The sequence below is a fragment of the Lagopus leucura genome, unplaced genomic scaffold (assembly GCF_019238085.1).
Source record: "Lagopus leucura isolate 7727_CA_CO unplaced genomic scaffold, USGS_WTPT01 Super-Scaffold_100014, whole genome shotgun sequence".
Taxonomy (NCBI): Eukaryota; Metazoa; Chordata; class Aves; order Galliformes; family Phasianidae; genus Lagopus; species Lagopus leucura.
Window position 1 is genome coordinate 16,955,565 of NW_024962268.1, and position 52,046 is coordinate 17,007,610.

At 40.9% G+C, this 52,046-nt stretch overlaps 1 protein-coding gene across 1 annotated transcript; it reads left to right on the forward strand.

Moving 5' to 3' along the window:
• The first annotated feature begins 2,864 nt into the window (after positions 1–2,864).
• On the forward strand, positions 2,865–44,405 carry NPR3 (natriuretic peptide receptor 3). Its single transcript, XM_042875502.1, has 8 exons — positions 2,865–3,579; positions 9,413–9,535; positions 14,456–14,622; positions 29,052–29,187; positions 33,508–33,602; positions 37,408–37,543; positions 39,327–39,414; positions 41,952–44,405. Exons 1-8 carry the CDS (start codon positions 2,865–2,867, stop codon positions 42,061–42,063), a joined length of 1,572 nt encoding a protein of 523 aa, XP_042731436.1. The 3' UTR covers positions 42,064–44,405.
• The last annotated feature ends 7,641 nt before the right edge of the window (positions 44,406–52,046 follow it).

Consider the following 52,046-nt stretch of genomic DNA (forward strand, 5'->3'; position numbering starts at 1 on the left):
AGAAGAGAAGAGAAGAGAAGAGAAGAGAAGAGAAGAGAAGAGAAGAGGAGAAGAACAAAGAATTTGAAAGTCTGAATGGCACAATATACTTGCAGTATGGCTTATTTTAAAATATTTCAGCCTTTCAGCCTCTAGGGGGGACTATGTTTTCAGCGAATCTGTCTGTGAAGAATTTTCTTAATCTCTAGCAGGCAACTCAGACTGTTAATGCTAGCTGGGGTGAGTCAAGTGATTCTTGATTTGTGTATGAGTTATTTCTGTGGGGAAAACAGCCTATGTCTATAATGACCTTAGTCCTAAAGGACTGGTTTGAGGCCTCTGCTCTTGCTGCAGTCCATGGGCATTCTGCCTGCTACTGATTCACAACTTCAGGATTTGTTCCTATTAAAAAAGCATTTATGCAGCTGAAAAAATGTCAGTGGAGAAATGCTGGATTTATAGCTATGGAAAATACTGGAAGTGAACAAATGGTGAGGTGGATTAAGTGACATTTTGAATTGGGATTAACAAGTAAATTCTCATACATAACTGTCTGGCTCAGAAAAATAAATAAATCACCAGGATTCACCTTTATAAATTGCTTAAGATGAAGGGAAACAACTGAAACGTTTGTGACACTTTGGGCCTGCAGAAACATTGCAGAATGCAATTGCTCATGCAAGGACCACATATTGTGGGCCACATCTTTTCCAAAAGCATCAAAACCAATTTACACTGCTGTTAAATAGCACTGGCTCAATGTTTTTCTCCCTCCACCCCCCAGGCTGGCCGTGCTTCTCCCTCTTATTCATTCCCAGCAGTGCTTTACCTCACAAGGAGTAGCTGGAGTGAAGGAAGGCAACCATGTGATTTATGGGCTTACTATCTCTTCCATCGTGTTTACACAGCTTACACTCAAAGAGGACAGCTAGGATAGTATGGAGCTCACATGTAAAATGAAGATATTCTGCTGGGGAAGGGGGAATCAAAAGAGATCCTTCCAGATTTTGGTGCTGTAAACACATCTGTAGGTTCAGCATAAAGCAATGACTACAAAGGTCAGCATTTCAAAATGTGTCTTAAGAAAATGTTTTTGCAGGCTTTGTGGTGTAGATGGCTGGCATTCTGTATACTGTAACATTCAGCTTAATCTCCAGTGTGTCATATAGTCATCTACAACAGAAAATGTCTGACATAACTTATAGTAGAGGAACACACAAAACAAGCTTCACCAGGGTGGATGTTCATGTAAATTTCAAGAACACTCTGATGTCGAATTCAGTAATCAAATAAAACTACATTAGAGGCACATTTCCCAGAAAAGCTACACACATCTTTACATTTGTGAGATTCTTCATTCCACCGAGATCTGTCAGATCAATGCTCCTAAATACATAAATAAATATTTTTGGATGGTTATTTCTGCATGTGACATTACCTGTTTTTTCATTACACTTCTCAGCTGTAGTTGCACAAACACTTACAGCTTTCTTTCCCTTGTTATCAAGGAACCTTAAAGGAGAGGTGGTGGTGACCCCCGGGCTCCCACCATCCCATTCATGGACTGCACAGTGAAGGCAGCAACAACTGAGTTCACACACTTCCCTGAAAACAATCTCCATGATGAACTAAACAAATCCTTCATGTAAAGTGAGGAGCAGTTCACTCACCTTTCTAATGCAAACCTGGCACTCTCTGAGTAATCACAAAACATCAAACCGTGCAGCCCTGCTCTGGGTTTGAGGATGTGTACATAGAAAAATCCACAGCAAGGCATCCTCCAGGATTTTGTTGTTGAAAAGCATCAGGTGTCCAAAAGCCTCCTTCACAAAACATTCTGCACATTTCACACTGACACCGTTCCTTATTCCAAAACCGTTCTTCCATTTTAAATGGATTGTAACAAAGCATTAAGCATCGCAGCCTGATGAGCAGTAAAGAGAGGTGCATAGGGCTGCATTTAACATGCTCTGATCAGGCAGTGCTCTTAAGAGAATTTTAAAAGTGGGTTTTCTTTTTTTTTCCCCTCAAGAAAATAATCTCAGAGCAACACTCGTCTCCTCTTCATTGGGGAAATCTCAACTCCTTGCAGCATGAAATCGTGCCTCAGAGCCACACTGGGTGGGAAGGGGCAAAAAACCACAGGGGTCTCAGAAGGACTCTAGCAGACTACAGGGGTGGCAGCCTGTGGGGCTTTGCTGACACGGGCATCTTTCGGGGCGAGGAGACGCGAGCCCTGCGCAGCCCACCCCGCTTTGGTGTGCAGCCTTCACCCCCAGCGCCGGCGCTGCCCTCCTCCTCTCTCCGCACATCCCCCAGCACCGAACCCTGCCCTACTCCCAGCCTGCGGGGTGCTCAAACCCCCGCACAACTGAAAAGAATTGAAGCGCAGCGGAATCCTTTATTTCCCAGCCTCGGCTGCCAGAGCAGACACCTTGGCCGTCCCCCGGGCTCTCGGCGCTCAACCCCGCGCTGCAGCTCCGCGCGGCCCGGCCCGTGGGCGAGGTGTGGGGCGCGGGGGGGCCGCCGGAGGGCGGGGGCGGGCGGGAGCGGCGGGGCCGGCTCCTCCCTGCGCACAAACCCGGCGGCGCGGCGCCGGGCGTGCGGAGAAGCCGCCGCCGCTCCCGCGTTACTTAAGCGGGGAGGGAGCGTGCTGGCAGCCCCGCGGGGGGGGCGAGTGGGGGGAACCGAGGGAGAAAGGCAAACCCAAAGCATTCCGAGCTACGCCGAGATGCGCCGTCCGTAACCCGCAGGCTAGGGCAGGTTGTTCGTTTGGCCAAACACCTGAGCAATAAAGCACGACCGAACAATTGAGAGCGGGAGGGCGGGCAGACGGGGCAGCGCAAACTTTGCCGGAGTTGGGGTCTGCCGGGGGGGCGGGCGCGATGCCGCCCTGGCTGCTCGGCAGCCTCTGCTGCGTGCTGGCGGCGCGGGCGGCGCTGGGCGGCGGCCCCGCGGGCGCGGAGGCGGCGGCGGCCGAGGAGGAGGAGAAGCTGATCCGGGTGCTGGTGCTGTTGCCGCAGGACGACGCCTACCTCTTCTCGCTGGGGCGGGTGCGGCCGGCCATCGAGTACGCGGTGCGGAGCCTGCGGGAGAGCGGCGCCGGCCTGCCGCCCGGCTACGCCTTCCAGCTCACCTACGAGGACTCGGCGTGCGGCAACCGCGCCCTCTTCAGCCTGGTGGACATGGTGGCCTTGCAGCGCCGCCGGCCCGACCTGCTGCTGGGGCCCGTCTGCGAGTACGCGGCGGCGCCGGTGGCGCGGCTGGCGGCGCACTGGGACGTGCCCATGCTATCGGCAGGGGCGCTGGCCGCCGGCTTCGGGGCCAAGGGCGGCGAGTACTCTCACCTCACCCGCGTGGCCCCTGCCTACGCCAAGATGGGCGAGATGCTGCTGGCCCTGTTCCGCCACCACCAGTGGAGCCGTGCCACGCTGCTCTACAGCGACAGCAACCCCGAGCGCAGCTGCTACTTCGCCATGGAAGGCGTCCATGTGGTCTTCCAGGACGAGGCCTTCCACATGGCCGTGCACAGCTTCGACGAGACCAGCCGCCACCTCGACATCGATGATGTCGTTCGCTCCCTTCAGACTGGCGAGAGGGGTGAGTGGCAGCCACGCGGGGCGGGACGTGGTGTAGAGGGCATGCTGATGATGGGTTGGTGGTCGGACTGGATGCTAAGAGTTCTTGGATTGGATGATCTAAGTGGTTCCGTGATGGAGCAGTGGGGCTGCCCGCTGCCTCGCTAGCCCGTTTAGTGGGGACCAGAGCTGGAGGTGTGATGGTTGGAACAGAAAGTTGGGTAGGGATGTCCTCTGGGATAGGTGGGAAAAGGACCACACAAGCATCCCTGGGTCAGGTGTGCAGCAGCTTGCAGTAGACTGGGACTGCCTTGAGCAAAGCTTTGCCTGCTACAGTTCCTTAGAGCTTCACCTGTTGCATCAGGAAGCACGGATTGCCCTTGGGACTGCATTGGGATGGTGTTGTGGCACAGGAAGAAATTGGCTGGTGGTATGTGCTCATCCACAGCTGAAATTGCTCCTTTCTGCTCATACATGCAGAACAACGAATCTCTTGCTTGTTCTCTGAGATTTTAACCATCTCCATGCAAGTTGAAAGGCTGAGCAAAGGTAGCTTTTTCTTCACTGTGCTATGTCTTGCCATGGGGATCCTTTTCCCTCTCCTTCTGTTAGAAACCCCGTGGAGTAGTTAACACCTTTGGTGTTAGTGGTCATTTCAAGGCACGTTTGAATGCATAACCCATGAGTGTGTAGTTACACTGCCACCAGCTGCTGCAAAAACATGCAGATAAATCAAGGAATCACAGAATGGCCTGTGTTGAAAAGGACCACAAAGATCATCGAGCCTCAACCCCCCTGCTATGTGCAGGGTCACCAATCACCAGACCAGACTGCCCAGAGCCACATCCAGCCTGGCCTTGAATGTCTCCAGGGATGGGGCATCCACAATCTCCTTGGGCAACCTGTTCCAGCATGTCACCACCTCTGTGTGCAAATCTTCCTCCTAATATCCAACCTAAACTTCCCTTGTCTCAGTCTAAAACCATTCTCCCTTGTCCTATCACTATCCACCCTTGTAAACAGTCATTCTCCCTCCTGTTTATAAGTGGCTTGTAAAGAAAGCTGGAAAGTCACTCATGGGCTGGCTGAGCTGGCTTGGCATCATGAAGTACTAAAAGCGTAAAAAGTACTTCAGGATGTGAAGTTTGTAGTTAAGTGTACTTCAAGGTGAGATTGTATCAAGCAGCGTGTGGATACATGGCTCATCTAAATGGACCAGCCATAAATTTCCACAGTAAGCTATTGCTAGAAGAAAAGAGAAGCCATTCAGGACTGCTGGATCAAGCTAAAGAAAGTCCTCAGCTGTTTTTCTAGTAGAACAATAGACATAAAAAATACTTTGTGCTATATTTACATCCCTGTTTGCTTAATATTAAAACAGTATCAAAACTGAGCAGATAAGGATAGTGCTGTGTTGGCTCAGCTTGTGCTACCGTGCCACAGGGCTTTGACTTAGCAGTCTGGTGTTGGTGCTGTGGTTACACTGCTGTGATATTTTCTGTGCACTCTGGACATTGTATAGGGGATAGCTGAGATCTCTGGATATGTGGAGCTTTAACTCTTCTTTATAGAAGTGCTGGAGCAGGTGCTTAAAATTGAGCTGTCCAAGGAATTGCCATTTAGGGAAATACGCTGAATGGAGGTAAAGAAATGTGTGAGTGCTAGAGGAAACAGCTATGTATGAAAAAATGCCTTTTTTCTTTTAATCAGCCTAACTTGGGTGTATGTTTGGCTTTCCTAGCATAACAGTGTGACTATAGCAGCAGAAGACGAGTGTTTGCTCTTAGCCAGAGGGAGCTCAGGATGTCTGAATGTGCTACAGGAGCAGGACTGATGGCTAAGGGCAAAAACCCACTGAACCATACTTACACTCAAGGAAGAGAGGCTTAGTTTCAGCTCAGACTTAAATGCTTTGTTGAACTGAGACTTCTGATTCAACCTTATTCTGTAAGTTCAGTGCAAGAGACTGAATAAATGCAGCCCTCTGTGGTTCTTCTCTACACCTCTGTGCTGTGCTGGGGGAGAGCGGTACCTCTCTCCATCTCAGCTTGTAACTTGTTTTCCGGTCCATGCTGTTACTGAAAGATGCAGCACGTGAGGCCTTTCTGCCTCTACTTGTGCATTCCTGTCTTTAAGGACTGATTGCATAGCTTACCTTGCACGTTCCTCTGGATCTGAGGGGTGGTCTTGTTGCTTACCACATTTTCCAGACTGTCATGGCACTTTAAAAGTTGTGTATCTTGTGATGGATACACCATGTGCCTTGGCTTACTGGGTTAGGTCTTCATTTTTTCTTTGGCCTCCTAGGAGGTCACCCCGTAGGGCAGTGGGACTGGTGGATGATGTGACACTGTTCAAAGCATGTAATTTTTCTTTAGGTTTTAAGGGCTCCGCTATCACATCTATAGTGATACCATCCTGTGCACTTACCCAGCATTCTCTACCTTCTTGGAAATCACTGCTGGTGGTGGCTGTAACTTGAGTGATAGGGCTTTTCTGAACAGTTTTTAAGTAGTACAGGATATGTGCTCCCAGACCCTCCAGGGGTTGAGAAAGAAGTCATCCCACCAGGTGGCCCATGGAGACCCAGGTACTTCTCCTTACCTGTAGGGCAAAGGCTGGCCCCATGGGTTGGGTTGCAGCTGTCTGGGGGCTGGTGTTAGATTCTTGGGGGCCCACAGGCCCACTTGGCCACCAAACTCATCTTGTTCAGTCCATGCTTTGGAGCCACTTGGAAAGATCTAGAGATGCAAGAAGATCATGATGAAAAATACAATTATAAAAGTTAACTACTTTATTGCATTAACAGTTAAAGCTGTCTAGTAAGCTTGGTTCACTGAGCTGATACTGTAGGCCAAAATAGTCAAGAACTCAGTACTGTGCTTAGACATGTTCTAGATAAGGCCATAGTCTGAGGTAAGTGCTTGGCAAAGAGAGAGACTCCTTTAACTGGAATTAAATTAAGTGTTTGCGGGATTAGGCAATAAATACAGAATACAAGTATTAGAATTACTGTCTTCTGTGTGTATAGTCCTGAAGGGATAACACTGTGCCTGTGTGCACGTGCATATTTTTGTGTGTGCAATTAAAAGGTACAGATGGAGATCAAATAAGCATAATTTACATTTTTGAAAGATTGTGAGACTTGCCCGTAGCATATTTGCTTCAAAATCTTGAAATATGTACTCTTAGCTCTCCTGCTGGGTTAAAAAATTACATCCACATTGTTAATATCACTTCCTTTACATTCCTTTAGAGATTTACAAAATATTACTTAACATATTTAAAAGTAGTCTTTTTTTCGTCCTGCTCTTTTTTTTTTCTTTTTTTTTTTTTTTCCATTTGCTCAAAATCTTTCACTGATGATATGGTGATACGGAAATCTTGATTCCATCTGCAGGCTACAGTTCTATGATAGACATGAATTACATGGGCAAAGTCAAGGGAGAGTTGGGTGAGCAGAAAGGAAACATTACAGAAGGAAATCTCTCACCTATCCTGAAATTAGGAACAGTGAGACAAATTTATTCCTGATGTTCATCTGGAAAAGATTTGGTCCAGATTTCGTTGCAAGAAATTCTTCTTTTGTTTCATGCTAATATAGCTCATGAAATATGCCTTGCTCTGCTGCTCTTGAAATTGTTACGTTACTCAGCTGTGATGATCAGTAGGACAGAACTTTGCTTGGTGTTGCTCTCCTGATAGGTGGGGATATACCAAACGTGATTCATCCTGGTGGTGCTTCTGAAACTTTACACCTGTGATGGCATCCAACCGGAGAAGTGATGAGAGAAGATTCATTGGCTGAGTAAAAACGCCAAATAGGCCAAATGTTAATTTCTTATAATAGCAGACACTTATAACCAGAAAAGTTGAATATGATTCTGATTCATATTTATCATGGGAGTGGAAATATTTGCATTCATTATTGCAGTTTTTGAGCCCTGCCATGCCTGACAGAATTCTTGGAAACATGCTTGTAGTCATCACAACATCTTACACTCTTAATTTAGGATATAGCCACAAAGCATGCAATGACGAAACATTTTGCAACAGTCTCTTGTCATTAGCTTCATACTGATAGTCCCATAAATGCGTATAAAAGTTTATGGTATAACATGCTTCATGCAAAAGATGTTTTTCTCCCTGTTGCTGAATTCCTGCTTTCTATCTGCAGGAGGATGGGGTGGCAAGAAGCATAGTTTCCCCTATGATTGGGAAAGTGACTTGTCAGTCATCATAGTTACTCTAAAGAGAAAAAACACATTAGACATATAGAATCATAGAATTCTTAGAGTTGGAAGGGATCTTTAAAGGTCATCGAGTCCAACTCCCCTGCAATGAACAGGAACATGCACAGCTCAGTCAGGTTGCTCAGGGCCTTATCCAGCCACACCTTGAATGACTGCAGAGACAGGGCATCATTTACATCTCTTGGCAATTCAGTGCCTCACCACTCTCACTCTAAAAGACTTTTCCTTATATCCAATCTAAATCTACCCTCTTTAAGTTGAAGCCATTTTCCTTTGTTCAATCACCACAGACCCTGCTAAAGAGTCTGTCACTATTTTTCCTGTAGCTCCCCCTTAGATGCTGAAAAGCTGCTATCAGATCTCCTTGGAGCGTTCTCTTCTCTGGGCTGAACAGCCCCAGCTTTTTAAGTCTATTCTTGTAGGAGAGGTGTTCCATTCCACAGATCATTTTTGTCGCCCTCCTCTGGATGCACTCCAATAGGTCCATGTCTCTCCTGTACTGAGGACTCCACAACTGGATGCAGTACTCCAGGTGAGGCTTCACCAGTGCAGAGCAGAGGGGCAGGACCTCCATCATCCTGGTTGCCATGCTTCTTTTGATGCAGCCAAGGCTACTTTTGGCTTTCTGGGATGCAAGAGCACATTTCTGGGTCATGTCAGCTTCCTATCCACTGGAACTCCCAGGTCTTCTTTGGCGGAGGAGCACTGCTACGAAATCTGTCAGGGTGAGAAGCTGTGGATTTGGCTTGCACACTCAGTTTTTAGGCAGGGTTGCCTGAAGGTGATCAGAGGGCTGGAGCACCTCTCCATCAGCATCTGCGTGGAGCACAGCTTTTCGGACTTGTAGGCATAGAAGCCCCTGTTTGGCTTCTATTCCATCGTAAATGAGGCTTTGTGGCATTTAATCTCTCATCCGCATTTAGTCTTCTGAGTCTGAAAATGGCACTCATTTAACATGAACATTGTGTCCCATCAAAGGTGGCTGACTAGAATTATCATGTAGTTGTTGAAGATAAAATCATTTCTTAAGCAGATTTGTACCACAGAATCCCCAGGAGCTGTCAAGGGATGGAGTGAAACAGCTGAGGAAGTGTTGCCTCTATACTACCATCACAGAGCAACAAATTGTAGACTAGGTACTTAAATGTTAGATAACATGAGTGTAGGCAAAAATCTACGCCAAACAACTCAATAGAATTGAAATGGTGGTGTCAGTGTATCTTACTACTTAATCTGCAGATTGTTTTATGCACACTTTAAAATAATAACCAAGGCTTATGATTGCAATCAACTCTGCAAATAGATGTAATTGAAGAAATTTGAAGGCAGAACTTGTCATATGCTGCAGGAGTAAGAAAAGAGGATAATATAGGGCTCTATTTAATTATTTTCAGAGAAGATGCAAATAAAATGTCAATCTGTATTTGATGCCTGTCTTCTGTCAGCAGTTGGGTAATAAACTTTGTTCTTTATGTTGTCACATTTGTTGCAACACTGGGAGGACAGCTCAGGTCACTGTGTCTGGCAGCATTCATGCTAAAGAATCTGTTCATAAAGTTCTTGAACTCCTTCTTATCTGTGTTTTCTGTTTTCTTCCACCAGTTGTAATCATGTGTGCCAGCGGTGACACAATCAGGAACATCATGTTGGCTGCTCATCGGCAAGGAATGACCAATGGGGACTATGCTTTCTTCAATATTGAACTCTTCAACAGCTCATCATATGGTAATGTTTTTCCTGCCTGAGTATCTTGCAAAGTCTTTTGTAAGCCTGATAATATTTTTAGATTTGTTAGTCTCAAAACGTGCTGTACTGAATGCACCACCATTTCTCCCTGTCTTCTACTTAGATTATGAAATTGCAACTGAATGGATTACAGGATACTGAAGAATAGTTTTAAACTAAAAGAAAGTAGATTTAGATAAGACATGAGGAAGAAATTATTTACCCAGAGGATTAGAAGGCCCTGGCACAGGCTGCCTAGAGAAGCTGTAAATGCCCCATCCTTGGAGATGTGAACATGGCTGGGCTGTATGAGGCTTTGGGTAGTCTAGTGTAGTGAAAGGTGTCCTTGCCTTCAAGAGGGATTCAGAAATAAAAGGTCATTAAGGTATTTTCAAAACCCAAGCCTTTCTGTGATTCTAGGAAATACACTACAGGTATTATTTATTTGGTTACTTTTAGGGGAGACAGCACCAAAAAGACATATTAAGCAGCCAAATGTTTGGTACCCCACACTGCAGTGTGCATTTTCAGCACCGGGCTGCTTGTGCCATCCCCAGCCTTGTGACTGGCGGATGTCAGAGCAGGGGCTCTCCTGGCACTCCAGTGTGCCCTGGTTCATGTGGCCAGTTGAGAGGAGGCATGAGGGCTGGCAGTGGGAATGTGTGGCTGCAGGTCCAAGGTCTCCAGTAGTCACTTCTATGCTAGGAGTTCCATACATCCCTGTTTACTTTTGATCACAAACTGTATGTGCAGAACTATGCAGCACTGTTGTGTTGAACAGAAAGCAATGACGAGCAAAAGCACAGACTGTCTAAATGTGCTAGTTTTGGGTAGATAATAGCAAATTACTTAATTCCAAATAAATATGACATGATGCGTCAAGTTAAATTAACTGAAAAATTAAATACTTTTCTTTTCAAAATACATCCCTGTTCAGTTACATTGTTGTTATGTCAGTACATGATAGAGACTAAACCTGTTCTCAGCTGCCTAAGCTAAAAGGAAGGCAATACTGGAACAATGTGTTTACTGACAGTTTTTAAAAATGTCATATGGCTGAAGCTGAAGGAAGTTTTTGTCTAGATTCTAGAAGTGTCAAAGTGGCTTTTGAACAGAGCAGCTTCTTTTGCAGGTGCAGAGAAAATATTTTTCCCCCTGCAGCCTGCCTGCCTGAGCTAATCCATTAAAATAACAGATTCATTTTGAATTGAAAACCAGGAGGAGTTGTGAAAGGAGGAAAACTTGTTGTCTTTCAATCCTTGAAAAGCTGATAAAGAGGAAAAAAAACATATTCACAAAAAGACGATGTATTTTGTTTAATGAATCAGTTAATTGCAAGTTAAATTCGCTTACATAAACTTCATTATCCATCACTAAACTTCGTTATCCATCTATCACCTCTGAGATTATTTAAAAAAAAAAGTTGAAAAGCTTGTTGAAAAGCTCTATAATGAACATGTGTAACTGCTTAAATTCAGAGTTGTAGGTACGTAAAGCAAAGATAGCACTACATAAGCCTTCTAAGCTAGCTAAGGAAGTGCCAAGTTCTACCAGCCAACAAGGAAATTACTTCTATAACTAAAAGATAAATTTGCAGAGCAAGATCAAAGCCAGTGATTCAAGTCAAGGTGGTCTGTTAGCTGACTGAATTTCAGAATGACTTCATCCCTTGTGTCATAAGTGAACCATTTGTCACTGCAGCTTCAATCAGGACCAGTCTGAAAAAGTAAAGGTTTACTTGTATCAGTAGTCACAAAACTCTGATGTTTCAAGCTTTCTGTAGACTGTGGGAGCTCTGCAGACTTGATTTCACTTGTGCCTAGAAACCACTGATCATATAGCCCCTTCACTGCTGCTAGTGCTTCTTTCTGCTATGCTACTGCTCTATTTCATCTCAGAGAGTAAAATTTCATTAGAAGTGATTCATCTGGTCCCAAGTACAAGTCTGCATGTGAGCTGGGCTCCTTTTGGAGTCACAGGAGAAAGTTAGGCACCCTTGGATGGTGATTCACCTCATCTTGAAGTGTCTGAAATGGCCTAGATGAATTGCGCCTTAAAACTGGTGATTTTGTTACCTTGGATGAAGCGAGCAGAGTGACTGGCTGTGTTACAGAGCTGGCTTGTGGAGCAGGATTTGCTCATGTAAAAGCAGCAGCTGCAGGATATATGCTGCTGTGTTTTGTAATGTGTTTTGCATTTCAGGATGGTGTTTACTAGGAGGCAATGTTGCAAAAGCGCTCAACAGAGATGTGCCCATTTGTCTTGGAGGTCTCAGCATCCTCTTCCTTTTGCATTACAGTTAGTTCAGTCTACTTGTAGCTTTTCCAAGGGATAAATTACAAATATCTACCTCCTGTCTGAGTTATCTGAAATTTCTTGATGCTTCTATGGAATAATTCTTCTAATCATTTTTTCTGTTTCTTTGCAAATTTTTCCACTGAGGAGCAAAATAACTGTTGGAAAGTGACTTGAGGTGGTCATTGCATGCAGGAAGCAAATGTGGTAGGGAAATGTAGAGACATTTTCTGTGAATTCTTTGTTCCCAGTGGCAAGGGGTGCTGGAATTTTAAGAGGCACATGATTTAAGAGTTGATGTGACAGACGATTGGCATTTTCCCTTTAAGCTCAGATGACTGTATTGCAGTTTGTTGTTGCCCTCTGTTCTGAATATTTTTAATTTTTCATAAGAGCAGACGCATTTAATGCCAAGATAGCAATAATTGCAGATAAGTACTGTGGCAAGATTACATCCCACAAAACAATCCATGAAGGAATTTAAATATGGAAATTATTTCAGGAACTCTGTTATGCAAGTGCAACTTCTTGTTTCAGTGTCAGTATTTTTAAAAATAAATATGTATAATGTCCAAGACAGAAATTTATTCACATTCCACCAGCACTATCATTTTTTTAATATGAACCCACTCTTCTTAGTAGTCTGCCTTAGTAAGTGCAAAGCCATAGCAAACCCCTCCATGTTACAGTTTCTGTCATACTTTAAGTGCTGCACTTCTGAAAAGCAGGTACCCAACTGGGACAGAGGTTTTTCAAGCTTTAAGGCTCCAGCAAGGTTTGTACCCCTTTTTTGCATCCTCCAGTGTATTTCTTTTTTGAAAGCAGTGAGAAGGACTGGGTACTGGCAAGGAAGGAAGCAATGCTGCCTCTCAGGGCAAAATTGTGCTACAGGATGGTAGCTGCTGTCCAGTGTTTCCACCCAGTCTGATAAATGGAGTCCTGATATACATAATTTTGACCCTAAACCAAGTCAAGTTTCTTGAGTTTCTTTGTAAGAGAATGAAACAGCTGGAAAAAAAAGCTGGTGGGGAAAAAAGAATTACTGCTTGTGACCAATCCTTGCTGATGCTGAGCTGTGATAAGTAAGGCTTTCCTGGCGTGAAAGAGAGGCAAAAGAGTTACCATTTAATGAGAGTATTTTTCAGGGCACAGCTGGGTTTGATCTCCCTGCCCTGCGCTCTGTAACAGAAGCTGCCTTTGATCCAGAATCACCATGAGGAAAGAGTTTTTATCCTGAGAGATGCAGGCCTTTCATTGCTTTCTCCACACTCTTTGAGGAAGCAGAGCAATTTTTCCATTGCCTTTATTGCTTGTTGGTTTTTTGTTTGTTTGTTTTTGTTCAATAAAACAAAATCCCAGCAACAGTATCTGGTATACTGGGTATTCACCTGCTTTAGGGGGGCCTGATAGGTCTTGTACATGAATTTGATCTCACACAGACTCTCCTTGCAGGCTGCAGTGCCATGTAAACATTACTGAGGGTTTGACGCCTGTACTCTGTTGTCACTATGCCATTAGCATCTTCCTTTAAAAAAAAAAAAAGAAAAAAAAAATTTTTTTTAAGCACAAAGTTCCCCAAGCATTTACTTATTTTGGTTCAGACAACATCATGGTCCTCTAACTAAGCAGAGGAGCACATCCACTCTTATCCCAAGGTCGTGTGTGTTCCCTCATTACCTTCAGGAGCTTAGTATTAGTCTTCATCATTGCTCATTTAGCCATGACAGGAGTTTCTCATGGTTGTTCCAAAAATAAAAAGATTGTCTAGTTCTGAATCATTTCTAAGCATTTAAGGCACACTGTTCAGGGCTATCACTGTTCTCTCTTTTATTAATTTTTTATGCAAAGATAGCACAGAATCTGACCCAGGGCAACCTTTTCACTGAAACTTTAGATCAGGTTTTCAGGACCTCTTAGCATCACTGCTCACTAGATAGAAGGATTTTTCTGTTATGTAGCAGCTAGTCAACTATCTTGCTTTTAAAGTTATGATTAATTTACTGATATTCTGAGTTAAATTATTTCCCTTCTTTGACTATAAAATGCAGCACAGACACAGAATCCTGATTGTTTGTAAGTATTTTTTTCCATTAAGAAAAATGATGCACTGGCAGCTGCTGCCCACGTGGTTTTCTTCTTGACTGCAGGAGAGCTGTCAGAGAAGTAGATACAGCATCTACCTCCTATTGAGGGTGCTGATCATACTACTGACTTTATTGGAGCCATTCTGACTGCCCAGGACTAAATAGTGTTGCCAATGAGGTGACATGAAATAAAAAAATTCGTGGTCAAATCCACCCTCACTTGTTGTAACTTAAATTTCTGTGATCAAGATCTGGCTTGTTCTTTGTTCTGAGATGTATTCTCATCATATTTAGACTTCAGCCCACCCTTTAAAAATAAGCAAGCACAGCATGGGAGTAAAGCTGTCTTTCCATTTGTACGTTTACTTCCCATCAGCCATTCCTCACTGCCTGATTTCCAGCTTCTGGAGGAGGTTCAGTTTTCCCTTGTACTCCATCATCTCCCTAAAGTATGGGAAAGGGGACATTTGGATGGAAAAAGGAAGGTGGTCCTGTAGTGGAACCTAGTTTGCAGCTGAAAATGTGCCTGTTTTTCTCTTAGGAAATGGCTCTTGGAGGAGAGGAGACAAGCATGACCTTGAAGCAAAGAAGGCATACTCATACCTCCAAACAATCACTCTGCTGAGGACTGTAAAGCCTGAGTTTGAGAAATTTTCCCTAGAAGTGAAAAGTTCTGTTCAGAAGCAAGGTCTGCACGAGGATGACTATGTAAGTACTTGGTAACACACTTCAGGTATTAGCATCTCTTTCAACTAACTTAAAGCTCTCTTAAAGCAAAAGTAGCAGTGAGCCTCTTCAGAACAGAAACAGCCTTGTTCAGTTCTAAAAAACTTGTTGCCTATACAGTGTTTTTTTTCCTCTTTCTTCCCTGAGGATAAAGCAAGTAGCAGCTACAATAGGTGTGTTTAGGTCTGTGCACCATTGTCTGTGGCCACTTCTGTGCACATCCTAAACATTTATGTTAAGAAACAGGTGATGCTTGAAGAGAGTTTGATCAGTCTTCATTTGTAGTAAGGAAGGGCTGTAATATGAACAGCTCACTAGGAATAATGGCTGTTGGGGAAAAAGTTTGAATCTCCTGCAGTTAAGAGTGTGAGACAAAGCTTTTCTTGCTATCATATATGCCTACAAAGAGAGGAATTAACCCGTGAAGTCAGGCAAAATTTTGACTTCATAAGCTAAAGCAGTATGTTATGCTGCTTTTCAAACAAATTCAAATGTTGCTGGGAAGTAGACTATGAAATTAATATTCTGCAGAAAGGCTGAATTTGCTTGAAAGCGGTCATCTTGGCTGAAAGAGAGAGACATCCAGAGCATTCCTAAAGGAAGACTTGAGGGAATTTATGCTCTAAATTCAAGAAAGTAACACAAAACTCCCGTTCACTAGCTTCCGCATAGATACCTATCTCAGCTCTTTAAGAATTGTGTCTCTCTCTCCCCTGTGGTGGTATCATCATCTAGTTCAGAGCAAAAGTGTGGATTTACTTTACTGAAAAGTACTAATTTAAATGTTATGTTGAGTCACATCAGTGGCTTGTATTGTAAAAATGAAGCTTTCACAGTGTCAGAAAATAATCTTTTGTTAGCATTCTTTGTCTCACGTTACTAGAGAAATCCCAGCTGGCAAGTTCAAGGTGCTACTCACTGAAGAACCTACTAAATGTGTTTTGAACAATGCATGGAACTAATTTGTGCTGTTCCTCCCTTTTCCCTCTACGTGCCTTTTTGCAGATGTCACTTAGCAAGACATGTATCTTGAAAAATTGCCATTTGTTCTTGGTTGTGGTTGGTGAGAAATGCAAATTTGAATATTAAAGATCAGTCACCCTTGAAGAGTCTCAGTCATTTCTGGCATTTCTAATGCAAGCAGTGTGACATTTTCCCAGATGAAAGAAAGCTCAAACTACTGAGAGCTCAGGATGCTGTCTGCCCAGCTTATGGATGACAGGCCGTCTTAGGGAAAATGATTTGGATCAGGAAGCTTTGCTGTTCTGTAGGATGGAAGCCCACTGCAAACCTCGAGCCAGTTCAGCATAGGTGCTGAGTTAAGGCCACTGGACAGATAAGAGCTGTGATATGGTCAAGCAGAATTGCATCCATTGTACCCTCCAGTGCCAACAGGGAGAGATTTTGCAAGCAGGCTGTTGGGCAGACTCCTTCAACATTTTTGTACTTGCTGCTGGAAGTCTTTCTTTCTCAGGCTGTGGTTGCTTATATAATCAGGGTTGGTCATGCTCCTGGCAGTCTCAAGGCAGCTGCAGGGGTGCCTGGCTTCCCACTGCCTCAGCATCAACCTTTTGCCTAGCTCAGAGGACCGCCTCATCATATATTCTCTTCCTACCTGAGATTCAGAGCTTTTGCCTTGTTCCAACTGCTTCCGTGCCCAGGAATATCAGGCTTTGCCAAGCAGTAGCATGGGGCTCCCACTGCTGATATTTCTACTTGTCTGCCCACTCTTTCTTTGCCACTTGGCTTTATGAACACTTCCCAGAGGGGAAGGGAGAACACAGGGAGGACTCATGATTTATCTACACACACTGCAGTTTCCTTGACTTGCAGGAAACTCCTGGTGGAGGCTATGGGAATTTTGGACTCCCATGTAGGAGTTACCAATCTTGGCTATGGGGAAAAGAAGTTAGGAAAAGCAGAGCAGAATGTCCTAATATTGGATGCTTAATGTGTATACAACAAACTCTTCCACACCTGCTTTTTCACAGCTTTCTAACAAAATGGGGAAATACAACTTAAGAGCACTGGGCTTGGGTTGAACATAACAAAAACACTGAGTGTGTTACATTCACGTGTGTACATGAATTTTTATAAAATTTCTGGTGCAAAACCATTTATGATGGATTTTGCCTTTTTTCAGTTTTGACAGTGAGAAAGAGATGGCTCATATTCTCTAATGGTTGTCTTGCTGCCATGTTGAGAGGGAAAACATTTCAAGGAGAAGTAAGAAGCTAAAGTGAGAGCCAGTTCCTTCCTCTCTGAAGGATATGAGCGTAGTGGATAGGCACCTCATTAACAGTACTTCTTTTGGCAGCATAAGAGGAAAGTGGCAGTGTTAGCTTCAAAGCATGCTGACCTGCGCTGTTTTCTCCAAGGGAAGCTCTCTAGGGAGAGGTCATTCAGCTGAGAGGGCTGGGAAGTGACAAAGACAGATTTTCTCTGCTGGATTCTGCTCCTCGAAACAAAACCTGTGGGGAAAGATGATCTGTGGTACAGTCTATCTCAAGTCCTATCAGCGGGTGTTGAAATGTAATCCTCATCCGTTTCTGCAAGCTGTGTCCCAAGAGGACAAATTCAGAGAAATTTGGATTTGAAGCATTTAGTGTTTCTGCTTCTCTGTGTGGATTTTTGCAGTGTTATGGGAAAAGTGGGCCCTGGATCTATGGCCTAAATTATCTCATAGTGACTCTAACTCAAACAAAAGTAGTTAGCGCTGCCATTTTGTCCTGGCCTCTTGCCAACATAATCCTAAAGGCATTATTATCTAGTAAAAAACAATATAATAAAAATGGAAAATAACCAGATGACAGAAGAAAAGATAAGGGAGACAGAAGGGGCAAAGTCCTAAAACACCAGCTGTCAAACTGCTGGACTAGAGAACACATGTGGCCCTTAGAGGACTGTTAGGTCAAAGAGTATTGGTCATCCTCATCTCCAGCTGTGAAATCACACAGAAATAAGTGGGGAAAAAAAAATAATCAGGACATGTGTTCTGGATGCATCTTTTCCATGTCAGAAATTGCTGTTGTTTTTGCAGGGGTGTTGCACTGTAATGGTGGGAAAAGTAAAAGAGTCCACATCTTTTGAGTGAGCAGGAAGGTGTGAGAAAGACAATTTCTGTCAGGGAATCTGTTGTGTAGGAAGAAGTTTCCTTAAACACTTTTTTAACAAAACAGCTGTGAAATTTAAGGGATATGAAGTGGTTCTGAGAAGTTATCTTATAATTGTCTGGATAGTCAGTAATTGTAGAGGATAGTGTTCCCTGCCTGCACAATCCTGTTGCATGATTTCAAGAAGCACCACGTTTTTGGTAGAAAGCCTGACCATTTTATTTACTGCTTACTTAGAGGCTGTTTTCTATAAAAATATACCCAAAGTGGGATTTTTTCCAAAAATCTGTTCAGATACAGAGTTCAGGCATAGAGACAATAGAATTGCTTTAATGTTATTACACTTACAGCATTTTAATCAGCTTCCAATGTTGATTTATTGCCAAGATATTAACAGCAACATGTCCTGGGCTTTCTGGAGCAATTGAGACCCTTGGTTTAACAGCAAAATATGGGAATAGCTCTGCTTGCAGACCTGTAGCCTAGTTTAGGCAGCAATGGGAGTTGCGTGCTTTTACTTGACAGAAGAATTTGAAACTGTCTTTGAATTGGTATGTACATAACTCCCAACAGATATTCTAGTTAAAAATGTTTATGAATAAATAGTGTTTCAGTTGAAGTATATGCATAAGCCATTTTTATTAAATAATGATGAACACATAATGAGTTGGCAGTATGGTGCAGTTTGGAAGTTCTTAATGCATCTTCTGTTCTTGACTCAGGCCTAGGGTTCAATAAACACTTTTTTAAAATCTAACCCGTATTCTGAGCTGGGGTGATTTTACAGCCTGGGATATTTGCTCGTTTGAGGTTACAGACCACCCATGGCTTGTTTTTTCTTCTCATTTAAAAGCTGAAAGTGCAACTAATTAAATATTTCTGCCATGTTAACTACATGACAGTATTGTTTGCTGGGTGAATGCATGGGGTTTATCCTACCCACAGACCTTTTTGCAATGCTGAAAGTAGGCTGCAGGAGGAGGGAATTGCTGCCCAATTTGCATGTAAATCTTACTGAAAGAATGAGCACAGAGTCAGAGCTACATAGATTAATTAGATCAGTGAGATGCTACTACCTTTTAGAAAGGGCAAGTCTGTTATTTTTTGGTTTTAGCTTTCTGAAATGAGAAATGATCAGCATCAGAAATGTTCAAGCTCCAACAGTTAACAATAAAAGCTACGTGGGAGGTAGCTGTGCTCATAAAGTTTATCATCCCATCCACAACATCCGTGCCAGACTCTTCCCTGTGTGTATTCCTTACGTCAGCCTTTTAATTAGGATTGTATACCAGCTAAGATAAGTGTTGGGAGAAGCAAGCAATTCAGTCATGTCACTGAGAGAGATGGTAAAAATATAACTGCTGTATTCAGCAGTGTATGTCCCACTTGTGTTTTTCAGACATAGCCAGGCAAAATTAATGACAGGGCAGGCTTTTGTGTCTCTTCTGACTACACCAGAATGGGAGAGAGTTTGGGGTTGATTTTTTAAAACTCTGCCAGGGAATAATTTGTTTAAATGAATTGGTCTATTCAGCTGCTGGAGTGCTTTGCTAATTGTGCTCAAAAGAATAAAAGCAAACCACAAGCTGCTTTCAGCAGCCGGAAAGAAATGGGTTCACATGCCAGCTTATTAACAAGATGATTTCTATTTGTAAAACATACTTAGGATTTTTGAGACCAGCTTTTCATCCTGTGAAATTAATGAGACTTTTTTCAATTTCCATAGGAATGGGGTTGATCTCTGAACAGCTAATTTTTGTGAACATAACGGACACTTTTTTTTATTTTGCTGAAGTTAATTGTTTCTCAATAATATGAAAGATCACTGTCTTCCAAACTGGAATCTTAGGGAAAGCTACAGTGTAATAGTATGTTATTTGCGGTTAACAGATGTCATAAAAGACAGGAAAAGAAAGAAATTATCATTCTCTTCCAGTAGATTTCTGTTTAGATTTTCTAGTCTGCCTAAGCATGTTTTTGAAGCTGTTCAAACTATGAATGCGATAAAATAAAAGTAGGTATACCTGAAAATAGTAACATCTGAACTCTTTGGGAATGTAGAAGTTTAGAATTGATACTCATATATATGTTGTATATTTTCCATAGCCCCATGTTTTCACTTTGGTTTCATAGACATTCACATTCCGCTTTACTGAACAGACACACAGACATTTACGGGAAGGCACTATTTCTTTGAAGAACCTGCTAGAACTGCATTTTATTTTCCACTAATAAAGTGTGAAAAATATGCCTTTTAGCAAGGTTAGCAAGGTTAATAAACTGTTTTCACTTATAAGGTGTCTGCATGCTAGTTGCATTGCTAGTGATGCAAAAAAAAACAAAAAACAAAACAAAAAACAAAAACAAACAAACAAAAAAAACAGAACCGACAACAAATTCACATAAACCATGCATAAATTGTGTCCCATGTTGGGATGCTCCTTGTAGCAAGATGCGGTATAAAAACAGTGTCCTGGGTGGGAAGCTGCCTGCTGTGTGCTAGCAGAGACTCATCTCAAGCTACAGAAAAATTTACAGAGCAAAGATTGCAGTATTTTGTTTTCTTTAGGGATGTTAAGAAAGGGGCAATTCTTCAACACCCAAATTGTGTATTCCTGTTTCAAGGGCTGTGGAGCAAAAGAGCTGCTACCTCCCCAGAGGCAGATCCCACATAGAGTTTCTTCAGCCACGCTTTCCTGTACTCATTTGGGCTACTGATACTGCAAAATCCATCCCTAAGAATAGAAGGGGACCCTGTGACATTCAAGTGACAGCCTTCCAGGAAATTTTACAAAGGTGGAAATCAGTAATGCCACACGTCTGTGAGCTCTTGCTACACTGGCACTCTCACTGCCAAGTGCTGGAAGCTTACACTGCCTGCAAGTAGCATTAAGACAGATCCTATCCTCCAAGGTCACACATCTTTTAACTGTAGAGGGGGCATAGCAGCCCCCATGCCTGAATGCTGTCCCCACATGCAGAGAAGGGTTAAGGAGCCAGCAGAATGTGTTTTGTCAGGTATTCAGTATCTGAAGGAAAATAACAAAAATAAGTCATCTATTTTTAAAGTGTTTGGAATGAAAACAATTAATAGCTGCCTGGGGGTTTGCATTAGTTCCGTGTCATTGAGGTTTACAAGTCAGTATGGCCAGTTACCTTGGTATTTAATGGTAAATGATTTACTTCTCCCCCAGCACCTGAGTTTTGGTCCAGGGCACGCATGCCCCAGAGTGCCCTGTAGACGGGTGGTTGGTGCCAGGCAGGGGAATGCCAGAGTTCAGGCTCCGCCAAGGAAGGATGCAATCATGGATTACTTTCATGCCAGCAAAGCTGTTGCAGCCCTGGGGCTTTTAGATGAAAAGAGCAAGGGATTTGAAATAACTGTCTGCCTGTGGGTTTTTTTTTTCTAAAAACTAGTGTCTGTATGCTGCAATGAGTTTGTTACCTGCCTGGGTGAGAGCAATGGGGTCATGTCTGACTGTCCTCCACTTTCTCAAGGAGGTGGAAGTCAAGAGTGAGCCACTGTGCTGAAGCTTATGAATCCTATTTTTGTGTACCTATTCCTCGCCCAGTACTGAATAAGGAGCTTAAATGTCTAATCCTAGTTCTGAGGGTACTTTTGAGCTAAGCACCGCTTTTGGCCATGTCTAAATGGTCCATGTTTATCCATACCTTACAGTAGTTTTTAAGCCATGTTGGATAGCTTTTGCTAACTTGCTGCAAAGCAGAAAAAACACTTTCCTTCCGTAGTTCAGTGAGTAAATGTGATAAACTTATGTGGCTTTTTTCCTATCTAATTTTTACCAGCCCACCCTCACAGTATTTATTCACAAGCTAACATACCACAGGTAAATTCAGTGTGAGCCTGAGTTTCCAGAACAGTGATATAGCGGTTTTTGCCTGAGTTTTGCATGAGAACTGATGCGATCTTGAGAGTTCCTAGTATAGGAAATAAAATACTTCTATGATTTTTGTGGTTTGGTGATAAAGTTGAAGTCCAAAACTCCAAACAATTGCACAAAGATAAACAGTTAACAAAAAATGTCCTTCCTGTTTGTCCTAGCTCTGCATTTATTTAAACTAGTTAGCTTATTTTAGCAAGTGGAACTGATTTTTTTTCAGTTGAGTGACTCTGTTGCCCTGAAAACTAAAACATATTCCTGCTTGAAAAGCTAACTCATTGGCATTTAAAACTTAATACCTAGTGAAAGTACCGGTGTGGTTTTTTGGTTACGAGACATTTATCTGCAATTAAAATGTCCTATCTGTTGCATAAAATGCTAAGTTAAAATGTAAGCATTCATTCCAACTGTAGAACAGGTTATCATCGAACTACCAATCTACAGGGTCCTTAAAATAGTCTCTTTATGACAAGCATGTTTTAATTTCTGTGTGTTCCTCTCTGTGCTGAGAAGAATAGCCTGTTTAATACCTCGTGTTTTGCCACTGTGAATAGAAATACAGCTTCTGAATGTAGTTCTGTAACTCATCACATGAAGGACTGTTTGTTAGAAGGCAGGAAATCCTATAAATGTCAAATTTTTTAAATGATGGTTATATCTTTTATAGTTAGCATCCTTTCAGCATTCAGCCAGTGGTTATATAATTCTGTGTGCTAAAGATCCTTTGTGTTGATCAATTACGTTTAGAAATTTCTTGTGAATATGGTGAGATGTATTCCACCTTAGCTGTGGGAATCCATTAATACATACTCTGCCTCAATAGGGAGCTTGGAGTCCTTGGAGAAATGTTAAATACATGAATATTGTGTATGTAAACTATACATAAAGGAAAAATTCCCCTAAATGTTTATTCTGGAGGTAGCTCAGTTCTGATACAAAGCAGTGCTGCATAACGGCTATAGCAGTTGTACTCCTTCGGGAACAGCATTAAAACACAATGTAGAATCCAAACTACAGATGGGTAAAGTGGCTGAAATCAGCTTGCTGATGAAATCAGTGTGCATGTTTGGCAGAGCCAGGAATTAAGCCCATAGAGGATTGCAGGGGGGGAAGTCTGTCTCCAGGTCTCCAGAAGTGTTCTTGATCCCCAGACTGGGGCAATTCTCACTTGCCATCCCTGTGCTCTGGCTGTGCTCCTGGAGATGTGCGGAAAGTCCTGGGTTGGGTGATGTCAGACCATAGGGTTTGGTCCAAAGTTCAGCAGCGACAGTGAGAGCGCCTTTACGTGCGTTGACTGTGGGTAAGGCTCTATCTAATCTGCTGAGCTGGAGATTCCCGTGCCTGTATTTAATGGAAAGAGCAGGTTTGGGTTACATCTGGAAAGCTCTCTGTGCAGCCTGTTGGTAGCAGTCACTAGGTGTTTAAAGCTATTTCCTAGATGATGATGCAAGAGGGTTGCAAGCAATAAATAAGCAAACAATGGGCAACTCTCAGAAGCAGCGTGGTGGTGGGGCTCCTCCATTGTGCACTTGCACATTGGCTGGGCTGCATCGTGCAACACCAAAGTTTTACAGTGAGGCTCTCCTGCAGTCTAGAACTGAATAGGTCTCTGCTTCAATTCACTGCTGAAACAAAGGAGCAGCTTGTGGCTGCTCTGGCTGGATGACAGTAAGTAAATCTCCCAGTTTTTCAAGAATGGGATATTAAGCAAAACAAGGAAGAGAACATAAAGAATGAGGAGGAGATAGAAAAGCAGAGAGATGGCTCTGTGGTTAGTTTTCTTCCCCTACCAAGAAAATAAACTTAACTGACAAAATCCTATCTGAAATTAGAGGCTTTTTCTTTTTTTAAGTAAATTCCAGACACTAGTTGTTAATTAACGAAAAGAAAATAAAAATACATTTCTTTTATTTCATTGTTGAACAGTGGACCAGTTTCTGGTTTGCATCAGGCTTTGAATTGGGTGGCAGTTTTTCACTGTATTGCAGGTGGTAAGTCAGGGGAAGCATCCCCTTGACTGGTGGAACAGGGGTTTGGCATAGCAAGCCAGCCCTAGCTAATCATCTGGGCAGGAAGAAAATCTAGGAGAGAATTTTGTTGCCCTTTCTCCTGCAACTGAGAGTAGATGCAATTGCAAGAATCAGTAGAAGCTGGAATCTGTCTAAATATTTTGTCTCTAAAATGATGCTTTCAGGCTCTCTCATGCTGGTGGTCAGCAGCAGATTTGCTACATTACACTGCTCAGTCTCAGGGGTATTCACATTCCTATTTCATCCACCTGTATCTTCTCTCTTACACTTGAAACTGAAAACTCTTGTGTCATGCATTAGAGACAGGCTCACATCTCTGTCTCCAGTGCAGTCAGCATCACCACTGTACCAATAACAGGAGATGTAGAAGAGCAGGCAATATTCTTGGAAAAAGCCCTCTTAAGGTTAAAGGGAAGTGATGTTTTGTTCAACTGCAATGCTAATAAATTTGTCGAGGCTGATATTTTAACCTGTAATTTTAAAGCAGTGTGACCCTAACTTTGCAGAATTCTCTAACAGAATAGCGTGCACCTCTGTATAAAAAGGCTCATTTGGATTTCTGCATGCACATCACCTTCCTGTAAAAGTCTGAATTCATGATCCATTGAGAAATGCAACAGTGTTTGAATAAAGTAAGCAGGATGATTTATTGCTGTATGACATCTCCTCACACTTGGGAATGCTCATCATCCTCTTCTAAGATGTGATGTAGAATCCAGCCCAAAATTACAAATGAGGCTTTGGAAAATTATTTGTCCTTTTGAAAACCAAGTCCTAAGCTCTGGTATAATGACTTCTTGAGTACGTGCCAGCTTATGTATGTACACAGAGTTGGTATCGGCAGCTACAGTAAGAGTTTCTCCTTGGTTACATCTGTGTTGCCCAGAATTTGGCATAACGCCATGTGTGCTTTCCAGTTACGAATTAATATTGAGGAAATAGCATTGTCTGGAGAAGGCAGGTTTCTGTAATTATAGCTGTGACAGCACCTGTGGCAATAGCACAGTATCAACAAATAGAAGTTCCAGTTGAAAAATTTCTGAAGAGTGTGTTGCTGGACTGTGAGTCATTCAGCAGAAGATGACCAGAGTTAGACATCCAGGAATGGATGTAGAAAAGTGAACAACATGAGGGTTTCTTGGAAAAACTCATAAAATAAGAATAGTTGTTACAATTGAGTTGCTGAAGAAGGATTAAAAAGTCTGGGTATGTTCCATGCAGTTCCTGCAGAGTCCTCACTAGTTCTGGCTGGGGCGGTAGTCCAACAACTGGAAAATCCCTGTGAATGTACAGGGAGGTAGATCCAGACATCTGCTTTGGGGAACGCTAGGTATTTGTTTTTGCACTGAGAGGTAGTAATGATCATCATTACTCCCCACCTTGCTCTGAAGTGGTGTAAATTACTCTAATTGTTTGGATTCAGATCTCAGCAGTTTCAGATGGAAGAGAATAACGTTACTTAACAGTCAAGAGAGCAGGGTATGGAAAATTATAGGACCTGCATAGTTGCAGCTTGGCTGTCTTCCATGTCGGTACTATTTTGCATTGCTGTGTATGTTGTTAACACCTTGGTATATATGGATTGTGTGGTCACACTATAGCTGCTTGGGGAACTATATAACTTTGAACTGCATAAAATTAATGTGATTTTTTTAAAATTCTTTTCTGACAAAATATGGTTAATTAGAGTAGAAAGGATCTGCTCATTAGTTGTATTTTACCCTGAATCAAGTGTGAAAGTAACAGGGAATGTATCTTGGCAGAGGCCTTCCACTTATTTGCACTGCAGCCTCCAGAGAAGTTCAGTGCTGCCTGATGACACGCATGGTTGGATGGCTTTGCTGTGCAGTAGAGATTGGAGCCAGCACTATTTTAATAGACCTGATATTCAAATTACAGTCACAACATTTGAAGCTCAGCTTTAATTAAAAACAACAACAAAATTAAAAGCATAAACCAAAATGGAAAATCCTATAAAAAAATATTTTTATTAGAGCTTTAATTACCTATAAGATTGGTGTATATATTAATATACCTATTAATATATTAATATTAATGCCTTTTTTTAATCTGTGTAGTTTCATCCCGAGGTCTGTCTAATGTTGAATTACAGATTATTAGTTACTGTGGAGACTGTAACTGAAGCAACCTGTGAAGATGTCTCCACAATGACTTAACAGTTTGACACGAAATGCAGAACTCCTCTAGCTCTTTTTAATCCTTTTTCTCATGGTTGTGTATTTCTTGCACTGAAGGAAGGAGGGTTTTGAGCTCATTGTTGGGGTTTGTTTTTGACAAGTATTTGTTCTTATTGCCAGATATTCTGGAATACCAATAAATTCAGGCCAAAAAGTGTAAAAAACTGTTGAGAGAAAATAGTCTGCTTAATCATTTCTGATAGCCAAAATTCAGACTAAATGTAAAACAAAAGTCACATTTAAAAAACAAAATGGAGAATAATAAAGAAAAGCCTTTGTACCAATGAGATACATGAGGTATAGTAACATTCAGAGTTATTATTGTCCAAGAAGGAACTCCTGGAACTATCTGGCTTGGGACACTGCTCTAGTAAATCGAAGGTGGTATCATGCACAGTCTGGCACAGTCTTTGCACTCTTTTTATTCTGAGGGGCCTGTTGTCAACAATCTTAGTCAAAAGTGAACAGGAGTGCAAAATGGACCTGAATAAGCTCTGGGCAGACAGAAGAGGGAACAAATGAACAACAAGCCCTTAAAAACTCTCAGCGTTACTGATCTTTGTAAAATTCTTCCTGTTTCAAGTATTGTGTACGTTGTAGGTTAGAGTACTCCGGCACATCCTGCAACCCTGTCTCTGTGTAGGAGCATGGCAACTTATAAGTGATAGAGTAGGGTGAAAGGGAAGAAAATATTATGCCCTTTTGGTACGCTGTGTCTCCTTTCAAGAACTGGTGCTTGAAAATGTTACTGGAATAATATGAAAGTAGTCAGCATGCCCAACATACAGCTTTAATTGGAAGTGCTTTCAAGCTATAATTATTGAATAGTATTGTTTTAGGAAAAGATGTAAAATGATATAGGTTACCAGTTTTACCTTGCTTTATAATGAAAGGTAAAATGATGGGGTTTGTGCAGGATAAGCTTTGAGACGGAACAGATGATCTTCTGATGATTTTTCAGTGTGATTTTTCCCCTGTAATATGAGGGTTTTTGAGCAAGAGGCAAAGCAGGTGTCTGCTGCAATAGCTCTCCAAACTGCTAAGTGAGATTTGCCAGCACTCATCTGGCAAGTCTGCAGAGTCTACAGGAGGATTTTCAGGCCAGTTGCAAGGGGAGATCGAGCAAGTTAGCTGACAAAATGGATTTTGAAGGTTGCTGTGTTACACTGAGAGGTCTTTGCCATGGACAAAGGAAGCGACAAAATAACTTTCCTTGAAATTGGTGCCAGCCACAAGCTGTAAATCACCCAACAGGGAGGTAAAGCAGCTAAATAGACTCACTTCTCTCCCTAAGAGAATGAGTGTCACATCAATAAAGCCCATGTTTGACTATCCAATGGCCACTTGGGCTCTGAGGCTGGCATATAATGCAGTTGTTGAGCTCTGTGGGGTTTTTTTGTTTTGTTTTGTTTTTTAATCCTGAAATATTATCCCCCCTCACTGGCAAAGTTTGTCCTTGTCTGCACTCTGTCTATCAGCTTTTGTTATTCCACCAAAAGCCTGACTTTCACCTTTTCTTTCATCCTTTCTCTTCAGGTCAAAGTAGCTGCAGCTGCCAATTAGTCTTTGGCTCTCAGACTGAGCTAAGTTGTTCTGTGCCTTGGGTAGCACTATTGGCTTTTCCCCTGTAGTTGTGGTGCATTTTCTTAATGAAACATAGGCCAGACTTATCTAAAAGTCCAATTTTAAATGTCAGAGAAATATAAACTTTTGTATTATCAATAAATAATTCTGAAATTCTCCTTACTGTTGGCAACTGGTTTAAGAGTGAAGGAATGTCTTGCATGTAATTACATTACCAGGAGTTGGTTAGTTCAGCTCAGCCAATCAGCTGTGTAATGCTTTTTATCTGTGGGGCAGTTATTTACTTAACTGTCTGCATTTTTTTATCTTTTAACTTTTTCAGTGCCTAACTAAAACTGTGGGAGTTTGAGTATTTAGCAACTTTATTTAGCAATATTTTTTGTTCTGTCAATATACTGCAGTGGAGGATAAGCTTAGTCTTTCTGTCCAGATTATTTACAGAAATGTGTTGTTCCCTGGAAATGGCAATAAGAGACCCCATTATATGGTGCAATCTGTACTTAGGCCTATGCTAGTTTTAGTACATCAGGAACTTTTCCATTGCAGAGAAACTATGAGTGAATGAGGACATTATTCTTCCAGCTGAAAAGATAAATCTTTCTGAATTATTTTACACCAAGCCAGATTGAGATGTGAATTGCTGCCTACAGGACAGAAATACCTGAGCTGCTCAAGCCACGTGTGTCTGGTAATAATAATTCACTGCTTCATCACTGAAGCAGACCAGACTCTTGCATACAAGCCTGTAATGTTTCTGCAGCATTCTGCTTTTAACTTGTTGTTTCTCACCATGATGCAGTCCAAAAACTACAGGACTGCTTGTGTTGACATGTGGGAGACAGAACTGGTTTGGCACACTGATACTTTATGTGAGTTAGAAAGCAACATTTCATTCTGTTAATGTCGCGCAGTGGAAGAAAAAAAAAAAAAAGGGAACTTCTATTGGCAGTTTCAGAGAATGCATTACTGTAGAGGGTAAACAGTTTCCTACATTGTTCAATTTGCTATTGGAGAAATGCTCAGCTGAACAGGGGCCAGAAATGGAAGTGGTAATCATTAAACAAGTGAATCCACTAGTTGCGTGCTCCAAAAAATTCATGGTGGAACATACTTCTCAATGCAGAGTTGCTAAGGATTCTGTGCAGCGGGAGAAGGTCATACTTAGTGCTGTGGGGTGAAGGCAGTCAGCATCTTAGAGAAATTCACATGGGCAACCACAGAATTTGTGTGGCTGGGCATAGAAACCAGGATCAGAAAATTTCCTCCCTATCTGCAGAACTATTCAGACACAATATTAAAGCACATTTTGAATGTTTGGAATAGCAGATAGTGGTTAACTCTTTTCAAAAGCTGTTTTCATTCAAAAAAAGCTGTTTTCATTCAAAAATGTTCTCGCATTTTTTCTTTGAGAGGCATTCCTTCATGTGCTCACAGTTGGAAAAAAAAAAAAAGAAAAAAAAAAAAAAACCTCCAAATTTGTTGTTTTAGTTAATTTGGAAATTCTCTGCAGATAATTGGTTTCATTGGGAACACATGCTTTTTCATGTGTCAATTGCCATTGCTTTTTTTTCTTCTTTTTTTTAGGTGAACATGTTTGTGGAAGGATTCCACGATGCTATTCTTCTTTATGCTCTGGCTTTACAGGAAGTCCTGAAGTTTGGTTTCAGTAAGAAAGACGGGGAAAAAATTGTTCAGCAAACACGTAATAGGACATATGAAGGTAAGAATACATGTAGAAAGCCAGCTTTCACAGTAAAAAAATGAAAAATAAAAAATCAGGTCTTTTTTGTGTGCAGAATAAGGACTAGAGCCTGTTCCACTCTTAAGAAAGAGGAAGATATCTGTGTGAAACTATAAAGATCTTTAAGACTAGCTCACATTTATTACCAGTCTGAACTTTTTTTGCACTGACCCTAGAGGTCTTATTCAGCTTAAAAACTCCTAACAATTTAATGACCCTCACAGATGTTGTAAAGAAATACCAATAATTTTCTCAGGCTCTTTCTTTGTTTTTGAAAAGATTACAACTGCTCACTTTACTCTTGTGTATCTATTAGCTCTGAGATTGCCTCATTTTTTCCATTTGACCTTTTTTTTTCAATCTCAAAGCCTGGGAATGGATCAGGGCAAGGAGATGCCAGGTTTTTTGTTGTTGTTATTTCTTGCCAGGGCTCTTTTGGGCCCTAGAAGGATTTTCCTCCTTTCAGGAGCTGTGCATGTTATCACGGAGGCAGCAGCACTACTAATCCTGTGGGCTGAGATTATGTGCTGCAACTGGCAAATGAATGTCATCCCATTAATGCAAAGCCATGTGAGAGCTTTTGCCAAGTGAGGATCATCATAAATTGAAGGTTGAGTGTGATGTTGTTGGATTCATCCATCATGTAATATTCTCATTCATCTCATAATATTCCAGTATCACAAAATAGTCTTTTGCTTTATAATTGGCAAGATTTCCTATGGAAATCCCTAAGAGAGAGAAACATTTCCCTTAGATAAGAAGTGAATAATTAAACATGTAAGAAAAACTTGGTAGCCAGATACTCTTAGAGTGCACTGGACATTGTGAAGGAAGGCCAGAAGCACAGCAGCTCCAAAACTCATTTCTGTTTCTGAAACAGTGATCTAACCAAAAGGGAGAATGGCCCCCAGCATGGATTAAGGTAACATAAGATCTGCTTTAAATTACAATGGTTGCAGTCATCCCACAAAGAGCCCTGCATAAGCTGGAGATTTTGCTGAATGTGTCACTACTTCCCTTAGAACTTATGACTTCCCAGAACACACAATTTTAAGAGATGGATTCTGGTGTCTCAGGACACAGTTCATGGTTAGGCTATACTGTGCTCATGGTTTGACTATACTGCATGTGAACAGATACTCTAGCACAGCCTATTTTCTTGCTCACTTTTTTGCTCCAGGAAGCCACCAGCTGTTGTGCCCATACCATTATTTTATAGTACTGTGTGCTCCCTGCAGGTTATGTGTCTGATTCTCACACCTGACTTGTAAAATCTGACAGGAGCACATGTTCTCTTCCCCTGCTTCTGAAAACCAATTTGTTGTTTCTGGGTGACTTGTCAAAGGTATACTGAAAATGTAGCTGTCCAGGTGAGCTGAGAAGTTTTGGTTGAAAAGGTCAAAATGCCATATCACATTGCCATTTCTTCTCTGGCAGTACTTTACCGGGTGTAATTTACAAAAATAAACCTGCTTTTGAAAGAGATCTTCAACTTGTTGTCTTGCAAGCCATCCTTTGTTCTACCATTAAGCTCTTCTCTGAAGTGAATTGCAGAATGTTGTCCATCCACTTGCATGTGGGACAACGCTAAAGGAGATTTGGTTGTGTCAGTTTGATGGCTGGACTTGATCTTAAGGATATTTCCCAATCTAAATAATTCCATATTTCTATATTCTCACCAGAGTCTACTGCAGGACTGAAAGTCTGTAATTTGCTTTTGTAGGCCTTGACAATCAGAGCTCTGGTTGCATTAAGGATACTCATTTAACCGATGGCATCTAGATATCTCATTGCCTGGGCACCTCATTTTACAGCTTGCTCTGAATTAGGTGACCCCCCCCAGAAATCCAGCAGGGTGAGGATGCCTTTTTCTGCATCATATACTTCTGCCAGCAACATCTGCACAGATGACATTGTTTGCTTAGAAAAGGGTATGGCTGAGGTGATCAAATGATTGCTTAGTGCTTAATTGTCAGAGACACCATGATATGACTGCAGGAACATTTTGTGGAGAATATTTTCTTTTCCTTGTAATATCATCTAAAAAATAACAGAATTGTCTATATGTAAGTATGTAATGTAATGAAATAAAGAGAGCCCAGATAAAATTCTCCTACCTGGATTGAAACATAGTTCTTCATTAATTAAAAATTTCTAAAAACATTTCTTAAGGAAGAATGTTGCAGGAAATGTTAAAATTTCATACTCTTTGATTCAGATGGAAAAGTAACATACAAGTGTTTCCCATTAAAAATCCCATAGGAATTTTAGTTTCTGCAAGTTCTGGTACTTATTTCCAATAATCCTGTCTTGTCTTTCTTAGGCCAGGGAGGTGTCTGGCCCAGTTAATGTCTTCTATCAGATGTAGAAACTAGACAGCTGTGTAGGCAAGGATGTTGCAGCTCTTTGTGGTGGCCACTTTCAGTTATTCAGTAGCTGAGCGATTATACCCATTCCTGCAGTAATCAAATTTCCAGTTGTCCAGTTTTGCTTTACTGTTATACTAAAAAAATACTTGCTTGACAGTAACTCTTTTGGTGAACACTGAATATTCTGAAAATCACAGTATGTTGAAACCCTCCTGGCATCTCAACAGGGAAAAGATAAATAGATGTGTGTTAATCTGTTGCATATCTAATATTTTTAGGTTGAAGGGAATTTATACTCCGGCTGAGTACCTGACCTCTCTTTTCTGATTAACCGTCACTGAGAAGCTGATTCTCTACTTCATGGCTCAGTCATGTAATTGGTGTAGCACGGCTATAAACTGATGCCTGTTTAACTTGCACTGCTGTAAGTGGCTGTATTTGGTGTCAGGCAGTGGATCACATTTTAGAATATCTAGGGGGACAAAGTGTAACAGCAAAGTCTCGAGTGTCTTCATTATAGTTAGGCTGGAGCTTCATCAAAGCTAACAGGTATTTTTTGATGGGTTTCAAGGACCTGTTTGATTTACACAGAATCCTAGAGTGGCTGAAGTTGGCAGACCTCTGGATCCATCTGGCCTAACCCCAGCTCAAGCAGAAACACCCAGAGCAGGTTGCCCAGGGCCATGCGCAGGTGGCTTTTGGTGTAGGTTCCACAACCTATCTGGGCAACCAGTGTCAGTGCTCAGTCAGCTCTGTCACCCCACACAGCAAGAAGGTGGAGCTGTGTTCATCATAGGCAAGAGCATACACCAAAACAAGAGTATCAGACTGAATGTATTTTCATCATGACAGTTAAAAATTCGACAGGTTGCCCCAGAGATGTTGTGCAGTTTCCGTCCAAGGAAGTTTTCAAAATCAGGTAGAGCCAAGCCATGAGCAGCCCATTCTGAATTGCTGTCTGACTTTGCTCTGAATTGAATGTTGCGCAAGAAGCCTCCTGAAGTTCTTTCAAACCCAAGTTATCCTATGAGTCTGTGATTCCAAGTTTCCTAGAGTTTCCTGGAATATGAATGGTAGTTGAAGGCAGAGATGGTGCTTCAAGACTAGAAAAATTCATAATGAATGTTTAATTTATTCCTCATAATCAAAAACAAGTACTGAAATCATCAGGATTCAGACGTGATTTCACGTGCAGAATTTTGAATGTGACTTCATTCTCAGAAGGGCTGCTTGGGACAGTGCCATAATCTGTCAAGTTAGTTTTAGAAGTCTGAATGCTGTTGAAGTCTGTAGAGCAAGACTGGGATCTAACCTGAGGGAATATCAGATCTTTCCCTCAGGCTTGTAAAAGAAGGAAATGAACTCGGGTCTAAACTATAAGGCACAAACATATTGTACAGGCAATCCTGTGTAAACAAATGCAAGATTTAATGCATGCATAATGCACATGGTGCCTCCTATCCTTACTCCTTCAGTATCCCATCAGGTGGAAACAACTCTAAACTGTCTCTATGCATGCAGCAGCTCTGTAAGTCTGTGGAACATAGGGCTGTGCCGCTGAGTTCTCTGCCACACATGAGCTGGCCTCTTATTGAGGCATCGATAGATGTTTCAGGGCTCTGTAAATAACCCACATTAAGTGTATCTGTGTTCTTGCATGCCAGCTTACTGGATGAGGTTTTTCTCACATATTCACCAAACAGGCTCACACATTTGATATTTAAAAAGGAGAAATGTTAAGAATTCAGGAATGCAGACACTGAGATGAAATTACAATTTCTTTTGGAATGCCAACAAAAATGCTGGGAGACTGATGAGATTTCCTGTCATATCAGTCTGTAAAAACCTGTCCACTGTTTTCTTGTTTTGCTTGGAAAGGCTCAGTATTTTAACTAATTAATTTTCTAATTCCTCACATGCCATTCTTTAGGCATTGCAGGGCAGGTGTCCATTGATGCCAATGGGGACAGATACGGGGATTTCTCAGTGATTGCAATGACGGACCCAGAGGCTGGCACACAGGAGGTAAGAAAACAGCCTGTCATCTGTTTACTTGGAGGGCATCTGTCTGTTAAATATATACATTAAAATAGTGTTGCTTAACCATGTCAATCTGCAGCCCATATCATTTCCTTAAAAAAACTTCTTGAAGTAATTATTCTAAACAATTTTTAAACTTAAAAATTCTTTGACAGTTATGTATTTCTTCACTTTATGCTAGTCTTTAAAATTTAACAGATGAAACTTGACATGCTAGCAAAGCCTAATAAATTGTGAACATAAGAAATTATTGTTTAAAATATTTAAGTCCTTTTACTCAGTGGTAAGAAGGACCATTGGGCACAACATATGCCACACTGGGGTTATTCCACTGGATACAGAAGGAGAAGTAGAAACAGAAGTGAAAAACAGCCTATACAAAATAGCACCAGTTGCACCCAGCATGGCTGGGTTGTTTATTAATGCACGGCCCTAATTCAAGCTGTAGTATACAGCTTCAGGTAGTTGTGCTGTTAGCTGCAAAGTAAACATCAACATAAGTTTTGCTCGTAATCTTTTGCTCTTCGTCTTCATGAAGAGCCCAGCAAGCTCAGAAGCGAATCCGTAGTCAGACTGAGCTGGACTTTCTCTATGTGGAGTCTGGTGAAATTATTATTTTTGTCAGTCCAGCAGCAAAAACAAATTCAAGAAGCCTTTTCACATGAGTAAGGATGTCTCATGCATTTTCTTGTGTAAAAATGATTGAAAAACTCCAGCAGTAAACTGCAGGCACTGTCAGAGGTAGGACTAATCATAGAATTGCAGAATTGCTCAGGTTGGAAAAGACTTTAAAGATTATTGAGTCCAAACACAACCTAACCATACTACCCTAATTAACAATCCTCTGCTAAATCATGTCCAAATGGATTTTAAACACATCCAGGGATGGTGACTCAATCATCTCCCTGGGGATCCTATTCCAGTGCTTAACCCTTTCAGTAAAGATACTTTTCCTGATATCCAACCTACACCTCCCCTGGTGCAGCTTGAGGCCATTTCCCCTCATCCTGTCACCAGTGAGAAGTGACCAGCCCAGCTCTCACTGCAAGCATCTTTCAGATATTGGAAGAGAGCAATAAGGTCTCCCCTCAGCCTCCTCTTCCTCAGACTAAATGTCCCCAGTTCTTTCAGTCTCTCCTCATAGGACACATTCTCCAAATCCTCCACAAGCCTTGTTACCCTTCTTTGGACCTGCTCCAGCACCTGTGTCCTTTCTGTACAGTACTCAATGTACTTTCTGCCTAGTACAGGAGCAGAATGACTTCCCTAGTCCTGCTCACCACACCATTCCTGATAGAAGACATGATGCCATTGGCTTTCTTGGCCTCCTGGGCACACTGCTGGCTCATATTCAGCTGACTGTCCATCAGTACACCAAGGTTCCCATTCCATCAGGCAGCTTTCCAGGCACTTCTCCCTAAGCCTGCAGGGTTGCCTGGGGTTGTTGAGACCAAAATACAGGACCTGACACTTGACCCTATTGAAATTCATTTGGTTTACCTTGGCCCATCGATCCATTCTGTCCGTGTCCCTTTGTAGTGCCTTTTTCCCCTCAAGCAGATCAACACTCCCTCCCAACTTGGTGTTGTCTGCGAACTTACTGAGGGTGCACTCAATCCCCTCATCAAGATCATTAATAAAGGCGTTAATTAGAAGCAGCCCCAGTGTCAAGCCCTGAGGGCCACCAACAAATCACTGATCATCATTAAATGAAGTTAGGAGTACAGATTAGTTGGGATAAGGCTGGTGTGAACAACTTGTATCTTTTCTGTTTGTTCAGCCCATTAATTCTTTATCCTCTTTATCAGTTTAATCTCCTGCTCTTAGCCTTCTATTGTTTTTTCCTTTGCAGTTTTAATCTTCTACTTCTTTCATATTACCTTTTTTAATATGTTGCTCATTTTAATTTCTCTTCTACTTTATGATGCATATACATACAATTAGCATGCTTTATGTGTGATTACTTATTTGTATTTGCTACATTTATTTCTGTCCCTGTGCCTCACTCTAGAAATATTGTTTCGTTGATTCTTGTTTTATTAATTTTGCCAGTTTCTGCTATACCAGTACATGAACTTTTATTTCTCAACTGAGCCGAGCCAGATTAATCCTTTTGGGCAGAGCTTTTCTCCAGGATCATTCAGAATTTAAATCTGAAAGGTCCTGGTAAAACAACAGAATACCTGTTCCAACAGAGCTTCGCTGCAGGTGTGTGGGTTGTTAACCCTTGCGTGGAGCCCTGCAGTTTACCATGGGTAGTGCTTGCACTGCAAAAGGCACTCATTTTTCATTTGGAGACAATGAAGAGCTGCCTCCCAAACTCCCTCAATGCATGTGTCAGTGTTTAACCACTTTTACTTCTTGAAAATCTGTATCCTATTTCTGATTTGAATCTGTTTGGTGTCTCTTCATAGCTATTTATTGTTCTTAAGCCTTTCTGCATGCTTTCACATTTTCTAAGTCCTGATGATAGAGGAGGACTCCCCCACTCCAATTTGACAAATTAAACAATCTCCCAATTAAATCTGTTGCCTGCCAATGCAGCAGATTTCTTACAAGTTTTTAACTCCAGATGAAATACTGGAAGATAAATGAACTCCTTTATAACCAGGGCATATGCTATCTGTCTTTTAACTCTTCCTCTTCAAAAGTTTAAGTAAAAGTCTGGAGCAGTGTATCAGTGTCTTTAATTTGAAAACTATAATTCTAAAACCTAGTTCTATCTTAATAGATATTTATAGATATTTATAGACTAATACTGTTGATGTGTTTCTGCTGTCGTTGCTATTTCAGTGTTATCATATTTGGACTTTTTCCTTTACTACTGTGAAAATAATTTTTGGAATTATTTTCAGATGAGTTACCTAGTACTAGCACAGTTTAATCCTGCAACTTTGCAGTAGATCCAAAGCATGCTACTTTGAATTAAAGCCTGAATTTACAATTGGGGATGGGACTGAAATTGTGAATCATCTCGATGGACTGGTCTGAAATAACAGACCTTGCTACCAGGATGATAAGCATAAAATGCCCTTCCTGAGTAAATACAGACAACAGCAGAAGTAGAAGGTACAGAATGACTGGCTCTGTAGTAGTTCTGCAGAAGATCTAAAGATATAACTGAAATTGATCGTGTATCTCCTAGACCTTACAAAATAGAGAAGTCTAACATGCAAAATATTTTAAGTGCTTTCTCCCGGTCTCATGACAGTCCTGAGCATTCATTCTGCTATGGAGGATTTGAAGAAAGGTCAAGGAGAGCTTTCAAGAAGGAATATGAAAGAGTTTAAAAAACAAAAACAAACAAACAAACAAAAAAGAACAACACCTTGTGTGAGCTGGGTTTATACAGAAAAAAAAAATACTGAGGGTAGAAATGCAAGTGTCTGTGAGTATGCAAAAGGATATTTCAGGAAGAGTCTCTATGTCGACTGGTAATTGGATAAGTAGTAATGGTTAATTGCAACAAGGGAGTTTTTGCTTACATGCTAGGGAAAGTCAGTGATGGGAAAGACAATTTCTGGAATGATTGCCTGCGGAAAATGTCAAATCTCCAACTTCATTGGCTTTGAAGAGCAGGTTGGATAAACATCTTTCAGGAATGCTTTTGTTCAGCTGATTCTGCCTTGAGACAGAGCATGGACTGCATAACTTCCCAAAGACCCCTTCAGCCACATCCCTTGTGATTCAGCATTCAGACACAGGAGTCCAAGCAATTGGTGCAGCATTCCTTTTTGTTTTACTTCTTTAATGTGATAATAAAATCTTTCATTCCTTTCCTTTTGCATAGGTGATCGGAGACTACTATGGAAAGCAGGGGCGTTTTGAAATTCGATCAAATGTGAAATACCCTTGGAATCATGGCAGGCTGAGAATAGATGAAAGCCGAGTTTCGGAGCACACAAACAATACACCTTGTAAATCATGTAAGTTTAGAGACTTAATGCTTCTGTGCAGCTGTCAGAAGGACGAATCCTTGTAGTGAAGCAGCGTAACAGGCCTTATTAAACTGCTTAGCACAGTCGTCTTAAGTCGGACATCATGAGTGTGTCCCTCTGCTGATTCTTTGTGAAGCCAAGGTCTTGCAGCCTCTGGTAGTATGTGTTCTGAATCACTTTCCTGAATTTAAATGTGATAGTTGTTGTAATGCCTGCTTGAGGCACAGCCCAAGACCCTGAGGCTTTGTGACCTTCCAAGGGTTAAAAGGTAAAGTCTGTCTTAGCCATGAGGAAGGATAGAACTGAAACCCTGAACAGAGAATAATTATATCAACAATTAGCAGGTGTGGAGCTCAGTTCTACCAGTGCTCACTTACCCAGTGCAGCATGATTTTCAATGCTATTGGAAGGCATTGTGAGGGGACAACTAGCCTGGGAAGAGATGAAGTAGATTGAACCAAAACTATGAATCTGGAAGGCTGGGGTTTCCATGCAGGGAGGGGAGGGGAGGGGAGGGGAGGGGAGGGGAGGGGAGGGGAGAAGATTTTCAGATGACCTTAAGCGCACATCCTGATCTATAGAGACAAACCCCTCAAATGCTCAGGGATAACATAAAAGGAAGGAGCAGTTTAATTTCCTTAATATTTCTCTGACTAAGAGGGCTGGGGCATCTCTCTCATGAAAACAGACTGAAGGAGCTGGGCTTGTTCTATCTGGAGAAGAGAAAGCTACGGGGGCACCCCATTACAGACTTTCAATATTTAAAGGGAAATTATAAACAAGAGGGAAATCAACTTTTTACACAGGTAGATAGTGATAGGGCAAGGGGAAATAGCTTTAAAGTGGAAGAAGGTAGATTTAGACAAGATATCAGAAAGAAATTCTTCACTGTGAAGGTGGTGAGGCACTAGAACAGGTTGCCCGGTGAGCCTGTGGATGCTCCCTTCCTGGAAGCACTCAAGGCCAGGCTGGATGGGGGCTGTGAGCAATCTGTTCTAGAGGAAGGTGTCCCTGCCTATAGCAGGGGATTGGAACTCTATGATCTTAAAGGTCCCTTCCAAACCAAACCATTCTATGACTATGATTGAGCACTTGGCAACCTGATGATCTTTGAGATCCCTTCCAATCCAAGCCATTCTGTGGTTCCGTTTTCCAAAAATTCAGATAGGCACGATAAAAGGGAGCAGGCTGTATCCACATAAAAATGATTTTCTTTGCAGAAGACTAGTCCCTACTTGGGCTCTGCTGTACCCACTGTGTCTATGGAACAAGAATAATCTTCTGTGGCTTTAACTTGAAAGGGCATAGATTCTTGATACTGTTGAGTAATCAGTCATTTTAATAAACTGGCTGATGACAGGTCATGATCCTAAACCAGATGAAATAGAATTGTTTCTGTTATAATGGCTAAAGGCATATCCAGGGCTGATTCCTGTTGTGCACAATGCTGCAATCCTGGTTTGTGTTATGATTCAGATCAAGCTGTCCAGACCAGTTTCTTAACAGCATGTGTATAATCTTTATTTTTGACTCTTTTTTTACTTTATTGGTTACTGATCTTGGTTACTTATTTAACTGCAAGGAAAACAGGGACAAAAAATAAGCAGTCAGGAACTAGAGTAGAAGAGATTCCCACTGAGTCTTAAACTCTGAAGACTTCACTTATTATCTGGTATTGGTCATTCATTTCCTAGTCATGTGTGTTTTCCAATGTGTGAATGCAAATAGTCCTCATTATGAACTCTGCCTGTTGTTTTTTCCATTTTTCAAGCAGGTGGTCTAGGAGAATCAGCAGTTACAGGAATAGTCGTGGGTGCCTTACTTGGAGCAGGATTGCTAATGGCTTTTTACTTTTTCAGGTTAGTCCAATTCACTGAATGTTCCTTCAACTCTTTGCTCATCACCCACACCTTTTAGCTCCTGGAAGCATATCTCTGATGGGAGACACCATTCTCATGTGTGGTAACACTTCCCCGTAGACAGTGAATATGCTTTGCTTGTACTTTTGTGTGAATCAAAATAACTGACTCAGGGCCTCATCCTGTAACTGTTTACATCTCTGAGTAACTTTACTTGTGGAACTAGTTCCAGTGAGTTCTGTTCATTCACAGATAACTTATTAAATTACTTTGGCCTTGAAAGCCTTCTTTGATTGGTATTGCTTGGCAGAACAATTGCACAGTTTGTGATCATGTAAGAAATTTATGTCATTTGCCTGGTACCATGCTTTGTTTTTGAGCAGTGAGTGGAATTGTAGTGGAAGCTGGAAAGAGATGTCTGGTTTGGTTTAAGAGAGTATTTGGAGTTCAAAGCTGTGCATTTAACTTATTAAGCTGAGGTCAGCAGAGGGTGATCGGTGTTTTATTCCTGTTTAGGTAAAATAATTCTTACATTGTTGGCCAATGTAAAGTCTTGAGACTTGATCCTACGTTGTCAGACCAAATTATTTTTATATCAGTTCAGCATCTTATGTATGGTATGATTTATCCTTTCATGATATGAAGAGCAAAAGCAAATAGGAGGGTAGAATTAACCTCTACAAATAAGAATCAAATCCTTTTTATCAATGAAAATATATCTCTATTAAAAAAAAGAAACAAAAAAACAAAACCTTAACAAAAAGAACAGGCAAAACCTTGGTCAGTTTACTAGCAATTAATGGGGTTACAAAAGATCTGAGAACCAGAACTATTAATCGAATACTTAACAATATTTGGTACTTACATCATGTGTTGTTTGGATCTGAAACAAGACAAATTAACTGTAACTAAAAAAACTAAAACCCTAAAAAAAAAAAAAAAAAAAAAAAAAAAAAAAAAAAAGGAAAAAGAAAATACGACTGTATCTTCATATTGTAGCTCATCAGAAGCTCTTGCATCTTTTTATACATTCCCAATCTGAGCTGGTAATTCTGGGTTTTTTTGTTTGTTTTTTTAAGTCTTGCTGATACTGAGAGAAATTAGTAGTTGAGTACAAGAAATAGGGCAAAAGGCCTACTTGAGCAGACACAAAAATATACAAAGGTCACTGTAGGAACAGGTCTTAGATTCTAAGTCATCTGACACTAAAATCTGAGTTGGAAATCCACCTGAACGAAGATGGGTTGGCAGTCTTTGTATTTGTCGTCAGAGGGGAGAAATGAGCACTTTTTTGGGTGCTTTTAAGCTGCACTTGCACCTTCCAATTACTCTGTTTTTATCATCTGGATCTGTAATCCGTACAAATGAGCATGGAAACTCAGTGTTAAGTGAGCATGCAATCTCCGCTGAAAGATTTGGATTTAAAAGGATTTAAATTCAAGGAGCTGCATTTCTGAAAAAAGGTCATGTCTGTGTAGATGAGCTACTGCTGAGTGTGCGCTGTCTCACCTGTGGAAGACTAGCATAAATTAAGTAAAAAACATGTATTTTTTCTAATTACTTCTGAGCCTATGGATACAGATGTAGTTGTCTAGGAACCTGTGGGTAAACAATTTCTGTTGAGTCATATTATCCAAATTAAAACCTTGTTGTTTTGAAAATCCTTCTTCCACCACCACATACCTAGCTTAGACTAATGCTACACATGCAAGTGGAACAGAAGATGGAATCATGACATGCAAAGATTTTGTGATGCATCTACACAAAAAATACTGTGTGCAGGTGTGGCTGAACTAATGCCTTTCTGAAGCATTGGTCTTGAAACTCGGTGGAAGCATAAACACATGAAAAGTAAACATGGTAGTCTGATGGTTTTTGGGGAAGATTTGGATACTAAAGGGGAAACTGAAAGGCAGTCAGAGGCAGAGGGATGTATAAATTAGCATATCAGGATCCGTCACAAGGCCCTGGAGGAAGACATGCAAGAAAAAGTATGTCTTCTGAATGAGCAGTTGTATTTACATCTTATCTATGTGCTACACAGCTTTTCTTGATTCATCTTATGATATTATAAACATAGTAGCTTGCTCAGTGGGAGATGGGACAGTTAGTTAGCTAACATACAGTTTCAGTCAGAAATGCAACTGAATAAAGAGTCAAATCCATTGTTTAAACTCTGCAGAAAGTGCCCCCTGTACACAGGAAAGAAATTTGGCTTTGATCAATATAAAGCAGTGATGTGACACAGTTCACATGACATTTCACAAAAACTTCCTAATCACTTAAATCAGAATTTTTCAAAGAAGCAAATGTCTGTGTCGTGATGCTTTGAGACTGCTGTATGACAGTCATTCTTGAGTCTGGGTAAAATATTTCAATGCAAACTACTTTAATCTTTGACCAGGGTTTCACATTCTGTCACATTCCATTTTTCAACTGGAACACAGCTGTCCCCTACAGGCATTCTTTATAAGGAAGGTCCTGTTATCCTATAGCTGAAGAAGGATTTCTCACTCTGTTCCTCTTCTTTCATGCAGAAAGAAGTACAGAATAACTATTGAGAGACGAACTCAACAGGAGGACTGTAACATGGGGAAACATCGGCAGTTACGCGAAGACTCCATTAGATCTCATTTTTCTGCTGCATAAAGAAGAAGAAAAATAATCCCATTCTTCCTGGGGGAAAAAAAAAAAAAAGATTAGGGGAATGGACACAACCAAAGACATCAGTGTAAGAAGAGGCTCTTGAGGAACTCACTCTTTTAAGCAGTAATTCAGTAATTTTGTCTTAATTTTTTTCAGAAGCTCAGGAATGATTTACTAATCACATTATGCCGCATGGTCTTTCATCTCATGAACAAAAATGATGCAGCTTGATGTTATAGGATGTACTTAATATGTAAAGACAATATTTCTTAAGACATGTATTAAGAACAGCAGATTTGTTTTAATTGATGAGGATGCTGCATTCTGTTTCCCGTTTTTTAGCTCCTTCCACTCCCTTCCTTAGTTGCACTTCACTTTTGGGTATCAAATGCAGATTCACAGACACAAATGCTGGTTTGCTGTCAAAATGAAAAAGTTGGTTAATGTGGGGTATGATCCTGCATCACTGATTTGTTGTGCCTGACTGCAGGAAATGCAGGATTACACACATGGAGTTCAATCCTGAGAGGGAGCTGGTACTTTGGATGTAATGAACTCTGTTGACAATCAGGAAGATGGAAGCACACATGAATCATTCTTCCCTTTTTTGTGTAGTATTAAGAAAAGTACTGATTCTCCCTCTTATGTACTGGGAGCTTAGAAAAACTCCAGTGAGCGATGTGGAGTTTCACTGGCATGAAATAGTGAAAAAGAAGAGGTCTCCAGAGCAGATGGGCTAATTCTGCAATCTTATTTGTGTTTTTATTGTGCTCTTTTCTCTCCACTGCCATGACCTTTCAGAGAGGCACAGTCCATGTGGGACCTGTTCCTGTTCCCAATGAAGTCAGTGGCAAAATCCCATTAATTTCAGTGATCACAGGATTGCATCCAAAACATGTAAATACAAAGGGGTTTGTATAGCTGAGACAGTTCAAAAGAGGGTCTTTTTTTCTGTGTAAAAATGACATTAATGCTACCATTTTAGTTTTATGATATTTTTTATCTTGTATTTTTCTATTAAAATATCTATTTTTGCTTTGGTAAGATTAAAACTTAAGGGGGATAATGTTTTGAGGACATATTTTTTATGATAGGAGTAACATGCAGGGAAAGTCAGCAACAGTAAATGCATTTTAGAACCAGTATTTAGGGGAGAAGAAGTGACTTTATGGATAACAACAAACTTTTTAACCCTTTACTTCTCCAAGCATGTGTGTCCTGTGTACAGTTATTTAAACAATATAAATGCAGTTACCAGATTGCTTATACGATGATAACACTGATCCTGAAGATAATGAACTGTGTGTATTAAGTAGTCCCACATCAGTCAGTGAGGCTAACTTCACCTTTGTACGATTAAACACACAACTATCTTCAGGAATCGGGATGGTAAAACTCTACTCTAGGACTGACTTTAATCTCACTGCCATTAGTATGCCTGGGAACTTTGCCATTGACTTTACCAGGAGCAAAACTGAATCTGTGATGAATTAGCTACTGACGGGTTATTTCACATTAGACAGATGAGAGGTCTTTCTGGTCAAGAAACGGAAATGAACAGCACGTAATATAAACGATGAAGACGACCTGTAAAAGTACTGTCTGTGAGAAAACCCAGCTATGACTATTGTAATGCATGAAATCTTCTGGCTTATCTTATTCTGATTTCATAAGCAGAACTTTTCTGGTCTCAGGAGTCATAGTCAGACTTTACACAATAGTATTCTGAAAACTGGCTCTAAACTCTGTATTCTACAAAATTTTTGTACTTTGAGAAGCCAGAGTGAAAATTCAGAGAAACCATTTTGAGGTGGCTGGAAGTGAATGAAGGGCAAAAGCTGGCTTTGTTTTCTTTCTGCTGTCTTTTGTCAGTGGAGAAATACTCCATGGAATAATTCATATGAATATTTTTGCTATTTCTTTCACTGCGCTATCTCTTAGCATATGCAGTGGTCATCACCTGCTTGCTGATGGTCAGGAGAGCAGCAGGATCAATGATGGCCATAAACTGGGTAGATTTTAGGATTTTAGGCATCTTTAGGATTTTCTGTGATTGCCATTATTCACCTGATAGATTTATATCATCCCATTTTTCAGTCAAGACCTTTATGACTTTTTCAAAGGAACAATATCCAGAGTAACACTGAGACTAATGGACAGTTTTCAGAAGTGTATACTCTTTGTCTCATGGACACCAGAGCTGGGTATAGGCTAGAACAGCATTCATACTGTCATAGAGTTGGAGTGAAAGAAGACTTCCTGATTAGTTTCTGGAGATTTTTAAAAATAATTATGTTTATCTAGTCAATGGACATGGTTTTGTTTGTTTGTTTGTAGTTCTTGGTTAGTTGGTTGGGTTAAAAAAAAAAGAAAAAAAAGCAAATTTCAGAGATAACTTCGATCTACTTTTGTTTTGCAGTTAAGCCTTTCATTATTTTTACTTTCTTTTATCCCTTAGACTACTTTGTCATAGCAAAACTTAAGGAAAATTTTAAAGGATGTAGAGAAAAAGGGTATGATTTGAAGGATAAAATTTTTAGAAATGGTAATGGCTATGAGTTGTCCTTCCAGTCTGAAATGCTACTGACCTAGCCACTAGTTAGGGAACAAAGCAGTGTTGGCCTGCCTTTTTACTGTGCTTTCCACAGCTGGAAAGCACAGGAATATTCAGAGCAGAATATCAGAGCAATGAGATCTGTCTGGGGCAACAAGTTGTTAGGACAACTTGTTTGTTTTGTGACGTCTTATTATAACGAGGCATTTTTTAAAAAGTAGAATGAAAGGTCACTCAGTTAAAATGACAGTTCCTCTTACCAGGTTTATATAGGATTTTTAATCATGGCTTCAGGAAGTTTTTTCCTGAAATGTCTGTTGGTGGGATGCTGATGGTGGCCTTTACAACTTTACATCCCAACGCCTCTCGTCTTCTAAAGGTGAACCTTTCTCATGTGTTAGAGTATTTTAGATTAATGGGCAAAATCCTTCTAAGTTGGTATACAGCTGTGAATTTTTCCCACAGAAGAGTGGAGATTGTGTAAAGTATTTCACATAAGTACATTCCTCTACAGCATAAACAAACTTGCCCTTCATAGCTGCCCTCCACAGGCCTCATGCTAATCTTCACAGGTCTTCCAAGAACCACACATGAAAAACTGCCTTGAGTTTACATTATTAATCAGAGGTTCTTTACTATCTAATGTTCTTTCCCTTTTTGATTCATATGCATTAGCTCAATGCCACAACTTTTATGCTTCGGTAAGGAAATGTTTAATCAAAGTAATAATAATTGATTCTCCAAAGAGTTTTCAAAACCCACATTTTTGGCTTCAGTTAGTTACCTGTGTTACAAATATGCATTACAGAGCAGCACAAGGAGGGCCTTGATTCAGCCTACACTTTAGAACACATGAAACATGCTCGACTTCAGCTTGTAAGTGCTTTACTCACTTGGGACCAAAGGGCATCATAACTGGCCACAGCCAAATCCTAGGGAATCTCACCTTGCTTGAATTGGAGCAAGGCTAGCCCCAGAGTCCATATGTTTATTTTGAAGTCTCATAGCTGTGCCTGTACCTGGTGAAATTGAACTGGTGGCTTTGTGTTTTGGTCAGTGGCAAATTCTGATAATTTAGTTTTTCACTGAATTCCCAAATATGTCAGCTTAATAGCTGATACACCTCAAAATTCTTTTCCAGAGAATAACATGAACAAATTGTTTGGACTTTACTCCCTTACTTGAAGCATATATACTTCCACTGCAGCAGCATACTCTATAACAGAGAAAGATGAAGCAAAACTTTCAATAGGACCTGTGATTTAGTATGCTGAGACCCACAGCTTTATTCAGCTGCCTAATGCTTTGATGTGGACCTTAGGTAGTTTGAGAAGTTCTGTTTATGGACAGTTTATGTGCCTCAGGCTGTCTGTGTCTCTTCATAACCAGTTAATTACCAGTTCAGTCAGTGATGTGCTTCGCTCAGAACATTCAATCAGTGCTAAAAACTGCAGTAGGAATGTTGCACATTTTGCAGGATTGTGGCCAGAATTCCGCTTATTAAATTCATTCATTTTTGAAAATAAATTTTATTGATCTGTTTTCTGTTTGTTTTTAAGAAATGCTTGATTGCATTATTGAAAGTATTTCTATAGGGTTTTATTGGAGAATTATTAAGGTGTAGTTAATACTTTGAAAGCAGTGGGGAGGATGGGAGCTAGACAAAATAAGAACATGCTCCATGACAGCATGTTCTAACGGGAGGTTGAGCTCTCTTTCATTTTCTGGCTTGCAGATCCAATCACTCTCTCCTTAAGCAAAACAAAGAAAACCTCTCATTGATTCAAAGGAAGCAAACTCAGACCCTCACTGAAGTATCTTCAGTCTTTAAACTCAGCATCTTGAAGCAGTTCAGAGTTAATTTCTCAGATTTGCAGTAGAACAGGCTGCATCAGCCTTAGCTGACCTTGGCTCTAGAGCGATTTTCACCTCATGAATGCCATAATGCTCCTGGAAAGCTAAGAATAGACATCAAAGACAGGAAGCTAATAGTCCTGGTCGTAAATTTCTTTGGCAATTCAGTCCACCTTTTCCGGAGCTCAAGACAGTTCCACATCCTTCACCACCCTCCTCTGTGCTTCAGGGAAGCCATGTAGCCATTCTGTTTCTTTAAATAAAGCAGTTGAGGTTTTTTGCTCATTTTCTCCCAGAGTGGAATAAACACTGTTGAATTCCCTATTTTTTTAATGCCCTTTTCTCCAGCTTCAGAAGTACTCTGAAAAGAGACAGCTACTTTCCATCACGTAGTCAGACCTGCTCCCAGTTCCCTGGAAGGCCGCTTTTCTGTAATTTCAGCTCATGCTGCTTGTTGTCTTGCTGTTCAACAGCCTGCACACCTTGCATTGGCCATGCCAGCCAGCTGCTATCGGAGTTTCAGAGCCAGAATTGCCTGATGTTGCCTGTCAAGTAAACAAAGCTGAAAAATTGGATTAGCTAAAAACTTCATGGAGTTTAAGTGGAATTTTGAGGCTGGCATCCTTTTAAGAACATCCATGGCTGGCACTGCAAATTGAAGTTCTGTGATTCCTAGGCACCCTGTGCTGCAGGGCTGAGCTCACAGGAAGCGCAGTGCTCCAGACACGAGCAGATGACGTCAGGTGTTGTGAGCAACAGTTTTTACCCTAGCAGTTGTAAAAAATGACATCAATATCGACCTGCCTGTGGGGCAAATGGAAGCAGACATGTTTCCAGTGGTACATCTCTTTTTCTGTGAGTCAGGAACACGTCCTAGTAACTTCTCTTGCAGCAGTGAAGGATGAAGGGATGCGTCCTGTGGCACATCTTTTTCAGGAGGCAGCATTGGCCCTTTTTAGAAACAAGGAAAACAAAAGTTACTTTTTGGAATATATTTTGAAGACATGCTGGAAAAAGCTTTGCCTTCAGATATGCTGTGTGTACTCCCTCCCTGCCCTTCTTTCTTGCTGTTGAAAGCACAAAAAGATTTGTATGTGTGTGAAACCTATCAAGTGGAAGGATGGAAGTGTGTGCACTGTGCCGATCTCTGGTTGGAGGCAGAAATGAATTCCGATGGCTTCAGACCTGTATTTCTTCCATTCGCAGATATCTTTTAACATTCTGACTCTGAGACTGGTGAAAAGTGATTAATGAAATTAATACAAGTAGCTGTGAGAGATCTTGGTCCTGGCTGTCTACAGGGATCAGCAGGCTGTGCAGCAGGTTTTGTTCATGTCTTTTCTCTTCTGGAGGATGAAAGGAAGCCTAAGAACTTCAGCTTACCCCAGTGAAGCCTTAAGTCTGACATGAGTGCATCTCCCTTTATCTCACTTATAGAAGAAAAAGGATAAAAGTTAATATTGGAGTTTTTGAAAGGTCAAGGTCGGTTTTGATCGAGATGATAATGCTGCCATGGCTTTGAGGCTTTTTTGGGCTCATGTTTAGTTATGTCCAGTGTATCATTACGTAGACTGTTTTATTATGCTATTACTTCTTCCAGAATTTACCTTTCAGAATGCCTCTTAACCAACATACATCAAATTTATAGCATACAGAACTAGCTTTCAGAAGAAGAGGCTTAGAGTTCATTCAGGATCTCTCACTAACCACTAACTTAATATTCTTCATCAAAGGCAAAATCTTCTCAATAATATGACACTGTTGAAATGTGTATGTTAAGCTATAGTACTTCATAAAATCTTATGTGGACTCATTAGGTGTTAAATTTTGGAAAGGTTAAAATCCACTCAGTGTGAACTATTGCTTCGTGTTACTGTCATGTGAATGTTTCTAGAGGACACTTGAGCACACAGAGAAATGTACCAAAAAGGGTATTTTAAAATGATCTTGTTTTAATGGTTTATTTTGTAATCAAATGGTATGCACAAGGAACATACAATTATCTCCCCTCAAACTATGATCAGGTGTTTTGCTATTGGTATGTGAAACCTTCAGCAAACATAAACAGTACAGCTATGCTGATTCATGGATGTTGATGGTCTGGACTTCTCTTCCTCTGCAAAATTCATATGCAGTGTGACAGACAAAGAAGCCACGCTAAAAAGTCAGTATCGTGGTTCCTAATTCATGGCCAGTTATCCTGGTGCCACATGAGGTGATAAATGTGTCCTCTTTTATTTGGTATATCTCTTATGTAGTTTTGTGGCAGATGATGCAATGAATTCTGCAATATAGGATGCAAAGCTTGAAAATGTCCGTTGTGGATATAGGGAAAATACTCAGGAATTGATTATTCTCCCCTGATGATACTATTGACTGTACTGAGAGTGGGATCAAGCCCTGGCTGCACAGCACATTGTCTTTATTGTTCAGTAATTAATTTTTAGGGGATCAGCAGGAAGCTTATTTGCATTTCAAATCCTACATAGCCCCATTACCTAACATTTAAATGTGATTTGAGGGATACATAGGACCTGGCCAGGTTATATCATGCCCATACGCAGATACATGAAAGTAAAAATATCTTCCTTGCTGTGCAGGCCTGAAAGTGCTGAGAAGACACTGAGAAAGATATCACTGAGAAGATAGAAAGGCAGGATGAAAGCAGTGGGTAGAATTTGCTGTGTCTCTTGTGCATGCGGTGTAATTATCACAGAACAAAGAGGACTCAGGATAGACACTGTGGACGTTAACTTTGTCCCCGATTTTGGGTGATACTGTTCATTATTAATGTAAAAATACTGGACAACAGAGAAACCTATTATCAGTCTAGTAGAAAAAAAAAATGGAAAGCTGCACAGTATATTGTACTGATGTAAGTAGAACTATCTGCATATAATGTGATTTTATTTATTGTTGTTTTTGTGTAGAGAAGAGTGAGTATTCATGACTGTGGATATAACCTTTTGTTTATTTGTGTAATGTATTTTACTTCTTTTACAACTTGGTCATTTTAATATCTACATTCATTGGTGTCCTTTTGACTTTTTATTATGTGCGTTTTCTTTTACACACTTTAAAAATGCAAGAATATCACATACCTAAGTTGTAACAAAATGTTTCCATTAAAGAAATAGGAATATGATATCATCTGTTTCCCTGGTGTCTTTTGTCACGTGCTCACTACATTTTTTGGTCTGTTTCACTGGAACCTTACTGTGTGAGCAGTCATTTCTATATCACGTAGAAGAAGCAAAACTTACACATTTTACCAACCTACAAGCTCATTTCTTTGCAGCAATCTTATCAAATTGGGGCTGTTATTTCTTTACTGTGCTTTTAGATACATTCTTTAAATTACCCTGTTTTGTCTAGCAGCCTGCTTTCTGTAAGCATGTGTCTGTTGTAGCAGTGTTGCCAAAGCTAAGATTCATGCTTGAGATTATGCCAGGCCTTCATAATCTCAACTAGCCAGGAAATGAGTATCAGGAAGAAATATCTGATCACACTCATATCAAAACTGCAAGTACCAACAACTTGCTGGGGAGCTGATAAAGAGGAGGAAACATCCTCTGAGTTAACTGTGGGCTTAAAATCTTTCTGCAGCCTAGGAAAGCAGAACGGTGAAAACAGAGGCTTGGAGAGACCCATTGAATCAGTAGAGAATTTAACTACTTTCATAGCTGCAGTGCTCTTCACTGGTAAATATCCAAATGTATCATCCCTGGACGTGTTCAAGGCCAGGTTGGATGGGGCCCTGGGCAACCTGGTCTAGTATTAAATGGAAGGTTGGTGGCCCTGCATGTGGTAGAGGGCTTGGAGATTCATGATCCTTGAGGCCCCTGCCAACCCTGGCCATTCTGTGATCCTGTGATTCTGTGATTAAATTTAATAAATTCAGTACTGCCAACAAGTAAATGAATGTTACGAGTTTGTACAGCTGATTAAAGGTGAAAGAGGTACGAAGTTGTACATCCACAAGTAACTATTTCACCTAGCTTTGCTCAATGTTTTTTGTTATTTTAAAGCTCTTATATTTTTGTCTAGTTATGAGTAAGAATTGTTTGGCAGTACCTAGGGATTTTCCAATATTACTTCATAATTGTATAAGTACTGTTTTGTGTTCCTGGTAATAGCAGTAATCATTAAAGGAGTTCTATGATATTTTTAAGAGTGCACATTTTGCACAGAATCATACACAGGCTTCTCCAAAACTAATGCCTGCTATTTTGTTATATTGGCCCAAGACACTAGAGGCAGATGTCAGTAATATGGCCGTAAAGGTTGAATCTTCCCACCAATATCCTGGTACATTTGCTTGCCATCTGTGTGGCAGATGGCAGCAGAGGTGCAGTCTGTCAGAATGGCATTTGACAGGGAAGTGCAACTGAAATAAAGGTGTGTCACTGAATTCCTCCATGAGGAAGAATTTGTCTCCATTAGCATTCACTGACTCTTGCAGAATGCTAAGGGAGAACTAAAGGTGGATGTGAGGCTGTGAGTTGTGCATTTCAGCAGTGACTACATTGACAGTAGGTCACCTCCGCTGATGCAGATTTTTTATGTGTGGCATGCAGGTGTTTGTTCTTGGCTGGTGAAAATGTGTTTGTATGACATGAAATGGTGAACAATGTTTTGTAGCTGAAACTTTGCTATAAGAAAATGTTACTGCACTCTTTGTTGTAGTTTCCATGGAAATAAACAGGAGGCATTACTTCTGGAGCAGCCTACATAGACTCACATGGCCATAGAATGGCTTCATTGTTTTTAGGCTGCTTTTAAGTACTGAAAGGCCACAATGCAGTCTCACCAGAGTCTTCTCCAAGCTGAACAAGCCCAGCACCCTCAGCCTTTCTGTGTAAGAGAGGTGCTCCAGCCCTCTGCACACCCTTGTGGCCCTCCTCCAGACACACTCCAACAGCTCCACATCCTTCAGGCCTGGGCACAGTACTGCAGGTGCAGCTTCATGAGGGCTCAGAAGAGGGGAAAATTTACCTTCTTCTCACTGCTGGCCACCCTCTTCTGATGCAGCCCAGTTGGTCTTCTGGGCTGCAAGCATACACTATTGTCTCTCCTCAAGCTTTCCATTCACCAGAATCCCTAAAACATTCTCAGCAGGACTGCTCTAAATGGGTTCAGCATGACTCACCTCTAATGCCTATTAGCAATTTAGGATTGTAGTCGGGACGCACTGAAGATTATTCTAATTACAAAGATTATTTTACTGATGTTTAATTCTAAGTTGTCTACAACAGAGATCAATAATGTTATGTGCTTCATTGCTGTTATATTCTAGGGATATGTAGGGAACACAGCAGGATAAATTTTCAATATCTTGCCTTCATTGGTAGCAACGTAAAGAAATCTCATCAGCTTCTACAACGTAAAGTTTTGACTCAATCTTGAGAATATGTCATAAGTTTACTGATTGAATGTATGTATGTTCAGTATGGCTCTCAGGCTATTACTGCCTTCCCAGTGTATTGTTACCTCCACAGTGGCCAGACTTTCTTTTACTGTCACTGAGATTTTTCCTTCCTTCCTTCCTTCCTTCCTTCCTTCCTTCCTTCCTTCCTTC

Excerpts from the sequence above, each read along its gene's own strand:
- NPR3 (XM_042875502.1), top strand. The coding sequence starts at position 2,865 with ATGCCGCCCTGGCTGCTCGGCAGCCTCTGCTGCGTGCTGGCGGCGCGG. Across the intron at positions 3,580-9,412 it reads CCTTCAGACTGGCGAGAGGG|TTGTAATCATGTGTGCCAGC; the intron begins GTGAGTGGCAGC and ends TTCTTCCACCAG. Across the intron at positions 9,536-14,455 it reads CTTCAACAGCTCATCATATG|GAAATGGCTCTTGGAGGAGA; the intron begins GTAATGTTTTTC and ends TTTTTCTCTTAG.